This window comes from Carettochelys insculpta, chromosome 12 (assembly GCF_033958435.1).
Source record: "Carettochelys insculpta isolate YL-2023 chromosome 12, ASM3395843v1, whole genome shotgun sequence".
In the NCBI taxonomy this organism is placed as follows: domain Eukaryota; kingdom Metazoa; phylum Chordata; order Testudines; family Carettochelyidae; genus Carettochelys; species Carettochelys insculpta.
This window is the reverse complement of record NC_134148.1, coordinates 8,782,834-8,843,781: the sequence shown is the minus strand read 5'-3', so window position 1 is coordinate 8,843,781 and position 60,948 is coordinate 8,782,834. Positions and strand designations below refer to the sequence as shown.

The window sequence follows — 60,948 nt, the reverse complement described above, 5'->3', positions numbered from 1 at the left end:
GTAGTGCTCCCTCCAGGCCTAGCTTAACGAGGCAGGGGGCTTCAGAGCATAAGCCCCTCACTCTATTCCGTTCACTTTACGGCTAGCACCGCCCTCGGGTATCTTGTGCCCCCGCCCGCTTTTAGGACGGAAAACGAGTGGGTCCCGCCCAGGGCAAGATCCAGGAGTGCAGGGAGCTCCGAGGCCATCCTCCTCCCACATCCCACCCCTTAGAGCAGGAGAACAGCAGCCCGCCGCGCTGACCCAGCGAGCCCCTAACGGCTTCCCGCGCGCCCCAACGTGGGCGTCTCTCATTGCACGCCGCCCACTCCTCTCCCACGAGCCTTCCCGGCGAAGGGCAGAGCGCAGAGCAGCTACTGATTCGCAGCGCCTGAGGCGGCGGCTCGCGGTTGGCGGCGCTGCGCAGCGTAGGGTAGCGCAGCACGATGGCTGAGCGGGGAAGCCATGCGCGCGCCGTTCTCTTCCCTGGTAGCTGCTCCCTGTTCCTCCTCATCTGCCTCTTCGTGCTTCTGCTCGGGGTGCCCGGTCCGGCCGGCAGAGCCACCGCCGCCAGGGGCAGCGACCGGCCCCCCCACACGGGTAGGTTGTCGCCTTCCCCGCTCGGGAGGGTGAAGGGGGCTGGGAGAAATGTGTGGGGATCGAGGAGGAGTCGGAGAAGAGGGATGCGGCGCAGCGGGTCCTGCGGGTGGGTGGGTGAATCACGAATTTATGGCACTGTTAAACATTGGGGTTCAACTAGCACAAGCTGCCTGCAGGGCACTCTGCCTGCCCCAGCGGGTGAAGAGCTGGAACACGGTGCGGGTGGTGCCCGGGTAAAGCTCATCGTCCCTCGTTATTCTCCCCGCCCTGGAATAGTTCCGTTTGGGACCTTGTGAGATGAAGTGGCGCAGTCTGGTGCGCAGCTGGCATTACAAACGCTCTGCAAAAATGGCAAACGCAGTTTAGCTGGACGACGCTGCAGGACTTCAGAAAGTCTCACGTTTTGTTTAATTTTGCACGCGAGGTCAGCTTCTTAGAGTCCAGACTGAAAAACGTTAAAATCTGATTTGGAGGACGAGTCAGGGCTCGAGCACTAGCGTTGCAATTCTTAGGGACAGTGGAGAGGTGAAATCAGAGGAATTTTGTATTTAATTGGTAATTAAAGTAATCTAGACAGACCATTATTAAACAAAACAAAAAAAATTCTGCTCCAGAATCTGAAAAATTGGGATTTACCCACAAAAGCTCATTACCAGCTAAATAAAATTGTTATTCTTTAAGGTGCTACAGGACTGCTTGTTTTTTTTTGTCTGTGAAGCTACAGGCTTTGAGGCCATTATTAAACAGACACCGTGTTATTTAGCAGAAGGAGATACCCTAAGCAGCCTTGTTTAGATGTTGAGCTTTTCTTTGTCCTTGTCAAGCAAACTTGTCTCTGCACACTTACAGATTTACAAAACAAAAAAGCAGTCAAGTAGCATTTCAAAGACTAACAAAATAATTTATTAGGTGAGCTTTCGTGGGACAGACCCACTTCTTCAGACCATAGCCATACCAGAACAGACTCAATATTTAAGGCACAGAGAACCAAAAACAGTAATCAAGGTGGACAAATCAGAAAAAAAATCATCAAGGTGAGCAAATCAAAGAGTGGAGGGGCAGAGGGGGGGAGTCAAGAATTAGATTAAGCCAGGTATGCAAACGAGCCCCTATAGTGACCCAGAAAATTCCCATCCCTGGTTCAAACCACATGTTAATGTGTTGAATTTGAATATAAAAGAAAGTTCAGAGAGAAATGGGCTCAGGTAAACAGGATGAAGCTTAATAAGGACAAATGCAAAGTGCTCCACTTAGGAAGGAACAATCAGTGTCACACATACAGAATGGGAAAGCACTGCCTAGGAATGAGTACAGCAGAAAGGGATCTAGGGGTTACAGTGGACCATAAGCTAAATATGAGTCAACAATGTGATGCTGTTGCAAAAAAAGCAAACATGATTCTAGGATGCATTAACAGGTGTGTTGTGAACAAGACACGAGAAGTCATTCTCCTGCTCTACTCTGCACTGGTTAGGCCTCAGCTGGATCATTGTGTCCAGTTCTGAGCACCGCAGTTCAGGAAGGATGTGGAGAAATTGGAGAGGGTCCAGAGGAGAGCAACGAGAATGATCAAAGGTCTAGAGAACATGAGCTATGAAGAAAGGCTGAAAGAATTGGGCTTGTTTAGTTTGGAAAAGAGAAGATTGAGGGGCAACATGATGGCGGTTTTCAGGTATCTAAAAGGGTATCATAAGGCAGAGGGAGGGAACTTGTTCTTCCTTGCCTCTGAGGATAGAACAAGAGGCAATGGACTTAAATTGCAGCAGGGGAGGTTCAGGTTGGACATTAGGAAAAAGTTCCTAACTGTCAGGGTGATCAAACACTGGAACGAATTGCCAAGGGAGGTGGTAGAATCTCCATCACTGGAGATATTTAAGACAAGGTTAGATAGATGGCTTTCAGGGATGGTCTAGAAAGTGCTTGGTCCTGTCATGAGGGCAGGGGGCTGGACTCGATGGCCTCTCGGTGTCCCTTCCAGTCCTACTCTTCTATGATTCTATGATTCATCCTCTCTTTCAAGAGTGTTGCAAAAATTGTTCTCCAGTAACGCGGAAAATCTTAAGTCATTAACAGAATGGCTAACTCCATTAAAATGCCGGCTACCAGGTTTGTGGATCAGGAGTGTTTTTACGTCTCTTTTGTGCCCATTAACTCTTTGTCTAAGAGAGTTTGAAGTCTGTCCAATATACAAAGCATCTGGGCGTTGTTGGCACATTAGTAGGCATCCTTCGATCCCGAGGGATTATGGGTTTGTGCCCCAGTTGGACTGATTTGAGCAGCGTCTTCTGTGGCTGTGCAGTCCAATCTGGGAGTGGCAGTCCTTTCCTCACTGTGAGCAGCAGTAGGCAGATGTTGCTCTGGTATCAAGGGCACGGATCTTCCTGAGGGCTCGCCTGTCTTCCACTTCCTTCACCAAGGTAGTTTCATACATAGCAAGAGCTTCCTTCACTCCCTGTTTCCAGGCATGCCTGTCTGAGGCGAGTGAATGCCAGGTGTTCACAGTGATAGAGAGAGCACTGAGGTCACGCTTGCACATGTCCTTGTAGCGCAATTTAGGTCGCCCTTTCAGCCTTTTTTCAGACGCCAGTTTGCCGAAGAGGAGATCCTTCGGTATTCGGCCATCTGTCATGCGTGAGACATGGCCCAGCCAGCGCATACGCCTCTGTTTGAGAAGGGTGAACATGGAGGCAGTGCCTGCCCTCTCAAGCACTGCACTATTGGGGACCTTGTCCTGCCATGAGATACCGAGTACGCGCCTAAGGCAGCGCATGTGGAATGTGTTGAGCCACTGCTCTTGTTTTGAGCGCAAAGTCCATGTTTCACTGGCGTACAACAGTGTGCTCAAAACACAGGCTGTGTAGACCTGCACCTTGGTGTGTACAGTGAGCTTATTGTTAGCCCATCCTCTCTTCGTCAGCTTGGAGAACGTTGTGGTGGCCTTTCCAATGCGCTTGCTGATCTCGCTATCAAGTGACAAGTTGTCCGAGATCGTCGAGCCCAGGTACACGAACTCATGGACGAGTTCCAGTTCGTAGTCTAGGATGCTGATAGATGGCTTGTTACCCACGTTTTGGCCCATCATCTGAGACTTCTTTAAGCTGATTGTGAGGCCAAATTCCATGCATACATCTGCAAAGTGAGTTATGAGTGACTGCAGTTCCTGCTGAGCGTGAGCAGCAATAAGTGCATCGTCAGCAAAAAGGAACTCCCTTAGACGCTTCGTAAGCACCCTGGTCTTCGCTCTAAGCCTCGACAGTTTGGAGAGGTTGCCGTCCGTTCTTGTGCAGAGAGAGATGCCCTCTGTAGCAGTTCTGAAGGCGTATTTGAGCAGAACTGCAAAAGAAGATGCCGAACAGTGTTGGAGCCAGCACACACCCCTGCTTCACTCACATACAATGGCACATATGATGTTAGTTGAGGAACATGAGAATGTGCCTGTGATTCTGTAAATAACATGGTTAGATCCAGTGATGGTATCTCCAGACGAGATATGTGGACAAAGCTGGCAGCAGGCTTATTTGCAAGGAAAAGTTCCATGACTGGTGTTCCTGCAGTATAGACTGTGGCTGTTGGTGAGAATCTGCATAAGGTTGGGAGGTTGTCTGTAGGCGAGAACAGGCAGGTCACTTAGGGCCTTCTGGAGTGTGGCATCCTGATTAAGGAAAGGTTGTAGGTCTTAATAATTTGTTGCAGTGGTTTGAGTTGGTGATGACCACTGGTGTTCTGTTCTTGGCTTTTTTGTGCCTATCTTGGAGTAGCTGGTCTCTGGATATTTGTCTGGCCCTGTCGATTTGTTTTTTTATTTCTCTTGGTGGGTAATTCAGGTTTATGAATATTTGGTAAAGATCTTGTAGTTTTTGGTCTCTGTCAGTAGGATCAGAGCAAATGCGATTGTACCTAAGGGTTTGACTGTTTTTGGTTCTTTGTCCCTTAAATATTGAGTCTGTTCTGGTATGGCTATGGTCTGAAGAAGTGGGTCTGTCCCACGAAAGCTCACCTAATAAATTATTTTGTTAGTCTTTAAAGTGCTACTTGACTGCTTTTTTGTTTTGATAGTATATAGACTAGCACAGCTTTCCCTCTGTTACTATTACACATTTACAAATACCACCACATCTTAAAAATTATTGCACTTACTTGTAATGGATGTGGTCATGGATTTGTGATATATTTGCTTTGTGTGTTTATCTAAATGTCCAAGGGAAACAATGCATTTGTATTATGATACATAACAAATCTTTCTTATTGTGGAAATGCCATTATTATGGATTTATAACAAAATTCTGCTTGATTGTTCATGGAATTAACCCTTTAGAGTCCTGTGGGCTAATTCCAAAGCAAGGATTTGACTTGTGTAATTTACATGTATAAAACACTCCACAAAACAAAAATATGTTGGAAATAATTATAAAAGATGAAAAGGATGCAGTCAGCTCAAGCTGGAGCCAGAATACAGATGTTGCTTTTTCAGAATTTAAGAGTAATGGAAAGTATGTTACTTCTAAACACTTAGTTTTAGGTAAATGTTCCACCCAGTTTGAAGTCCTAAGATGGCAGTATTGAAAGCCTGAAAGTTAAATTAACTCGAAGCAGAAGTGAAATGATTTAACTGATTTTCATTTTGTAGACTGGGATATAAATGTAAAAACTGTATTAAAACTGAACTCTTTAGTTTAAAATGCAATAAATCCTTACTATCATGCTGAAAGTGTTTGCAGATATTGTGAATCATAGTACTTGGAAGAATGATATATTTTCACTAAGTCTTATCATAATAGAATAATTATATAGGGCTATTTGTTCTTAAAAAAAGGCCATAGCCAATTACTTTTGTGGATCCAAATCTTACTATTGGTCCAACAAACCTGCAGCTTTGTCTTCAGTGAGAACTGTCAGCATATATTTGAGGTGAGATTTTGTTTGTCTCTTGGCCATTTTAATTAAAATAAAATTGAAATTTGCTGAAAAATACAAATTAGTGATGTTTAATCCAGTTTTTTGGAAACTGGTATGTTGGGGTAGTAAACTACATTTAGGGCTTGTCTCCACTACCACCTTCCTTTGAAGGAAGGATGGTAATTAGGGTGTTCATAGTTTACTAATGAAGTGCTGCCGTGCATAGGCAGCACTTCATTAAGCAAATTCCCCCTGTGGCAACTTCGAAGTTTTAAACTTCAAAGTACCAGCACATGGCTAGCCCCGGTTCACCCACCGGTACTTTGAAGTGCCGGGGCAACTTCGAACTCCCCTTACTCCTTTGTCGTACTCCTAGACGCGTGCCAATACTTTGAAGTTTAAAACTTCGAAGTTGCTGCAGGGGGAATTTGCTTAATGAAGTGCTGCCTATGCACTGCAGCACTTTGTTAGTAAACTCCCAACACCCTAATTACCATCCTTCCTTTGAAGGAAGGTGGTAGTGTAGACAAGCGCTTAGAATAGAGAATTGTGGGAAAAATCCTTTATAAGTTATTTTGATAAACAACTTATCACACCATGAGCTAAATCACATATGACTTGGCTACTATGTATGCTTTCCAAATTCTTGAAAATTAAACTTCAGTTTTCTGCTTATTACTATGCAGCATTATGTGAGCATGTACATACTAACTTTCTTCCACAAATGTGCCAGTTTTACAAACTGTGGTTGTGTATTACTAAATAAAATGAGACAAGTGCCTTTAGGTGGGTGAAGTTTTTTGTAATACGGAATATCAACCTAAAGGATAAGAATTAGTTTTCTGAAGTGAACTCTGAAAGAAACTGTATCTGTTAGAATTCTAGGACAAAGTTTCTTGCTTTTTTTACTCAGTTTACTTATCATGGTGTTACTTTTAAGTGAATTTGCTTCCTTTTACGAATATATAAAAAGTGATCTTTCTCTACTGTCTACTGGAAAATAGGGAAGAGGAGCTTGTGCCCAGTTCCACTCTGTCCAGAAATTGAATCCTTAGTTTGATTTACTGGAAAACATATATATCTTCTGAAATCTACTACTGTTACATACTGAAGAAAGAATACCTGATTTGTATAACACATGGGGCAGTACATACCTATGTATAAGAGATTACAGTCTAGCTGCATGAGCAAAATTCTACTGTGGACACATGATGCTGCAGAGGTTGTGCACTGATACATCAAGGGTCGTCCTGGCAACTTGCCAGGAGCCTGAGCGTTATTCCTTATTTGTATAAATATTTACAAAATTGTCAATTTTATTCCATGATGCATAAAGATTAAATGAAACTCGTTTGAATAAAATGTTTCTAACCTTAAAGTCCTTCGTACTGTCTCTTTCTCTCCTTCCACTTCTCACTTTAGTTTGTACACTTTTCTTAATTTTCCTCTCCTTCAACTTTTCAGATGTTTTCCCTCTTCCAGATTTCCACATCAGTTATTTAGTTGCAGCCTTCTTGAACATTCATGCCCCTTTTTCTGCCCTCACTCCCATTTCCCTGGTCAGCAAGAATGATGCCTTTTCCCCATTATGTTCCTAGACTGATGGAATTCAATGGAAGAGGCCACAGTGAAGCCAGGATTGTTACAGTCTTTGTCTACACTAGAGAGTTTTGTTGACAAAACCTGCAGAGTGTGTCCACTTCACCAAGACATTCTGTGGACAGTAAATTGACAGAATGTGGCACTTGTGTCGACAGCATCCCCCATAAGGCAGAATGCCTCTTTCTGCAGATCTCTGTTGACAGAAACCCAGTCTGGATGTTCCCGGGGAGCTTTCTGTCAACAGAAAAGTCCTCCGTGATTCTGGACTGCTGCCCCTGGGGCACCTGTCCACAGTAGTTGGCACTCTGTGGTCTCCTTCTCTGGTCATTCTTAAAGCCACAAGGAGCCCCAGAAACCCTGTGGCAGGATGCTGTGAGTGTGGGAGCAGCAGAGCCACAGGCTGCTTGTCCACACACCCTCACAGCCATTTCTTGCAGCTGATTCCTGAAAGATGGCAGAGAGCCAGCCACCAAGTGACACCCGCCCCCACCCTGGGCCCTCTAGGAACCAGCCGGAAGGGGGTCTCAGGAGCCATTCTGGGGCATTCCCTAGGCACAGGTGCCAGCCTGCTGCCAATGAGGAGATCCTCCTGGGCCACTTGGCAAAGCAGAGGAAGGCCCCCTTCTACGCCCAGCTGGTCACGAGCCTGGTGGCATGGGGCCATCCTGCCCACACCATGGAACAGGGGCAGGTAGAGGTGAAAAAATTTCACCAGGGTACACCTGGGCCCAAGATGCCAGGCAGAGGTCTGGGGCAGGATCTGCACCTATTTCAAGGAGCTGCACGAGTTCCTGGGGGCAACTGGGGTCCAAGGAGGAGCACTCCAGGACCCAACCCCCACCAGAGCCAGTGGCAGACACACAGTCCGAGGTCAGCAGCAGCACCCTGGGCATCACCCTGGACTCAGGCCCCTCTAGCTAGACCACTTCCAGTGTGTCCCGAGAGCTGTTTGAGGGACCCTCTGGTAAGTACCCCATGCATCACCCAGCCCAGGGTGTGGGAGACGGGCATAGACTAGGTATGCTGCAAGTGTCACAAGGTTGGCTCAGGAGACATCTTGCACTGTGGTCCCGACAAGGCAGCGTGTCTCACCCAGACCCAGCAGGCAGCCCCTAGGTGCAGGTGCCAGCCCGCTGCCAGTCTCATGGGAGGCTGCATGAGACCCAGGCCCTGAGGGGCGAGGCCTTGGAGTCCCCAGGCAGCAGGGCCCACTGTGCTGGCTACACATTCCAGTGCACACAGGAATCCCTGTCTTGTGGCCTCTGGGAGTATTGGTTGCTGCTCACAGTGTGGTCAGGGCTTTAAGGGGTATGTTGTGTGAATGACTCCCTGCCTCTCCTTTTTGTGTCCCAGGACACAGTCTACGATGTACAAGACTAAAGACATTTATGACTCTTCTGTTGATGGCAATATTTTTTATATCATGTTAGAAGAAAAAAAGTCCTTTGTCACTGATATTTCTGTCTTCTGAGGTTTATGTATTAACAGCATAAAGGCCTGTGAACTGTATCAGAGAAAAACAAAATGCAAAGAGATTAATGACTGTAGGTATATGGCTGCGTGGTTTCCTGCCAGAGGCTATGCAGAGACAGTTAACTCTTCTGCAGTCAAACCCATTTTTCTTTTCTCTGTGAGTGTGAGAGAGAGAGAGAGAGAGAGAGAGTGAGTGAGTGAGTTTTAACAGGACCATAAATATTGCCACATTCATCTGATGGTTGGTGGTCTATTTGGTTCCGTAGTCAAAATTAGACAGTGACGACGGCACCAGAGGAAAGTGATAAAAATATTTTTACGGACTTAATCCTAGGAAGTTAATGATTATTTTATGTCATAAAGCATGAAGGTTAATAACCTTTATAGTTTTTTTTTCATTCTAGTTAAAGTAACTGAGGCCAACATAGTCATATGAACATACAGTCATCTTTTAAATCCTACTAATCTCTGCCTCCGTAATAGTTTGTCACAGGGAAAATTGTGTGTTAATTTTCATGTTAAAATGTCTAATTGGTTTTAAGTAGTACTTTAATTGCATTTATTGCCCCCTATCCTCCTATTATGAGACAAGATAAGTAGGTTTCTCTGTAGCATTCACTATTTCCTTTACTTCTGTATGTTGACTAGATTCACCTCTTCTCTGAATTAAATAGTCTTTATAATCTCTCCTCATATGGAAGTTTTTTGGGCTCTTAATCCTTTTTGTCCTTCTTTGGACTGTTTCTGTGTCTGCAATATCCTTTTAGTTGGGTACCACTACAGAACACAGAATTTCAGGTGAGGTAAAGTAATGAATTTATGTAATGGCTTTATAATATTTTAGGTGGTATTAGGAAAGGAACAGAGAATAGTACTAATATTTTATTTGAGTTTTTGTTTGTTTATGCTCCATCTGCCCTGAACAGACCACTTTGATGCCTAGGTATTTTTCCCGAGTGGTTTCAGTCAACTTAGAACCTCAGTGATGTATATGAGCATTTACATTTTCTTCCAGTGTATACGTTCATTTTCTTAACCAGAAACCACATTACCTTCCCCTGCACAGCGCAAACAATTATATAATAGAAAGCAAACTGGCCGGCGTGAGAGGGAAGAATTGCTGCTCTACTTTCTTTTAAGCCATTCCGTGCTGTGATAGAGGGGTTTGAGGTTGGGCGGGATGAGGAAGAGCAACAACAAGGCTGCATTTACTTTCTGCTTCAAGTTCCCTTAAGTTTGGTGTGTTTCCCACCCCTGCAAATTATAGTTTCAGCTCCCTGACTTCCCAAATAGCTGCAACGTCTGCTTACCAAATAAGTTAATTTAGTAAACATGACTACTTAAATAACCGAGAAATACAGGAAAAGTGTTAAAACTTGACCTTACCCAGTGATGAGGATAACAGAGAAAGTAATTTTGCTCACATTTGAAACAATTGCATCCAGTGTCTCATAGAGAAGTACTCATAACATTCACTAATGTGTTGTGTGTGTGATGCTTTTTGAACGAGTAGATGAAAATATTCCTTTTGCCTGAATTCCTTCCACCTTACTACACTGAAACAAAAAGCCAGAAAACTGGTAAGTTATCTGTCAGCCTTGTATGCTGCTGCTACTTTTAGGTTTACATCTTCAGAGAATGAGACTTTGTGCCCCTTTAGGGGGACGTTAATATGGTTAAGTATTGGTTGAAAAAACTGCAGGATTTTTACGCTTCTCTGGTACCTGGATGATATGTAAAAATGGCATAAGAAAATGTTTTGGTTATGTAGTTTTTTCCAGTGTTACTCTTCGATGATGAGATAGAGGTTCCCAGGCTTCAGAATTGGAAAGTATGATGGTACCAACAGAGTAATGAATAATACAGTAGGTTAATATTTTTTCCAGCTAATCCTAGCTGATGTGAGCTCTGTTACACTCAGGCTACGTTTACACTGCCTGTGCTATTTTGGGATACAAAGATATCCTGAAATAACAATGCTATGGCTTTTTGCGGCACCTGAAATAGCACTGCTATTTCAGGCACGCTATCCTGGTTCCACTGCCCCTTGTTGTAAGAGGAGTAATGGAACATTCAAAATAGCTCCTTGTTCCGAACTTCAGTGCTGTTGGATGCCACCAAGTTCGGAATAAGGTATTTAAAAATAATTTATGCAATTTGCATAGAGCAAATTGTGTAAATTATCTTGAAAAAAATTGCAGTGTAAATGTAGACAGAAAAGGAGATTAAAATGAGAAATAAATTTCTACACATACGTATCTCAAGCTATATAATATCAAGTTAACCCAATGTTTGTGAGAATCAATACAATGTATTATACTATACGTACATATTAAACATCTTTCTTTTATTGTGTAGGTATATCAGAACCTTCTTTCATTGCTAAAAGTGAAGACCGTTTGTTTCAACACTTATTTCAAGACTATCAAAAATGGGTTCGCCCAGTCCAACACTTGAATGACACAATAAAAATTAAGTTTGGTCTTGCGATCTCTCAGTTAGTGGATGTGGTATGTATGGTAAATAATTTTAGAACTAAAAACTGAGCAAAGCTTTTAGAATAGAGAAAACTTGATAGTCTGTTATTAAATAGTTATGCATATTGTATATGTGTATATACACAATAAATGCACCCTTATTTATATGAGCCTGTTTTAAAAAGAAGTTTCAATGAGGAGGAAAGCCTCAGAAAAAGAATGTCTCAGAGAAGATGAACAAAGAAAAGTAGATAGTTGTCAGAGGCCACAGGGAGATGAAAATATTTGGGCCCTTGGGCTTATTTTTGTCTTCTGTAAACTTTAACTGAAGCTTTTAGGGTTTGCAGAGAGAGAGTTTTCTATTTCAATGAATGCTACAATTTAAAAACTTATGTTCATATTTAATGTTTTGTTGTGTGATTCTATAAACATAAAATATAGGAAAGCTATTTCACACAAAAAATTAAAAATAGAGTATTTGAATGTGTAAGTTCCATAAAAAGAGAGAATTTACTGGCATGGCATAGTTTAGAACATTAAAGATGTAAATTTTTTTAAATTTACTAATTTAAAAATATTTCCTAATGGAACATCTTTTGGAAAGTATATTTTGCTTTTAAAAAGGAAAAAAAAAATCTGTAAAGGCTTTTTCTGTTCCCTGTATTTTCAGTTAGTCATCTTGCTCTTTGACTCTAGAGGGAAGCAGAAGTACTACACATGAGGAGCTGTAGAATGTGTAAAGTAAATCAACACTGGCTGTGAGGGAGAGGGGAAATCACCTTGTCATTAACTTATTTTGGTTACAGTGAACTTAGTTGGTGGCTATAACAATAGCAACTGCAAATAATAGGCAAATATATTTTTCATATGGAGACCTTCTCAATGAATATATTTGTATTGCAACTTATGAACCTGTTTGGAACAAAAATCACAGTTGTCTTCGGGGAAAAGGAAGGGTAAAATCATTGTTCCCATAAAAACATGCTGTTTAATTTTTTATAGGATGAAAAAAATCAGTTGATGACGACAAATGTTTGGCTGAAACAGGTATGTGCAAATATCAGCTGAGAGTTCCCTGACTAAATTGTAAAACTGAATGCACATTTTTGAGTGTTTATGTATTTATCAAATCTTTATCTGAAATTATATTAACATTTTATATAGCATGTTTATTACAAAAGGCACATTGCAATGTTTGAAAGAATTAATAGCCACAAAATTAAATTAAAAATAATAAAAACTCTCTCAGTGAAAACTTTTAATAAAAATAACACACACTTTAGAGACGTTTATTAAATTATGATACATGTATTCAGACATATATTTTGAAATTCTGGTAATGAAACATGAGTCTTCAGTGAAACTGTCACAAGCATAAAATAAAAAAGCACTTCTGTAGCACTAACAAAATGATTTATTAGGTGATGAGCTTTCGTGACCCAGAGTCACTTCCTCAGATTCTTCACAGCAGAATTTCCAGATCTGGAGAAGTGGGTCTGTGCCATGAAAGCTCGTCACCTAATAAGTCGTTTTGTTAGTCTTCAAAGTGCTACAAGACTGATTTTTTTTGTTTTGTGAAGATACAGACTAACATGGCTACCTCTATGTAAACATAAAATAGTGTGTCTTTGTGTAATTGCTTTTAAAAAGCTATTTTAAAATTATACTCTGAATATGCTTTTGATTCTATATTGATTAACAAAACCCAGAACTTTTAATTTCAGGGCTAGCATTCTAACTAGAGGTTAAGGAAGAGGGGCTTGCTATAAACTCCTAGTTGGTTTATTCTGTCTTAAGTATATGCATTAGATCATAATCAAGAAGTCCTCTGAAGTTCTAATAATCACAACGTAGAACTAAACTTTGTGAGACAATTATATTTGGATATATTTGTCACTGAGTTTCCTTCAAAATGCTACAGTTTTTTTAAAGCATGGATTCCTTTCATCCCAGTTGCCATCTTCAGTCCTTCAACTCTTCTCTATGCTTTCATTGACTTTGATAAAAAGTTTAGGACCCTTACATGCAGTGAGCATACAACTTACTAAATTTCATCTGTAGAACTTTCACAGTTTTACTCTTTACCACAATAAGTAGGGTGTATACTCAGTTATTTTCAGTGTTGTTGAAGTTGTGTTGGTGCCAGGCTATGACAGGACAATGTAGATGAGGTAATATATTTTGCTGGATCAACTTCTGATGGGGTAAGAGGTAAGATTGGTAGCTATACAGTTCTACGATTTCCATCTACAGGGTGGGAAAAAAAGGCTGTATGTAAGTTGAAAGTTTGTAACTTCCACTAACAGAAGTTGGTCCATGGGACAAGGTGTGCATACCATGCACTGGACACGAAAGCATTAACCCACGCTATTAATGGCAGAAGTCCCACCCTTTAGACCATGCTGGGCGTGCTCCAGCTGCTGCCTCAGTATAAAAGGGAGTAGCCCAGCTCTTTTTCAGTGGATTGCCAGAGGGGATGCACCTTTGGTAGAGGCTCTAGCTAAAGAGCTGCCACCACCCTTGTCTGTGGGCCATCTCCACCCTTAACTTGCTGGAGATCTGTGGCCAGTGTAGCCCCAGGGAATCACCTAAGCTGAGGAACCCAGAGACCTCAGTGTCCCACTTCTGCAAGTGTGGTAGAAAGTAACCCAGGGAGGGTGACCCAAGTAATGTCAGCATGTTTCAGTGGGATTTACTGTTGACCTAGTGACAATTCTGCCACTATTAGGGCTCTGGGTTAGGATCTGGTGAAGTTTGTTGGGCTGAAGCCCTCATACCACCCCTGGTGGCATACCCCACCCCTGAGTACTGGCCATTAGTTTGTACTATCCTGTACCTGTTGGCTTTTATATGGCCACTGGTCTGCACTGTCTTATGTCTGAGGGTAATTATACTGATTCTAGCCATTAGGCTGCACAGGCTGTCCTGCATCGATGGGTTGCCATACTGACTCTGGCTATTGGGTCACACTACCCTGCATCTGAGGACATTTATACGGCTCTAGGTACTAGGCTGCACTGCCTTGTGTTGGGGCTATTATATTGACTTTGGTTGGTATGTCGCACTTCCCTGAATGCAATGGCTCCTATAATTGACATTTGGAATTGGGTTGCACATCCCTGTACCCTGGGGCCACCATATTGTCTCTAGGCTGTACTTTCAGCCTAAAGAAAGGTCAGGAAGACTAGTAGTGGTGACTATTGCAATCTTGCTAAGATCTAAGAGAGAACAGGCTGTGCATGCTACATGATAGTCCAGTAAAAGATATCACCTCAACTACTTTGTCTCGAATTTATACTCAAGCATTTCTTTTTAGATTAGCTATTGAACTGGAATTTTAAGATCTACTCAAACGATGAATCTTTTGGGATCCTATTTTCTTGAATGTCCACATTTTGTAGTTCAGAAATAAAAATACTAAAGGCACATCTTCACTACTGGGAAGATTGACGCTGCCACTCACAGAGCGCCCCTGTTGGAACAGGTATTCCTGCTCATCACAAGGACTATGTGTACGGTAGAGGGTTTTGTTGACAAAACCCACAGAGCATCCACATTACCAAAGTGTTCTGTCTACAGTAAATTGACAGAATGTGACACTTTTGTCAACAGAGTTCTGCTGTTCCCCCATGAGGCAGAACACCTGACAGATCTCTGTTGACAGAAAGCCAGTCTGGACATTTCAGGGGGCCTTCTGTTGACAGAAAAGTCCTTCAGAGCACTGGGCAGCTTCCCCAGGGAATGACATGTCCACAGAAATCAGAGCTCCGTGGTCCCTGCCTCTGGCCCTTTTTTAAAGCCCAGGGAGCCTGGGAAACCCTGTGGCAGGAAACTGAGTGTGTGGAAGCAGCAGAGGCACCATTGCTACGCCCTTGCAGCCACTCCCTGTGATTGAGCTGTTGCAGATGGCAGAGACCCAGGCACCCTGACACCCCCCAGGGCCCTCGAGGGAGCAACCATGAGGGTCCCAAGACCCACCTCGAGGCACAAATCAGCAAGCCCCCTCCTGAACCAGGCCCGAGGTCCAGGACTTGCTAGACATGTTGGCTGAGAAAGGGATCTTCTGTGACCCCTCAGCAAAGCAAAGGAATGTCCCTGGCTAGCCACCGCCCAGGTGGCACAGGGCCACCCCACATATACCAAGGAGCAGGTGTGGCAAAGGTTAAAGAACCCCACCAGTATGTGTCTGGGCCTGCAACGCCAGGTGAAGATCTGAGGCAGGACTACTACAGGGAGCTGCACGAGCTCCTGGGAGGGGGTGACACCACCCTCCCTCGACACTGTAGAGAAGGTCCCCATTGCCCTGGAGCCTGAGGAAGAGGAGGAAGATCAGCAGCACCCCAGGATCCAACCTCTACTGGAGGCGGACACAGGGTCCAAGGCCAGTGGCAGGATTCTGGCCATCACCCTGGACTCTAGCCCCTCCAGCCAGGCCATCTCCAGGGCGTCCCCAGAACTGGATGAGGGTGCCTCTGGCAAGTATCCCATGTGTTGCACACTTTAGGGGATGGGAGGTTGTGCAGACAGAGCATGTTGCGAGCATCATCAGGCAGGCTAGGGTGGGACCTCATGCTGTGGTTCCAGCATATAGAACCATGTGCAAGTGAGAGTATCCCACCCAGACCCAGCAGGTAGTCCCAGGCATGGGCACCAGCCCACTGCCAGCCTCATGGGAGGCTGGATGAGCCACAAGCCCTGAAGGAGGGGGACCTGCCAGACCCTACCATGGCTGGAAGTGGACTAGCCACAAAGGCAGTGGCCTAATCCCAGACACACCAAGGACTGCGGCTTCTGCCACGCAGGTATGCCCACAGGTGGAGGCGGCACCCACTGCCACGAACAGCGCTGCAAGCCGCATGTGTGGGGGTGGCCCAGGGAGGGCAAAGCTGTGCCCAGCTCACCCACCACCCATGTTGGGACTCCTCTGTGGCCACACCCCCCTTAGCTGCTTGCCCGTTGAGTGTGGGGGTGGTCCACAATGGTCAGCCCTGTCCCCGACACACCGTGGAGTCCTCATGTGATGGTCTGCTGTACAGGCCCCACATGCCTGTGCACATGGGACATTCCTGTCCCTTAGCCCAGGGGTGTTGGTTGCTAGTCATGGTGAGAGCTGTTTTGTCGTGGTCAGGGGCTGTTTTGCATGAATGGCTCATCGTCTCCTTTCCTTGTCCTCCTTACAGCTGGACCCACACCAAGCTAGGCCTGAGCCAGCCCCACTCTGGCAGCGAAGTGAACGAGCCCCGAGGCAGCACCAGGATGAGCTGGCATCCCCCCACTGAGAGGGCAGGCCTGCAGCTGGAGGGGCTGTCGCCTTCTGTATGCTAACAGCCTCAAGTGGCAGCTGTGGGACAACCAGGAGTAGTGGGCATGGACCTGGGACCAACTGATGTCCCACTTTTGATACACCACTGGCATCTGGTTGAACCTGTTGGCTCACTCACCCACAGCTGCCATTCCCGTTCCCCTAACCCCTCCATTGCTTTGCCCCTGCCATCCATCCCCAAAGCCCTTCTTGATTTTTGGCGGTGGATGAGGGCCATGACCGCCCCACCTGCCGACCCAGACCCAACTGCACCTCCACCGCCTTCATACCTCCCTGTGCTCCCAGCCCCAAATTTGCCCCAACAGGGACTGTGAATCCACAGCAGGAGGGGATCCCGAGGCCAACTCCATTCGGGATCCCACTCACCTGTGAAGTCATGGCCCCCCACCCACAACATGGTTTGATTCCTCTCCCTGTTCCAGTTATATAGTTATAACCATGTATATAGTTCACTGCTTTTATTACACAGTTTATTTTCAAAATGTTTATCTTTGTTCAAGTAAAAAAAAAAAGTTATTCATCCACCACCCCTGCATCTCTTTTTATTGGGCAGGTATAGGGGAGTGGTGAGGAGAGATCATGGTTGGGACAGGGTAGGGGTGGGGTCCCAAAGCCCCTACTGGGGGTGCTCTGGGGAGGGTTATTGGGGGTTGTGGGAGAAGCTTTCCGTCAGGGCCTCACAGATATGCAGACCATCCCTATGGGCTTGGTGGATGGGAACTTCACCAGGCTGCTCGTAGACATGGCTGCTGTCCACCCACTTTCAGGGCACGCCTCGCAAGAGCTCCTGGAGGGGATTGCCAGCTGTGTGACTATCTGACAGGTTCTGGGGGCCATTCTATTGAGAGAGTGGCTGGGCAGTCTGGTTGATCTCTATTGACAGCACGGATTGCTTTTTCAGTCCGCTTTGGTGTCTGGCTGCAATCTGTCGACAGAAGTTTTGTTGGATGATGCCTTCTGACTGTAACTTCAGTTGTCAGATTGTTCTAGAGTACATATAGCCAAGGTATAATGGAGGTCAACTGAAGCATTTTGCTCCCAGTGACCTGCAGCAGAGGTGATGCAGAAGCTCGAATTAAGGTATGTCCATTCCAACTATATCATTAATGTAGCTGGAGTCATGTATCTAAATTCAAGTTTCTGCTTTAATGTAGACCTGGCCTAATTTTGTGATATATTATTTCTAGTGTTGATGCATCCAAAAAGCACTGGTGGCCTTGTGAGACAGTGGGATTTTCTGCTCTGACCCTAAAGTTTAGATCATCTTTAGATTAGCCTCCAAACTTTCAACTTTTCATTCTGATTTTGCTTTAGTTTATGTGAATACATTGTTAGAAGCTTTAAAATACTTTTAAAAACTCCATACAGAAGTATTATGTAATGAAATGGCTCTTAAAACTGAAGAAAGGAAAATTGGTTTAGGTAGGTAAGGACTAAATGGATCAATATGTCCATTTTAACATACAAGATGTGGAAGCAAAAAAGTCTGATCTCTCCTTAGGTCCCTTCCCCTTTTGTTCCCAATTGAAAACTGTCTATATCTTGCTTATTTTAAACTAATTTTATGGCTACTATACCATTTATCATGTATTTATAGGAATGGAGAGATGTAAAATTAAGGTGGAACCCTGAAGACTATGCTGGAATAACGTCTATTCGTGTCCCATCAGAGTCCATCTGGATTCCAGATATTGTTTTGTATGACAAGTAAGATTTTAAAATAAATTGACTGTCTACTCTATACAAGGAGTTCTGCAGTATAGTGTGTGATCACATATATAAATGAAAATAAGATGTCAGGCTGTCCATTCATTTTTAATTTTTACCCTCTGGAATTTCTGAGCATATTGCTTTACAACCTTAATATTTTTTAACATTGCCTTTTTCTATGGAATTTTCTAGGATATTTTTTAAAGTTAAGATCCTTCATGTAAAACAGTTTGCTAATAAGAAGTAGAAAACCATCCAGCACAAACATACATTCACAAACAAATATGTACTAGAGCCCTTGCAGAGTCCTATCTGATAAAGAGCACAGAACTGAATACAGACTAATATAGGCTGAGACAGTCAATATGCATAATTAAAATAATACTCAATAAAGAAAAATATTAATTTTAGCCACCTTTCTTGTACATCAATGTGTAAAAATAATAGTACTTAGACTTCTGAAGAAAAGTTTCTGTTCAACTTATCTTGATAGAGTGTTTAGTAAAAAAGAAACTTACTGTATTTATACAAAAGTTTGGAAGTGCAAACTATTGTTTGTATGCATAATTAAGTTAAAGTAAAATTGATTTTCATCGGCACACAAATATGCACATCTATTAAGCAGGAATGATTCCTATCAGAAGTCAAGTTCTGACTCACTTGCTGGGAACTAAGGCAGTGCAGAAAAGTTGCACAAATATTATAATGGGGAAAAATATTTTCTTCATGCTTCTTTTAGAAACAGAGTCCTGATCTAAAGATAAAAGTGTAAAATTTCCACTCTAAATCTAAAAATCTAAGAGTGGTAATCATCAGAAATGACAATTTGGAAGGGTAACACTTAATAGGAAATCTTAACAAAAAGTATTTGGTTGTAATGTATGGTAATCATATAGCTAAATACTCATATTTTTAATTTCAGTGCCGATGGTCATTTTGAAGGAACTTCTACAAAAACAGTAGTAAAATACGATGGGACCGTTGCTTGGACTCCACCTGCAAACTATAAAAGTTCGTGTACCATAGATGTTACGTTCTTTCCATTTGACCTCCAAAATTGCTCCATGAAATTTGGTTCTTGGACTTACGATGGCTCACAGGTTGATATAATTCTAGAAGATTATGATGTTGACAAGAGAGATTTCTTTGATAATGGAGAATGGGAAATAGTAACTGCAACAGGGAGCAAAGGGATCAGAACTGATGGATGCTGCTGGTACCCATTCATTACATATTCATTTGCAATTAGACGGTTGCCTCTTTTTTACACACTGTTTCTCATTATTCCATGTATAGGACTTTCATTTTTAACTGTCCTTGTCTTTTATCTCCCTTCAAATGAAGGTGAGAAAATTTCTCTGTGCACTTTAGTATTAGTGTCTTTGACTGTTTTCCTTCTTGTTATTGAAGAAATTATACCCTCATCTTCTAAAGTTATACCACTTATTGGAGAGTATTTGGTGTTTACTATGATTTTTGTGACATTGTCCATTGTGATAACTGTCTTTGCTATTAATATTCACCATCGTTCCTCTTCTACTCACAATGCTATGGCACCTTGGGTCCGCAAGATATTTCTTCATAAACTTCCAAAGCTACTTTGCATGAGAAGTCATGTAGATAGATACTTTACTCAGAAACAGGAAACTAGCAATATCAGTGCATCAGATTCGTCTAGGAACACCTTGGAAGCAGCTCTAGATTCTATTCAATACATTACAGGACATATCACGAAGGAGAATGATGTTCGTGAGGTGTGTGTATTGGGGATGTTGCTCTAATTTTTAATATTAGTAATTAGAATAGAAATCTAAACGATGGTTTAAAGTACCCATCTCTGTTTTTATCTCGTATAACAGCGAACAGTTATTTTTCCTGAAATAATTAAAAATGCTAGTTTTGTTTCAAGATGTCCTTCCTTTGGAGTTCGATTAAAAAAGGCCTTTCAATAATCAAATACATTTTTGGTAGATTCCATATACTGTACACTTTCTGCAGTGATGATCAAAATCTGCATGGCTTTCTCTTTTTTCAGATAAAATATTTTCTTTAATTAAAAATCCCTTAGGCTGCATCTACGCTACAAAGTAACTTCAAAGTTAACTTTGAAGTAAGGTGCTACTTTGAAGTAGCCTACAGAGGGTCTACACATGCTTTCCATTACTTCAAAGTTAACTTCATAGTAAGGCAGGCTAACTTTGAAGTCACTACTCCATTCCTGGGAATAGAGTAGTGCCCTACTTCGAAGTTTAAATTTGAAGTAGGATGTGTGTAGACGTTCCGCACTCATTACTTCGAAGTAAGTGCCCCCCTGCCCCCGGAGTACTGAGACAGTCTGGCCAGCCCAGGCATGGCTCTTTGGTCCCTGCTGGGCGCTTGACAGGAACTAACTCCCCGGCAACCCTAGGGAGGAAGCTACGAGCCTGTCACAATCGGGCAGCATGAGCTCCCAGTTGGACTGCTCCTGCTCGACACCCCAGACAGCATCCACACACACACCCCACCACCATGGCAGCACAGCAGGACCCCCGTGTCCCGCTGGAGCCCTGGATGATGAGTGCAAGGGCTTACAGTGCCCGGGCAATGTGTGTGGCAAGGGCAAGGTGTGTGGCAAGGGACCCTCCTGGACTGAGGCGGAGCTGAAGGACCTCTTCACGCTATGTGGGGAGGGAGTAGGAGGTCCTTCCCCAGACTGGTGCCTGGGAGCAAAACACAAAAGCCTATGAGAAGCTGGCCAGCAGCCTCACCACGCAAGGCCACTCGGGCTGCATTGGGAGCAGCGTCCGCATAAAAGTGAAAGAACAGAGGCAGGCCTCTGCAAAGCGTGCAATGCTGCCAGATGGTTGGGGGGCGTAGGCTGCCCACTGACCCCAGTACAGGGAGCTACATAGGCTCCTGGAGCTGAGGGTGGTTGCTGCCCTGGAGTACCTCATGGACATTGCTGCCCTCCTTCCCCACGGATGCTGATGAGGAGGTGAGCCCTTCCACCAGCCCCCCTGCGCTGGGACCGGCCCATCAAGACTGAGGGCTCCAGTGGTGGGACCCTTGTCATCATACTTCCCCCCAGAACACCGAGCTGTGCCTTGTCCAGCTGAGCCTTGCATGAGCCCCTGGAGGTCGTAGCTGGTAAGTATGGGGTGATCGGGATGTCACAAAGCTGGGGGACAGGGTCCCCCCACAGAACAGCCCTGCAACCCAACTGCCTGGGGAAGGAGGGGGGCACTGAACATGGCCCAACCTCACCAGGTGGGAACCTGTCAGCACCCGGGATCCCAAGGGGTCCACGGGCCATTGAATGGCCAGGGAGTGGGGTGGGGGCCAGTGGAGCAGGGGCCCAGCCCCCCGGGGTTGGGACCCAGCACTCACGGGCTGTTCTCCTGTCACCTTCTGTCTCCACAGGTCTACCATTGGGCAGCCACTGTAGCCCATCGGAGTGGGCTGTAGCCACGGGGCTGGGCGGCCGCTCCATCACCCCAGCCTGCATCCCTGCACAGCTGGGCCACACGTCAACAGCACTGATGGGACAAGGAGGCGGCCACCAACTGGGCAGTCATGCAAGAAATGACTGGCATGCTCTGGGACTGGGTGACGCTGGAGCAGGAGGTGTGGGTGCAGGTGGCTGGCAGCCTGGGCACCCTGGCTCAGGCCTAGACCTCCGGCCTCACCCAACCTCCTGCCCCCTTGCCAGTTCTCCCCGCAGGACCCCTGCGCAGCCATCCACTGTGTGGCAAACCTGTCTGTGGCTGCCAGCATCAAACTGGGTTGGTGGCTCTTGGCCAGAATGGCTGCACCTGCCCCAACTCCAGGGCCCCCCCCCACCGCACACCCTGTGGAGGCTGAGCTCCTGGCACCTCCACCCCACCCCTACCTCCCTGTGGTCCTGGCCCCACTGCAGCCCCACAGGGGGCTTTGGAACCAGGGCAGTAGAGGCAGCTGCAGCCACCGCAGCTCCCAGCCCTCCATGCCACTGGGCGACTGAGCCATCTCCCATCCCAGCCTCCTTCCAAGTTCAGTCCCCCATCCCAGCCCCCCAACTCCTCTCTGTGGAGCAGTCCCCACGTGCACTGTACATAGTTTAACACATTCTGGTTTGCTTTGCAAAATCCATTTATTCCCAGACAGTAATGTGTATTGTTTCCACCCTAACCCTGAGTTCCTGGTGCTCAGTGGGGGAGTGGTGAGTGATGGGAACGGGAGGGATGGGAGAGCAAGGAGCCTGTCATGCGGACTGTGGCTGAGAGGGTCAGGGCAGGCCCTGGGCAGAGGCCTGGCACAAGGCTTCCCAGACCCTGACCCCATCCCTCTGGGCCTGGCAACATGGGACAGCGGGCAGCTGCTCATACCCAGCCCCCAGGTCTGTGTCCCAGGCCTGGGTGAAAAAGGCCTCCCGTCTAACCTCCATTCTGTTGTGGAAGGCACAGCAGGTGGCGACCACCATGGGGACATTTGGGAGGCTGATGTCCAGCCTCATGAGGAGGCTGCAGAACCTCCTGTTCAGCCTCCCAAACTCCCACTCAGTGCTCTTGGCATGATTCAGGTGGCCATTGAAGGTGTCCTGGGCCGGGGTGGTGCATCCGGTATAGGGCTGCGTGAGCCACAGGTGCAGTGGGTATGTGGCATCAGCCATAATGCAGCGGGCATTGTAATGTGCCTGAACAGGAGTTCCTGTGGGGAGACAAACATGCCCTCCTGCATCCAGCATCCCAGCCACAAATTCTGGAACAGCCAAGCGTCATGGGCTCTGCCTGGCCATCCCACCAATGAGTCCAAGAAGCAGCCCCACATGTCCACCAGCACCTGAAGTACCATTGGGTGGTACCCCTTCCTGTTAATGTAGGCACCCCTGCTGTGGTCTGGGGCCCAGATTGCCACGTATGTCCCATCCAGTGCTCCAAAAAAAATTTGGGAACCCCAGCTCCAAGAACCTGGCAAGGACAGTGTCCAGGTCCCCAAGGGTGATGACACAATGCAGGAACACCATGTTGATGGCTTGGACGACCTGCAGGGGTGGAAGGAAGACACGTTGATGAATGCCAGACCAGGTGGCCCTTTGCCCAGTCGCCCTGTCCCTGGGGTGGGTCTATGGTGTGGGCCAGGCGTACCTGTATCAGCACTTCTCCAATAATGGCCTTGATGACTCCGAATTGGTGGCCTATGGACCAGGGGCTATCTGAAGTGGCCAGCCTCCACAGTGTCATGACCACCCTCTTCTGCACTGGGAGCACTGGCTGCATCTGGGTGTCTTGGTGCTGGAGGACTGGGGGAGCCAGTGGCAGAGGTCCTCTGTCTGCCAGGTCATTCAGAAGTTCCTCAGCCACTGCTCATTGACCCAGTCCCCCCAGCACCAGACAGTGCCACCACGTGGTGCTGGTGGCAAAGGCCCATCGGCACTGGATTGGGGGGGCCCAGAGGAGGGGCAGCAGGACCCTAGTCTGGAGGATGGGGTCTGTGCTAGCAGCCTGGCCGTGCTGCTGGAAAAGCATGGCAAGCAGCGTGGCCAGAAGGTTGGCCACAGAGGTGAGGAGGTCCTCTTTGGTGAGTGTCTGGGCAGGCATATTGTGCAGCTCTTCTCCCCAGCACTAATTCTGGCCTGCTGTCTGCAGTCTGGCAACCTTGAGCATGTGCAGGATGTGGGTGTTGTGAGGGGCCCTTTAAGGGGGTGGCTGGCTGCAAGACCAGAAGCTTGTCAGCCATTCAGCCCCTGCTTGCATCATATCTTGACCCCTTACTTCAAAGTAGGGGCTGTTTCTGTGTAGACGCTTCATTTCAAAGTAGAGGGACCCTACTTCACGGTAAGGGAGGACTACTTTTTGTGTGTAGATGCTCTATTTCAAAGTTGTACTTTGAAGTAAGCAACTTCAAAGTTATTTTGCAGTGTAGTTGTAACCTGACAGTTGTTCAGTCAATTACGACAGTAGAGTAAATGAATATTCTAAATCTTATTTTATTTTGCCTGTAAGGTGTTAGCAGACTGTTTCATTGTCAAATTAACGTTGGGGAAGATACATGGTTAATTTTAAAACATACGATATTGTCATTTAAAATCTAATTGCTTTTGTGTTTTTTAAAATACTAAAACTGTCTTATTGGCAGCTTTGTGGTAATGCAACTAAACTTAGGACTGGAACATTTAAATCTAAATCAGAACAATTCTTGTTAAGCATTATAATAGTCCTTCCATAAGTACTAACATACATTATAGTAGGATTAAATTTAAGTGGTACCAGTGTGTATTTTGTCTGACACTATTCTAGAGCAGAACATTTTAAAATGTTTATTTAATCAGTATGTTTAAAATCAAAGGAAACTTTCTTAATAGACAGTAATACCTCCTCATCAGTTGAATATATGTGCAGTTTTATTTTCTGTTTTTCAAAAACAATAGGATCTTCTATTATTTGAGCACTCTTTTCAGTGGACTGTTGAAGAGTTTGTAAATTTGCAAGCATCCACTTTGCTGTCTGTCCATATGAGATAATCATAAAGTGGATTTGGTCAGTGTGGGAGTCTCCCCTCATTTCTCCATCCACAGGTGACCTGCTGGAAAATTGTCTTGCTTGCTTCCTCTCAGATGTTTGGCCCTAGCTGCAAACTGGTTTATTTACTTCTGCTCCAGACATTTTCCTCTCACAGGAGAGTGATGTGAATAGTTTGATGCATACGTATTATTTATTTTACTGTAGTGCCTAGGAGATGCAGCCAGAGACTGGAAACTCACTGTGGTAGTTACCATACTGAGCATCTTACCTTCATGTATTTTATAGTATTGGTGTGTACAGTATTTCCCATAGGCATTATGACCACAATATTGTTACTGTCAGAGCCTAACTGATGGGTCTGATTCTTCTCTTAGTGGTGTTACTTTGTTGGTTTTAGATTTAAATGAAAATAAGTGAATGGAGAATTGACCTTATGTCCAGTTTTTCAATTGTTGTGTTGCACAAATGTGTATATTTTTTACATTGAGCTCCAAGTGAAGAGATGTTTGTAAAGACAAAATATGCATTCTTCCTGCATATGTCCAACAATGACAAATAGAAGCAGGTATCATCAGTTTTAAAACTATAAATAACTTGTTTATTAAAATTAAGTGTAACAGTATAGAAATAATATAGAAATCTTAAATTTCACCTCTATATTTTGTCATTTATATTAAAATAAGGCAGTATAAATTTAAGACATTGGTCTTGCCTCTGAAATTGGACTGTGCTCCAAAAATTGTTCACTTTAATGTTGTATGGTGAAGATACACAAAGAAATCACAAACCTGAGCTATGAAAGAAATCAATTTCTATATCTTACCCATACTTAGATTTCTGACTAAATTGCTGTTTAAAAATCATGGTTGAATTTAGTGCTCATAAAAAAAAAAAAAAAAAAAAAAAAAATCAAGTATACAAGTTAATACAATTCTACAAACAAATTTTTTTTCCTAAACTTCAAAACCCATTCTATTCCAGTTATAATCTTCTTGAGAAATGGTTACTGTGGTATTTTAGTGACCTAGACTAATGTTCAATTAAGGTCTCCTCTGTCAAATCATCAAACGTATTTCTCATGTATCTTGATCTGGAACTTGCATCTAGATTTCAAGAAATTTTTGTTTCTTCCTCCTAGCACGAATCATTTGGACAGTATATTTGAGTGAAAGTATAAGAGTGGAGTACAGTAGAGATCACATACATGTTGAACCTCTTTGGGTGCGTCTACACTAGCCGGCTACTTCAAAGTAGCCAGCACAACATCAAAATAGCACACATTGCGTTTACACACTCCATGCGCTATTTCAATGTTGAAATCGACATTAGGCAGTGAGACATCGAAATCACTATTCTTTCCAAAGATGGGAATAGCGCCCTACTTTGACGTTTAACGTCGAAATAGGGCGTGTGTAGATGATCCACGTCCCGCTACATCGAAATAGCGGGGTCCTCCATGGTGGCCATCAGCTGAGGGGTTGAGAGACGCTCTGTCTGGCCTCTGCAGGGCTCTATGGTCTCTGCATGCAGCAGCCCTTAGCCCAGGGCTTCTGGCTGCTGCTGGTGCAGCTGCAGCTGGGGGTCCATTCTGTGTGCATGGGGTCTGCAACCTGTTGTCAGCTCTGTGGACCTCGTGCTGTGCAGGCCGAGTGTGTCTGGGAGGGGCCCTTTAAGAGAGCAGCTTGCTCTTGTCCCAGAAGGGCTAGTCCAGCCTGTGACCCCATCCGCAGGCTTTGCTGGCCCCTTATTTTGACGGAAAGTGCTTGTGTGTGGGGACGCTCCACATTTCCTTTTAGGGCAGCTGTTAGATGGATGAATGCTTATCATGGGTGTAGCCAAGTTTCCCATGGTACCATAAAGTTTGTTTACAGCCACAAGCCCTGGCTCTCAGTGTTCTGTGCCATTATTTAGCTGTAATTTACCCCAATTGTCTTCTAAGAGCCCAGTAAGCAGTGGAAGTGTTGGTAATGTGCTAGAAAATGTTGACCTCCTATCGTCTGGAAAATTCTCTTGTCCAGCTCTGGTCATATCTTGAGGGTGCCAGATGAGAGAGGTTCAACCTGTACTAAATGGAGAGTCTTACTTCTTCTTCGAGTGTCCCCGTGGGTGCTCCACATTAGGTGTCGGGCTTGCCCGGTGCCGCAGATCGGATCTTCCAAGCAGTTTCTGCCGGACCGCGCATGCGCTGGTGTGCGCCGCTCCCTTGCGCACTCCTGGCCATGTGCGCGATCCGGTCCCCGCCAGTTCCTCTTAACCGCCGTCAGCTGCAGACGGAATCCAACTAGGCTATGGCCAAGTTAGCGTATTCAATGGTTTTAGCTGTTTTCTTTAAAGTTTTCAAGTTCTTAGTCTATTGTTAAGTTAGCCAGTTGTTATTTTCAAAAAAACAGGAAACAACAAGCGGGACAGAATTCAGTCCGGTCCTAGTAACAAGCAGAGCACCGGAGGCCAGGAGCCTAGGGCCATTAGCCCTCCTGCCGCGGCAGGCTATCCAAGAGGGGGAAAACAGCACAGAGAAGGTGCTAAGTACCCCATTAACAACTAAAAGACTCACCAACAATGTCCTCTTCGGGATTCAAGAAATGTGAGTCTTGCCGAGAGGCAATGCCAGCGTCTGATGGGCACAGTCACTGTATAAGGTGCCTTGGGGAGTCCCATGTCACGCAGAAATGCTCCCTCTGTGCAAAATTAACAGCCAGAGCAAGGAAGGACAGGGAGATGCGGCTTAAAATGCTGCTATTTGACAAGGCCCTCCAGCCAGACGTGCCGGAGCGGCCGCAGCAGGAGGGACCCTCCGGGGCCCATAAAAGGAAAACTGCCTCCCTCACCCCATCAGCGCAAAAACGGAGGAAAGTCTCCCCAACCCAATCCCTGCCGGCAGCAACAGCGAGCGGGACGGGAGGAGCACACAGCCCCCAGCCGCGGCAACAGCTGATCGGCGGCGGCATGGAGAGCCACGTGGAGGCTGCTCAGCCTCCAATGATCAAATAGCCGCCCCGCACCGCAGGCAGGGCGGCAGCTAAACAAGCGCTGGTACCGGCGGCACCGCAGGCAGCGGCACTGACCCCCGGGGAACCGGCGGTGCAGAGCATGCAGGCACGCAGCCTACAGGCACCGGAGGACACCGCCCACGCGGCACCGCCCAAGAGCGTGCCAAGCGCGGCACGGACGGGGCCGAGATCCCCTGCACGTCAGGGGGCGGAGCCACCCCCTCAAGGGAGGGGGAAGGCTGCACAGAAAACAAGGCACAGCAGCCCCTCTCCAGACAGGGCTGCAGAGTTGCTTTCTCTCAGCCCTCCGCTCTCATGCTGCAGACTCCAACTAGAAGGCAGGGGTCCCCCCTAGCCTACCCAGAGCCCCCGTCTCCATTTTTACAACCAGCCTCGCCCTGGCTGGGACCACCCTCACCCTTCTTGGGGTTTGATCCACTGGAGTACTATCACAAATCGCTCTCTCCAGTGTCCCATGTCTCTCGACGATCTCACTCCCCCAGACGCAGGGGGTATGCACCAAGGGAGTGGTCCAGGTCACCTTCCCAAGAATAGTGCCCATTCTGCCATGGTCGTCCCTATCACACGGGGCATAGACACCACCGGCATTCTACCAGGGAAAGATCCCCACAGACGGTCCCATATCCCCGAGGGCAATCGCAAACGGGGACAGAGACTCAAGTATCTCAGGGGGAACTGGTTATGGAACCCCGAGATTTTCCCTCGCAAGCTTCCAGCGAGCGGATGTACCATCGCCAACAGGAACCGGAAGGGTCCAAAGAGGCGTATCCTAGTGGTTCCTCGCTCTCCTCCCCGGACGAGGCTACGGCCCCGGGGGACGTCCATCCTCCAGACGATCTCAAACAGTTTCAAGAGATGTTTAAAAGGGTGGCCGTCACACAAGGCATCCAGACAGCAGAGGTGCAAGAGAAACACCATAAGCTCCTCAAAAATCTGAGACCTCCGGCCTCCTCCAAAATAGCAATACCGCTTGACGAAACAATCTTGGAGCCCGCCACTACGATATGGCAGACCCCTGCGACTATTCCGCCTGTCCCCAAGAGAGCGGACAAGAAATACTTCGTGCCAGCGAAGGGCATGGAGTTCCTGTTCAGCCACCCACAACCAAATTCCTTGGTGGTAGAGTCGTCGCAACAAAGGTCAAAGACATCTCAATTCAAGACAGGGGGAACAGACAAAGATGCCAAGAAGCTAGAGCTGTTCGGCAGAAAAGTATACTCCTCCTCCACACTACTGTTGCGAATGGCAAATTACGCAGCGCATCTAGCAAACCACAATTTCGACAACTACACTGGGTTAACCTCCCTCATGGACTCGCTTCCAGAGGACAAGAAACTGGTGCTCAAGGCCATCGTGCAAGAAGGCTACGTGGCCTCGAGGACAGGAGTTCAGATCGCCCTGGATGTTGCGGATACAGCAGCATGCTCCACAGCTACGGCAGTGGTGATGCGAAGGGAGTCCTGGCTCCAGACTTCGGGTATACCGAGGGGTCTGCAGGCAAAGATCGTTGATCTTCCCTTCGACACGCAGAAGCTGTTTGCTGAATCAACTGACCCAGTCCTTCATTCCAGTAAAGATTCAAGAGCCACACTTAGGACCCTGGGGATTTACAGCCCTCCATACAGAAAGAAAAAGTACTACCCTCAACAAAGACAGTACCAGTACCAGCTACAGCGTCCCCAGTACCACAGGGGTTATGAGCAAGGGTGACATCAACAGCACCAGCAGTACAGAACTCCCAGGTGACGTTCGCAACAGAGCCGTGCGTCCTCGGGACAGGGCCAAAGGCCACAAGTTTGACACACAGATCCAGTGCTGCACCATCACTACCATCGCACAAGGTCATCTGAAGCTGTTATTCCACCATCGCCTCCGACCATTCTACGACCAGTGGCAAAGGATCACCACAGACAAATGGGTGCTGGAGATCATAGCCACGGGGTACGCCATCCCCTTCCAGTCGCTGCCACCGCCACGACCTCCCCCCAGGCCCCACCTCCAGGAGGCCTCCCACGTAGCGAGGCTCAAGCAGGAGGTAGACCATCTCATGCTCATAGGGGCAGTGGAAAGAGTGCCGGAGCAACTGCAAGCGAAAGGGTTCTACTCGAGGTACTTCCTCACGGAGAAAAAGACAGGAGGCTGGAGGCACATCTTCGAGGCCTCAACCGGTACCTGCGCAAGCAACGCTTTCAGATGATCACAATCGCCTCTATCCTTACGGCACTGGATGATGGAGATTGGTTCGCAGCCCTCGACTTACAAGACGCGTATTTTCACATAACTATCCATCCGGCTCACCGACGATTCCTCCGGTTCATGGTAGGCAAAGAACATTTTCAATACAAGGTCCTACTGTTCGGCCTCTCCTCGGCCCCCAGAGTCTTCACCAAGACCTTGGCAGTGGTGTCAGCCTACCTGCACAGACAGGGGGTATTTATATTCCCGTATCTGGACGAATGCCTACTCAAAGGGGCCTCGAAGGAGGAGGTACTATGCATGATACGCGTCACAGCAGGCACGTTCTCTTCGCTCGGCCTGGTTATCAATCTGGCAAAATCCCCACACAGGACATAGAGTTCATAGGGGCACGCATAAATTCTATTACAGCGAGAGCATATCTACCAGAGACATGCTTTCGGGCTATCAGCTCCCTCGTGCAAGTCATCACCTTCAGCCCTACGGTGCCGGTTCTGACGTGCTTACAGCTGCTGGGCCACATGGCAGCAGCGACGTTTGTAGTACAGAACGTCAGGTTACACATGCACAGCATGCAGCACTGGCTGGCGAGCATATACAAACCGGCAGCACACACCGTTCACAGGGTGGTGTCGCCCACAACAGAGCAAATCCCTGCAATGGTGGGTAAACCCCAAGAACATGCTAACAGGGGTACCCTTCCATCAACCACAAATATCGGTTTTTCTTACTACAGATGCCTCCCACATAGGGTGGGGAGCACACATGGGCAAAGAGGTGACGCAAGGACTGTGGTCCTCCACGGAACAGTCACTGCACATAAATATACTGGAGCTCAGAGCAGTGTTCAACGCCTGCAGACACTTTCGAGACCATATACAAGGCAAAGTATTCGGGATCAGTACAGACAATACCTCCACCATGTTTTATATAAACCGGCAAGGAGGAGCTCGGTCCCGTGCCTTATGTGCGGAAGCAGTCCGGTTGTGGAACTGGTGCATCGCCAACAATATAACCTTGAAAGCCTCGTACTTACCAGGCACTCACAATGTGAAGGCAGACCAGCTGAGCAGGCGTTTCGCACTCACGCACGAGTGGCAGATCCATCCCGATCTGCTACGACCGATTTTTCACGCATGGGGCTTTCCCCAGATAGACCTGTTTGCCACTCAACACGAGAAGCGCCCACGATTCTGCTCCAGGGCAGGACTGGGACGGGGGTCCCTGGGGGACGCATTCGCGATCTCCTGGAGGGGCCCCCTGCTTTACGCTTTTCCTCCCACAGTGCTGATCCACAAAGTCTTGCAGAAAGCCAGGAGGGAAGGAGCCCGAATGATCCTGATAGTCCCAACGTGGGATCGACAGCAATGGCTCCCCCTACTCCTGCGCATGTCGGACCGTACACCGATGCCCCTTCCGGTGGCGCCGGATCTGCTCACGCAAGCCCAGGGGTCCATTGTGCATCCGCACCCCCAAGGCCTGCGACTACAAGCATGGTTAATCCATGGCTCAGCTCCCTAGAGAGCACATGTATGGAGGAAGTGCAACAAGTCCTAGAAAGTAGCAGGAGGACTTCCACCAGGAAGGACCTACAAGCAGAAATGGACTTGCTTCATGGCATACGCCCCCTTTTGGTGCCTATACCTGTAATATTAGAGTATTTACTGGACCTCAAGAGAGGAGGACTCTCACTATCCTCGTTAAAGGTCCACCTTGCCGCCATTTCGGCGTTCAGACACGAAGAGGAAGGGCACACGGTGTTCGCCCATCCCATGGTTACCAGGTTCCTCAAAGGGTTGGTAAACCTATACCCCCCTCGGAAACCGCTTCCACCTTCGTGGAACTTGGACCTGGTGCTTAATGCGCTAACGGGACCACCGTTCAAGCCTTTAGCCACGGTTTCCCTCCACCTCCTTACGATAAAAACGACCTTCCTTTTCGCAATCATGTCAGCTCACAGGGTGAGCGAGCTTGCGGCAGTTATGGCAACGCCACCCTGCACAGTATTTTCCAAGGAGGCGGTAACCATACGGCTGCATCCAGCCTTTGTTCCTAAGGTTACTTCAGAGTTTCATATTAACGAACCTATTGTTTTACCCTCGTTTTACCCAAAGCCTCATAACTCTAATGAAGAGGCGCGCCTACACCTCCTGGACGTGAGGAGGGCGCTGGCCTTCTATATAGACAGGACCAAGCCCATCCGGAAAACGGATAGACTCCTGGTCTCTCTCGCTCCCAAATCGAAAGGAGGAGGTCTCTCTCTCTTCGCAGAGAATCTCGAAGCACACCGTATCCTGCATAAAAATGTGCTACGAACTCAAGAAGACTCCTTTACTGGCCCTGCCCAGGGCTCACTCCACTAGGGCGGTGGCAGCATCAACAGCCTTTTTCAAGGGCGTTGCGCTAAAGGACATTTGCAGAGTGGCGACCTGGTCATCCTATGACACCTTCGCCAAGCACTACGCCCTTCACAGGGTATTCCAAGAGGATACCCAGCTCTCGACAACGGTCCTCTCGGGGACAAGCTGTACATGATCCGATTACCCACCTCCTATCTTGGGTTACTGCTGGGTAGTCACTTAATGTGGAGCACCCACGGGGACACTCGAAGAAGAAAGAAAGGTTACTCACCGTAGTAACGGTGGTTCTTCAAGATGTGTCCCCGTGGGTGCTCCGCTACCCGCCCATCCTCCCCGCTTCGGATCTCTGTTTAGTGTTTTGCAGGAGCATCCGAGGCGGTTGGTCAAGGAACTGGCGGGGACCGGATCGTGCACGTGGCCAGCAGCGCGCAAGGGAGCGGTGCGCACCGGCGCATGTGCGGTCCAGCAGAAACTGCTTGGAAGATCCGATCTGCGGCGACGGGCAAGCCCGACACCTAATGTGGAGCACCCACGGGGACACATGTCGAAGAACCACCGTTACTATGGTGAGTAACCTTTCTTTATCTGAAGAAGTGGGTCTGTCCCACGAAAGCTCATCACTGAATAAGTTATTTTGTTGGTCTTTAAAGTGCTACTTGCCTGCTTTTTTGTTTTGCTGAATTACATTTTTGATAGATAATTGAAGAGTTAGGAGACAATTCATGTACTACTTTGATTTCAGTCCCCAAAGCTCCTATTTGCTAAATAGATTAACCATTTGTTGATTTAGTTTAAAAAGAGTCCATGTATCTTTGGGAGAAATAGTATTATTTTAAAAAGAGAATGCTGTCAAAATAATTAAATATTAGCATAGCACGCTTGTTTGTTTCCATGTTTGGATACACTCTTACTAACCATGGCATTTTTTTTTTTTAAAAAACTCCTTATTCTCTAGTTTGAAAAAGTCCGACAGCCCTGGGTATCTAATTTCAAGTCCGTCTGATACAGTTGTCTGTCTCCATTCTAATACTTGTATTTAAAATAGCTTTGTCTCAAAGACAAACTTACCTAATGCGACCTTTTGTAACTTTGCTTTTTTCTAAATTTGTAGGCCTAAGAGACATGAATTGCCACAAGTAATGTAATAGCAACGAAGGGTCCTGTGGCACCTTATAGACTAACAGAAAAGTTTAGAGCGTGAACTTTCGTGAGTTAGCTCACTTCTTCAGATGCTGATGAAGAAGTGAGTTAACTCACGAAAGCTCATGCTCTAAACTTTTCTGTTAGTCTGTAAGGTGCCACAGGACCCTTCGTTGCTGCTACAGATCCAGACTAACACGCCTACCCCTCTGATACTTGACAACATGCAAAGTAATGTAATGTCAGTTGAAAATGTTTGCATGCTTAATTTGCATGTATCATGTCATCAAATCTGTATGCAAAACTGATTGCTGTTTTAATATGATTCCTTATATATGCAATGAAACGGTAGTCCTGAAAATGCCTTACACATTTTTTTCCCTAATATGATACTCAGTGCAATAATAACTTTACTTACATGCATGTTTGGCAACTGCAGAACAGTTGTATTCTACCATAAATCTGTGTACAAGTCTCTGACTGATCTCTGGGAATAGTGCTCTAGATTGAAGTTCACATATTGGCCAAAGGTTCCAGTCTTATGATGTGCTGAATATCTTCATCTTCCAGCAAACTGGAAATGTTCAGCAATTTGCAGATTAGACCCTGATACATTGGCTGTACCTGAAGTATTATTCTGCCCTCCTCACAAAATGAGTTTGAAACCCTGCCTCTAACTCAAAGCATTTCAATAGAAAAGTGATTTTGAATTTATGGAACTGATATAATTGCAAAAATATATATAATGTGCTAACTACTTCAGTCCTTATTCAGGCAGAGGTCCAACTGATATCTCAAAATCAATAGTACTTCTGCTTGAAACAATGTAGGATTTGGCCCCTATTGGTAAATATTCTAGAATATTGAGCAAATATTTTTGTTTTTTGTTTTTTAGGTTGTTGAAGACTGGAAATTTATAGCTCAGGTACTTGATCGAATGTTTTTATGGACTTTTCTTCTGGCTTCAATAATTGGATCAATTGGGTTGTTTATTCCTGTTGTTTATAAATGGGCAAATATAGCAGTACCAGTCCATATTGGAAATATCCACACATGAAGTATTGGTGGGGTATAACTTCTGCTATGAACATGATTCTTGAAAGGTAATAGTTCTATATTCATATAAATGCGTCTGGTACACTTTTAAAAATAGATTTATGAAGTTATGTATAAAGAACTATGTTTGTTTAAGCATAGCATTTTAGGACATGCAATACATACCGCTTAGTTGTTAACCTAATTTCTAAATCTGGACAAAATCGAAGCACTTTTTCAAATACTTGCATGTGTGGTATGCTTCCCACAAAATACAGTATACACATAACTGCTGAGAAATAGAAGGATTAAAAAACTTTAGATGCTAATTGTTTTAAAATTGGTAAAACTAGGGATGTCAATTAATGTGTGTTAAAGCCTGCAATTAATGCAGGGCAGAATTAACAGGTGTTAATTGCAGAGGGAAACCACCATGAGCTGCTCCAGAGATAGTCTTGCTAAGGCACAGTAATGCAAACCACCATCAGCAGGCACACAGAAAAAAGTACCCGCTCCAGCAAAGAAGCAAAGGAAAGACCCTTGTACACATACCTCTCTCCTTCCAGATGACCATATTTTTTAAATAAAACAGCCTGGGTGGGGGGCGCTTGTCCAAACCTCCCCTCCCTTGCAGGGCGCACCCAAGCCACCCTCTCTTTGTCTCTTGGGGCTGGGACTGGCCCTCCCCCAACATCTGATTCTGGGGCTGAGTCCTCCCTCCCAAGCTCTTCACTGCCCATGGGGGGGTGTACCACCCCAGCCCAGTGGCTGATCCCTCATGGAGCTTGGGTGCTGACCTCTGTCCCTAACCCCTGTGCCACCTGCAATTGGGAGCTGAGTCTGCCCCAAACTCTGCATTGCCCATGGGAGAGTCTACCCCCCTCGGCTGGGTCTGAGATAAAAAAGGACTCTTCTGAATAGGACACAAATATAGTGATTATATAGTAGAATATATTGAATTATTCCTGAAATATTTTAAATTTATTCTTAGTGTTTAACAATGCTATTAATTGCAGTTGATATTTTTAATTGCTTGACAGCCCTAGTAAAACACTATGTAAGCTATAGTACATTACTGAGTGTTAAATATGTGTAAATGTTTATGTATTAGAACATTGTGGTTACTTATTTCAACTTACAATGATCAGAAGATTTTAAGAGAATAAGGTTTTTTTGAGCATGCTAGAGTGTGAGCTATTTAGAGTAAATTACTAACAACTTACGGTTTTATATTTGTCCTTATAAATTTTCAGTGAAAACTGCTAGTAGCCTTAGTCATAGCTCAATTATCAATTTAATAATGGAATTGAATACTATTTTGCATTCTGTAATTTACAAAAAAATAAGCTTTGTGACAGGTAAGTAGTAATTGTTGCAGATGGTGTTGCAGCGGAGAGGCAAAGAATGAAATGACTTGACAAAAGTTGCCCCAGAATTCTGAAGAATTCTGATTTCCAGACCTGTGCTATGGCCACAAGATTATACTTACTCTCTAACATAATTTGTTTTTCAAAATGTGTTTGTGAGTATTTACACAAAATAAGAATATGAGTCATAGTTTCTGGAGACAACTGTTTATGCCTTTTTAACCAAATTCAGTCTAATTCAGAACAAAAAGCAGTCAAGTAGCACTTTAAAGACTAGCAAAATAGTTTATTAGGTGAGCTTTCGTGGGACAGACCCACTTCTTCAGGTTCTGGTCTGGATATGGTCTGAAGAAGTGGGTCTGTCCCACGAAAGCTCACCTAATAAACTATTTTGCTAGTCTTTAAAGTGCTACCTGACTGCTTTTTGTTTTGATAGTGTATAGACTAGCATGGCTTACTCTCTGTTACTATTCAACATGCAAGTCTAATTCATGTGTCACACATTTACTGTCTACTTGCTTAATAAAATAGTATCCATAGATTGCCTTCACTGTTGAAGTTATAACTCTGAATTATGAGAATTAAGTTTCGGTGGGAACACATGCTTGTGGGTAATCCTTGAACTTCTTCCCGGAGTTCACATTCTTTGGTCAGATATGCTTTGTCACAGGGTCTGGCAGGGAGCTGTGAGGCCACACTGAGTGGACAAGACAAAGACAATGTCTACACTAGCTGCCTTCTTCAAAGGGGGCATGGATATGACACACACCGGGAAGTATCATTGTAGTGCTGTCATGCATATGCAGCACCGCCATTGGCATAATGGCAGCCGTGCGAATTTTGAAGCTGCCAACTTCGAAGTGCTGACAGACAGTCTAGACGTGGGTACTTTGAAATATGTGCCCAATTTGGATATACTCTTATTCCCAAAATGAATTGGGAGAAAGGGAATTTAGAAGTAAGGCACCTATTTTGAAGCACCCGCATCTAGATTACCTGTCAGCACTTCAAAGTTGGCAGCTTCCAGTCTGTGTCATATCCATGCCCCCTTTGAAGAAGGCAGCTAGTGTAGACATGGTCTTTGTCTTGTCCACGCAGCATCCCATTGATACTCCCCGGTCCGTGTCATTTAAGGATGTGGATTTGCTAGAGCAGGTTCAGCGAAGGGCAACAAAAATGATTAAGGGTCTGGAGCACAAGACCTACGAGGATAAGCTGAGGGATTTGGGCTTGTTTAGTTTACAGAAGAGAAGACTTAGAGGTGATTTAATAGCAGCCTTCAACTTCCTGAAGGGGAGCTCTAAAAAGGAGGGTGAGAAACTGTTCTCAGTGGTGTCAGATAGCAGAACAAGGAGTAATGGTCAGAAATTGAAGAGGGAAAGGTGTAGGTTAGATATTAGGAAAAACTTCTTCACCAGGCGGGTGGTGAAGCATTGGAATGCGTTGCCTAGAGAGGTGGTGGATTCTCCATCCCTTGAGGTTTTTTAGTCCCAGATGGACAAGGTCCTGGCTGGGATGACTTAGTAGGGGTTGATCCTGCTTGAAGCAGGGGGCTGGACTAGATGACCTCCTGAGGTCCCTTCCAGCCCTATGATTCTGTGATTTCATGCTCCCTTCGAAGAAGGGAGCTAGTGCAGACACTGCCAAAGTATTTAAACAGGGAGGTGGCCATATTCCTTGGGAAGCCATAGGAGGTGCAGTAATTTCACATCTGGGTATAACATACTGGGTAGTTGAGATGTATTAGAAGCATGGGATTCACCCATCCAACTTAGAAGCTGTCATGTTTTTTAACCAGTATAAAAGATGTCTTTAGAATATCTCTGGGATCCCAACTAGGTGTGGGAAGGATGTCCAGCACAGGTACTCCATAGGAAAGGTATATAGTGACAGGAGAAATGGCTTGAAAAGGAGTGAAGAATAATTAAAGGAATCAATAGGGGTGGAGGGGGATACCTAGGAGGACGGGATGAATGAGAGAATCCTAACAATGGATTTGCTGGAGGGATGGAGATGGGGTAAAAGCCCCACCCCAAATGCAGCATAAACATGGGGGTTACCTGCACTGTGTGCTGTTATCTACCAAGTATTCTCAGACATCTATTAATACAATTGTCGCCTGATTAAACTGATGCGAGTGTCTCTCTTTCCTCTTTTGGTATAGCCAAACAATTAAATTCAGGCAGGAACACATGCTTGGGATTTTTTTAGCAGTACTGGCAACTAAATATAATAGCATAATATAAGCATAATAGCTTTTATTGTTTTTTAAAAATAAAAATATTTATTGGACATTTATTGAATGTACAGCCATCTGAAGTAAGGTCCACCTCTGGAATTACATTAAAAAATTAATTCATAGATTCAAAAGCCAGAAGGGACCATTGTGGTGATAGTCTATCTGACTTCCTATATAACAGTGGCAATATAATTCTTGGAAAATGATACCTAGAGCATATCTTTCAGGAAAAAAAATCAGATATTGACTTAAAAAATTCCAATCCTGGATATTTACTTTGATCCTTGGTAATGTGTTCCATTGATTGCCCTCACAGTTCAAAAAAATATGCCTTATTTCCAGTCTGAATTTCTTTTGTTTCAACTTCTAGCAGTTGGATCATGTTACACTTCTTGTAGACTGCACAGCTCTTTAGTTTCTTTCCCAAACAGTCTGTAATCATTACCCCTTAACCTTGTCTTTGAGCTAAATAGATTTAACTCCTTGAGTCTGTCACTGTTAGGCATATTTTCTAATATGTCAATAATTTTCATGGCTCTTTTCTGAATGCCCTCTAATGTTCCAGCATGCTTCTTGCATTGTGGACACTAGAATTGGACACAATGTTCCAGCAGCAGTTACAGCAGCGCCAGATGCTAAGTGCAATGAGTAGTGATCAATAGCTCAGTGTCTGGTTGGTGGTCAATTTCAAGTGGAGTGCACCAACTATTGGTTCTAGAGGTGGTATTGTCCAACATCTTTACTGATGACTTGGGGAATGGATTGCATCCTCAGCAAATTTGTGGATGACTCTAAGCTAGTGGGACAGGTAGACATGTTGGAAGGTAGGAATAGGGTCCAAAGTGACCTAGTTAAGTTGGAGGATTGGGCAAAAAGAAATCTGATAAGGTTCAACAAAGACAAGTGTAGAGCCCTGCACCTGGGACTGAAAAATCCCAAGCATTGTTACAGGTTGGGGACCAACTGGCTAAGTAGAAGTGCAGCAGAAAAGGACCTGGGGATTACTGTGGAGGAGAGGCTAGATATGAGTCAACAGTGTGCCCTTGTAGCCAAGAAGGCTAATGACATATTGGGGTGCATTAGGAGGAGCATTTCCAGCAGATCTACAGAAGAAGTTATTCCCCTCTGTTTGGTGAGGCCTCATCTGGAGTATTGTATCCCATTTCAGGCTCCCCAGCATAAAAAAGATGTGGATACGTTGGAGAGGGTGCAGCGGAGTGCAACCAAAATAGAGGGGGCAAAGCATATGAACTGTGAAGGATTTTGGCTTACTTAGTTTGCAGAAGAGAAGAGTGAGGGGCAGTTTGATAGAAGCCTTTAACTTCCTGAAGGAGAGCTCTAAAGAACATGGAGAGGTTGTTCTCAGTAGTGGGGGATGGCAGAACAAGGAGCAGTAGTCTCAAGTTAGAGTGTGAGGTGTAGGTTGGATATTGGAAGAACTTTCAGTAGGATGGTTGTGTAGCACTGGAATGCATTACCAGGGAAGGTGGTGGAATCTCCATTCTTAGAGTTTAAGTCCTGGCTTGACAAAGTCCTGGCTGGGATGATTTAATTAGGGTTGGCCCTGCTTTGAACAGGGAGTGCTAGACCTGATGACCTCCTGAGGTTTCTGTTGCAGCTGTGACAGTTTGGTTACTGATCCTGAGGCTCTAATATTGCTCTAGCAGATGCTGAAGCATGTTAATTCAGCAGACCTTGATTTTTCTAAGAAAAAGTATGTTGTTCCCGTGTGTCTAGCTTTCACTATGTGATTGAGATAACTCTTCACTTTGTCCTTTTTTTGTTTAGCACTCCAATTTTTGTCCTCTGCAAACTTCCAATTAATTTTGTTTTTTCAGGTTAATGGTTAAAATATTAAATAGCCTAGGGACAAGAACAGATCTGTGCAGAAGACCAGTAGACACACACTTTCCCAATGAATCCCTGTTTACAGATATATATGGGGCCTATTAGCCAGTTTTACATATTTTTAATATGTGCCGTGTTTTACGTAGACCTCGTTTAGTAATCATTGTGTACTTCTAAGTCAAAGTATTATATTACGTTTATTAACCCAAGAGTAGTTAGATAGGACCTATTTTCCATAAACCCATGTGGGTTCATATTAAATCTAAATTAATAAACCCCTAAATCAGGTGCTGCATTATTTTGCCTAGGATCAATGTCAGCCTGAAACTTGTGTAATTACTAGGTTCATCCAGTCTGTCCTTCTCAAATACTGGGACAACATTAGCATTCTTCCAGTCTTCTGGAAATTTCCTGAAGTGTCAAGACTTATTGAAAGTAAGTATTAACAGGCCAGCCAGCTCTTTTAGAATCAAGTTACCTAGACTTGCTGATTTTTAAAATGTCTAATAGCTATCATTTAATGGAAAGAGTGTTGTTTTATGAGATGGCCACATGACTTGTTTCCCCTCCCAATATGAAACAGAAATGGTTTTGGAGTCTTCTGCCTTTTGTGTTTTTAATATTAATAATTTTGCATTTCCATCTAATAATGGACCAATATCATTGTCAGGATTCTTTATGTAAATAAAGTTCTGTATTGTCCTTCAATCTGCTGTCTATGGATTGTTCCTTGTCCCTTTATTTGGCATATAGATCTTACTACAATTACTAGCTTTTGATTTTATTCATTATTGTGAACTTCCTTCCTTCCTTCCCTTTTGTTATGTATTATTTTTGTACAACTCCCTTCACTTTCTTCTCAATTTCTGGTCAGTTTTTAAACAGGATGGTCATCTTCCTCGATTATGGAATGTGGCTTTTAGTGTCTAGTAAAGTGTCTAGAAAAGCATCTAGTAAAATGTCCTTGAAAGATTCCCAATTATTTATATTTTTCTGATTAAATTCTTCCAGTTGATTTGGCCCGCAATTGTTTCCAGTCTTGTTAAATTGCCCATTGTAACGCACTAAGTATAACTATTAACTGGTCTAAGCTTTATTTTATTTTCACATTATGAATGTGCTCAGGTTCTGTGATGATTTCCTCTTTATTAGTCAAGATGCAGTATAATGCAGAAATCCCCTGAGGTGGATACAATACTTCTTGAGGTAGGAAACTATCTATAATATTTAGAAATACTAAGGATATTTGAGGATTAACAGCATAAAACTTCCAGCATGTGTTACTCAAACTGAAGTCCTCCCGGATTAAGTAGCTTTTCCCTCTGCACATTATAGATAGGTGCAAAAGAAGATAAAGATATGTGACCTCATGTGATTTGGTGGTCTATAGAAGACCTCCACTGCTACCCCCATCTTGTGCTTCATCTGTTAAGCAATTGATCCTTAAACATTAAAAATCATTTTCTTCTGCATTATCCAAGACTTGGAAACAAATAATGCCTTTTTTGAGATTGGCATATCCTTTTGTGTTCACTCAATTCTTTATAACCTTTGATTTTCACATTTTAGATGGACAAACTATATTACTAGGCTTTAGTGACACTAACTTTGGGCAGGTGAGGCTCGTTAGCCTTGGTCAGTTGCTCACCTAGGAGAAGGTAAACTCTGATTTCAAACCCCCGCTGCCTTGCAGTCACACCCGTTCTAGAGAAGGGTTTCGGGAGTTAACCCTGAGGAAAAATCCAGAGTTGGAGACCCGAAGGCAGCCTGATGTTACTTTTGACATCTTCCTGACAACTCCTGCGAATCTACTGATACCAAACTGTACCAGCTCGCCGTTCCTTTGGATTCATCAGCAACATGGAGAGGGGGGATCTGCTACATAGGGGGGAATCTGCTGTTGCTCATCCTCCATACAAAATTTGCCCAGGCATGCACCCTGGAGAGGACACTCCAGCGTTGCCTCACAGCGTTGGCATAACACAGGAAGCAACAGTATACCAGTTATAAGTCATAGCTTGTTGGCAAAGAGCTTGACACCAGGGGTTGCTTCCGATGGTGGGAGGGGTCACCATAGCCTCATTGGACAGCTACCGCCTGCCTCAAACTGGGCAGCCCCCAGCCAATAAGGTGCTATCTCGCCACAGTCCATTTGCTTCACTGGGTGCGTGGAGCTTAGGGATCAATCCCAACAGGTGGTCTGAAATCTGTGCACCAAACAAAAAGGAAAAAATACAAAAGCGCCTGATTCTTAGACTGGGCACCTGGAACGTTAGAACCATGATAACTGGACTTTCAGACAACCTTGAAGATATAGGTGATATCCGCAAGACAGCGGTTATTAACAACGAACTGAGAAGGTTAAAAATGGACATTGTTGCCCTTCAGGAGACAAGACTCTCATCTTCTGGCATTCTAAAGGAGAAAGATTTCACTTTTTTCTGGATGGGAAAACCACCTAGTGAGACCAAAGAGTACGGCATGGGTTTCGCAATCAAGAATAGTCTGATTGGCTCCATCACACCACCCACAGGGCGCTCGGAAAGGCTTATACAACTCTAGGTGCAAACATCTGCAGGCCTGACCAACATCATCAGTGCCTATGCTCCAACATTTACCTCTTCCCAAGAAGCTAAGGACAAGTTTTAAGATGAGCTCAGCATTGCAATCGAGAAATTCCAATTCGCGAGCCACTGATCATTCTTGGGGATTTTAACGCACGAGTTGGTGCTGACCATTCCAGCTGGCCCACATGCTTAGGGCAATTCGGAGTTGGGAAGTTAAATGAGAATGGGCAGCGACTGCAGGAGGTTTGATGCCAGCACAGTCTCTCAGTTACCAACACCTTTTTCAAGACCAAGCCCCCCAGCACAGTGTGTCATGGCGTCATCCCAGGTCCAAATACTGGCACCAGCTGGACTTGATCCTTGTCAGGCATGCCTGCACAGGCAACATCAAGCTGACTCCCAGCTATCATAGTGCAGACTGCGACTCCAACCATTCACTCGTTGCCAGCAAGATCAGGCTTCGACCTCAGAGGCTGTATCGAACAGAGAATGCAGGTAGGCCACGAATGAACATCTGCATGACCAAAGACCCCAAGAGGGTTGCACAGTTTACCCGTGCCCTCGATGCGGCCCTTCGTGGCCCAACCAGTGCAGATGCCAGCGGAAGATGGGCATACCTTAGGGACACCATCTACAACAGAGCGATGTCGACTTTTGGTAAGAAGCAGACGAAGTCAGCTGACTAGTTTGAAGCACACTGAAGAGCTGCTGCCCATTGTTGAGGAGAAGCAGCTCACAGCGACAACATACAAGACATACCCTAGCGAGAGGAACTTACAGATACTCAAGCCCGCTCGTGGTAAAGTCCAAAGGACAGCCAGGCGCTGTGCTAATGACTACTGGCTTCAGCTCTGCTCCAGAATCCACACCTGTGCAGACAATGGCAACATCTAGGGCATGTATGATGGATTCAGGGAAGCCATTGGACCAATTCAAAATAAGATTGCTCCCCTGAAGGCACTCAGTGAAGAGATCCTTAAGGACCGCTCCAAACAGATGGAAAGGTGGGTGGAGCATTACTCAGAGTTGTATGCTTCGGTGAACACTGTCACAGAAGCAGCACTGAATGCCATTAGGTGCCTTCCAACTTTGTCAGAGCTTGACAATGTACCAACAGCGCTGGAGGTCAGCCAGGCACTTGACGCACTGGCAGTTGGGAAAGCCCCATGTAAAGATGGCATTCCATCAGAAATTCTCAAGTGTGCTAAGAGCAGCCTGATTCCAGAACTGCATGGGCTGCTGTGTCAGTGTTGGAAGGAGTGGAAAGTACCACAACACATGAGAGATGTCGACATAGTCACTCTTTACAAGAACAAGGGTGACAGGAGCGACTGTAACAACTATCATGGTATATCCCTCCTTAGTATCGTTGGAAAGCTCTTTGCCCGGGTAGTATTAAAGAGGCTCCAAGTCCTTGCAGAACGAGTCTATCCTGAGTCACAGTGCGGGTTTAGAGCTAAAAGATCTACCATCGATATGATATTTTCCCTTAGGCAGCTGCAGGAAAAGTGCAGGGAACAGCAAAGGCCACTATGCATTGCATTCATCGACCTAACCAAGGCTTTTGACCTTGTTAGCAGAAATGGTCTTTTTCAATTCTGGAAAAGATTGGCTGTCCCGCCACCCTGCTCAGTATTATCAAGTCTTTCCATGAGGACATGAAGGGAGTCATTGTCTATGATGGATCCACCTCCGAACCTTTCAGTATCCACAGTGGAGTGAAGCAGGGTTGTGTTCTGGCCCCTATGCTTTTTGGAATATTTTTTTCCATCCTGCTCAAATATGCCTTTGGTTCAGCCACAACAGGCATTTACTTTCACACGAGATCTGATGGCAAGCTCTTCCAGCTGTCTAGGCTAAAAGCAAGGACCAAAGTGCAAATAAGGTGCTTGCGAGACTTCCTCTGTGGATGATGCAGCTATTACAACTCATACACAGGAGGAACTACAGCACCTCATGAATCGCTTTGCGGATGCCTGCAAAGAGTTCGGGCTTATCATCAATATCAAGAAAACACAAGTGATAAGTCAGGACACTAACCATCCGCTTGCCATGAGCATCAAGGATCACCAGCTGGAAGTTGTCCACGAATTCGTTTACCTGGGCTCCACAATATGCGACAACCTCTCCCTTGAAAGTGAGATTAACAAACGTATCGGAATGGCTGCCACCACACTATCTAGGCTAACAAAAAGAGTATGGTCCAACAGGAAACTCACAGAGCACACCAAAGCACAAGTCTATAGAGCCTGCATACTGAGTACCCTCCTGTATGGCTGCGAAACTTGGACGCTGAGCTCCAAGTATGAAAAGAGGCTCAACTCATTTCATATGCATTCCCTGAGATGCATTCTGGGAATCTCCTGGCGGCACAAGGTGATCAATAACACGGTGCTCGAACGAGCAAGGACTGCCACCATGCACACTCTGATCAAGCAGAGACGCCTGCCATGGCTAGGACACATCTCCCGCATGCAGGACGGTCGCATACCTAAGGATTTGCTCTATGGTGAACTGGCGACAGGGACCAGGCTGGATGGAAGACCTCATCTCCGCTACAAAGATGTGTGCAAGCGCGACTTGAAGGCTGCTAACATCAGCACTGCCACCTGGGAGACACTCGCCACCAATCAATGCCTGTGGAAGCAACGGGTGAAAAAAGGACTGTCCCAGAATGAAGACAACCTCAGGCAACAAGCAGAAGAGAAAAGAACCCTGAGGAAGTCCCGCCCCCAGTCCATCAACCAGGGCTCCGTGTTCTCCTCTACACTGTGCGGAAAAGACTGTCACTCAAGAATCGGACTTTACAGCCGCACTAGACGCTGCTGTCGATCCAACCCTGGGTGCAACAACACACCATAGTCCTCCAGGATTGACGGATGCCTACCAAGTAGATTGAATTTATGCTCCTACTGTGCCTGGAATAGAATCTAAAATATCCCTGAGTTTTTTATATTGCTCTTTTTAGCATGAATGTGTCAAAACATAGCAGCACTTCCAAATGCAGACTTAGTTGACAAACAATACTACTTCATTAAGAGGTAGAAAAATGCTGGTTTTGCTATTTAGCTATTGTGAATAGCTTCGTGTAAATTGCAGTGTGGTATTAATAAGGTGCTTCTTTTTGTGAAAATTACAACATTCTATCCTTTGGGAATGGTATGTGATAGCAGTTGTTGCCTAGGGGAATAGGATTGCCAACTCTGACTGAAGCTGTTCTGGGAGATTATTTTTCAGTGTGACAATTCATTTTCTTAAAATATCCTATTGAAACTTCCAGGATTGTTCTCAATAGTCACCATAAGATTATTGATTCCCTTTCCAGGAGACTCCAGCACAATCCTTTCCCTCCTCTTCCTCTTCCAATTTGGATCCAGTGTGCTGATTTTCTTACTGGCTGGAATTACTTAATATGTGGTGTTTAAAAGTTATTTTATGAATATTTTCAATATAGCTGCTTGTTACTTCATGCCATTTCATATGTGGAGTAATTGATCTGTGGGGCAATTCATTTTTTATCTTTCCTTGTACAAAGAAAGATCCACCCTAATCCATGGCCTGTGAACGGTGAGACAGAATTTATTTCAATTCTCTTCTTCTCACATTCATATTTTCTTTATTGCTTCTCCTTACGGTTGTAGTGGACACATTGTTTAGTTACTGCAGTCATGTTACAAGTTGAATCTTTCTAATCAGGAATGCTGTCATCTGGCAACATCCATAATCCAGCATTATTTTAGTTAGCTAGATGACCACTTATCATAGATGTGTTCAAGTTTCCTGTGGTCCCATAAAGTTTCTTTAAAACCACCAGTTCTGGCTCTCATGTTCTGTGTTGTTACTTAGCTGAAATTTACCCTAAATGTCTTCTAAGAGCCCAGTAAACAGTGGAGGAGTTGGTAATGCTGCTAGACAATATTGACCTCCTGTGGTCTGGCAAATTCTTTTGTCTGGCATCCGTCAGGTCCCGAGGGTGCCAAATTAGAGTGGTTCAACCTATATATGAAAATGAGACCAACACTGTGGACTGGATACCTGATTCAAACCACTTTGCCGCTCATGTTTTCCTCCCCTCTTTTTTCAATACAAAAATAAAAATTATGCTCTATTTACGTTTAAGATGATTATCAGGTTCTAATGCAACAGGGCCCAACCTGATTCAAGTGAATTTTTTTGCAGAATGGAGAAACTTAAAATCATTTCCATAACGTATATCAATTAAATAAGGACAAGATGGTTCCTGCCACAACTACTGGACTGTACAGTTCATCTTCAAATTGCTGCTCTTACTGCTCTAAAACCAAATAATTTCTGATGGATTTTCACCCTCACACTTCTGGGTCTGTTCTTCTGTGAATTACTGGGTTCCAAGTGAACCAAACAATAGCTAATATTACCCTACACAGATTGTCATGCAACCAGAATAACAATTTTCAATAACAAATAATTTTATTTTTCACAGAATAACTACTTCCACATTTCCATAAAATTTCCAATTTTGCACACAACAATTAACATTCTGACCAAGCGCTTTCCAACCCCATTGAATGTACTATATTTATCTTCATACTTCTGATTATCTCTACAGTTATTGGTAAAAGCAGTTCTATGCTTTACAAGAAATTTGTGTATCTGCCTTCCTTTCATTAAAATACTCTGTAGCATGTGAAACAAAACTATCCTGTAGTATCTGAATTTCTTCATGTCATTTGTCTCTCTTGATGAATGTATGTGTGTATGTAATTATGATATTATTAGGTCTGAATAACTTGACATATTGCTAGCAATTTTGTTCCATTTCCAAAATAGGCAAGTGACAGAATTTTGTCACGGCTACTTTACTGCCTTCATATGTTATCCAGCTATAAATGGGTTGGTCTTGTTCTAAAGTAATTTACCCACTACTTGTTTCCCTCAGAACTTGTCATAATAGTGGGTATATCGTATACCAACAAACTGCATATTGGTACAGAAATTCTAGAGCTGCAGTCTGTAAACTGCTCTATAGTGGAATGGCTTTATGGCACTAGTTGTGATCTTGCTCCCAGAAGAATTGTGTTGAAGTATGTCACATCCAACTGACACACATACTATCAATTGGAACGTGGAGTGTATGGATGCTGTGGGTGACTGGAAAGTTAGAGCTGCTTCGAAAGGAGATGTAGTAGATTAGTGCAGAGCTAATCTACAGAAACTAAGCCACTCTGTACTGGACAGGGGGAGATGGAATGAAATAGTGAGGAGGCATCTGACACCAACGGGTGCTGAGCCCATGGTTGTTGCAGATGACGACGACGACGACATCCTGGAGGACTTAATGATTTAGCAATGGACGTGAGTGTTGGAAGTAGATCAAATAGCACATACTCTTTAGCCTTCCAGTCCTCTAAACATTCCTGTGGAAATGCTACAGTTTAACCAATTTTTGTTGTTAAGTTCTATATCAAATGCTTTTAAATAAACCTATGAATTTTTATACATTACCTGCATTTTCTCCAACTCTTGTAAAGGATAACTGGCAATAGTCTGGAGAATGTTAGCATCAGATTAGTTGCTGTGGTATTTTAAAATCAGCTAAAGTTTTTCTGATATATAATGAAGCTTTTCTGCGTGAAGCTTAATAGGCCCAGTATTATTCTGTATATATTATTTATTAGTACTCTACTGAGTATATATAAAGCAGCTAATGTAACAAAAAGAGCATAAAATCTTTGTTCAGCAAACACATTTCGTTTACAAGAGCTTATTACATTTCATCTCCAGCCATTAATGGTTGTAAGAACAATCCAGCTGTTCCTAGAATACATACCAGAATAAAAACCCACAAAAAAATGCGATCAATTACCATGGCAACATACTTCCAATCATCCTGAATCTGAAAAATATAAACACCAACAAGTAAGTAAAGTAGCAGGCATGTTCTGCTAAAAGTAAAGTTTACTGATCATTGGGAAGATTTGAACTTTTTCTGCATTCAGGAAAAATGTACATAGAAGCTCTTCCATGTGCAGAATGTTTCCTCTTTCATATGAGCATAACTTCTACCCAGTCTTCTGAGTTAGCAGAAATTCATCAGAATACATTACTGTTTCTTTGTTCCCATTCTCCTCCCCACATAGTTTGATTCGTTATGGCTGAAATTTAGTATCTGCAACTCATGTAAAGCATCTTCCTAAAATTAATCCCAACTATTTTAAGATAACACTACAGTTCCTTTCACTAAACACACAGGACATATGGCCACTATTCTAGAGGAATAGAAACTTGAAAGGGAAAGCAACAGTACAGAGGAAGAACTTTCAAAAGTTACTTGGGCACCTAGGAGCTGAAGTCCCATTGAAACAAACCATTCCTGTTAAAGTGGAAAGTGTATGGGCAGATGCAACATAATTCACATGTTTTTGATTTTATAATCTTGGTCATATTTTTCAGTTTAATACTATACTAGTAGGCAGAAAGGTAATGTATAGCATAAAAACTTTTAACCTTCATATATCAAGATCAGAGGAAAAAAGCTTTCCAGCAGGAGTGTTTTTTATAGTCAACAATTATAACAGTTGGTAAATCAATCTTCAGCTTTTCTAGATGAACACAGTATTTGTGCATACTTCATTCTTTAGTGGTACTATGAAAATGAGAACAATGCATTTTACTTTTGATTCAGAAAAATAGATTTTTCTTGAAAAGAACTATAGCTCTTAAAGCTGAGAGAGCAAAAGAGCATACTGAACTGAATCAGGCTCTGATTCAGCAGAACACAGGCCTGAACTTAAAGCATGTGCTCAAGTGATTGGGGTTGGACTCTGACCTCTTGCGGTCTCTTCCAACCCTATGAGTCCCTAATTTTCAGAACAAGACCTACATCTGGTAAAGGTAATGGTGGAGTGGCTGCATATGAGATGTTTGCTCTCTGTATGATTGAGAAATAGCAATCAGAAGCTCCCCTGGCTTATTAAAACAAAAATGGTGCAACTTTACCACTTAAGAAACATTTTAAATTCAGTGCTTTGAACTTCATTGTTCTGTATGAATCCACAAAAGGAGTTCAGCATAAGCATTATTATCAGGGACAGCCTAGCTACCTCTGTGAGACAGGTAAGTAAATATTTGTTTTACAGCAGAGGTGAGCTGCTGAAGGGTACATAATGAGCCAATTGTAGTGCTAGGATTTCCCAAGTTCTCAGTCCGTCAGCAAATGTTGTGCCTATTCCTACTTCCCCAACGGGTTAATGTATTAGATGGGCTGGCAATCAAAGAAGCTCAGTGCAAAACTTTCCACAATATGAATTTAAATCAGTTAGTTGATTCATGACCACTGTGGTAAGGTCAGCCTCTTGTTCTGCTCTGAGTCCCACAATGAATCTGGGTTCTGCTGTCTGAGCTTCGTGTGCCCTAGTTCTTGGCTCAAGGGGCTAGGGTAGGGGCCCATGATCTGCCTGGGTTGGGTCAGCAGCCCTCCCCAACCTCTGACTGACCCCAGTGGTAACCGGGGGGGTGGAGGGGAGGAGAACGCATCATCTCTCCCAGTATCTCGGGCAATGCTGGTGGTGGTTGTCTGCTTTCTTACACTCTCATGCTCACCTTATCTGTTCTCACCTCCTCTCCAACTTCCTGTTCCACCCTCCACTTCTCCCATGGGAGAAAGATTTTAAAACAGTCCCATGACAGCCTCAAGTGAAGTAAGCTGGTCCAAATTGATTTATAGCAGCCTCTTGGCTGCTTCCACTGGTCATTTTCACCTCTGTACCCTCAGTTATCTCTGTTAATTAGCTAAGCAGCCTCTGCTTGTTTAGTGTTGCCTCTCTCCCCTTCTAAGCTAGCCACCTGGCCCAACCCTGTCACATTATATATACACCTGTAAAGTAAACAATGAGTGTTCTGTGCATCGAGGAATTGTGAACTGCTCTGCAGTGGTCTTATGAAAAGCCTCTAGGATGTTTATTCCTACAGACAAAAGCACTCTACTACTTATGGTGAATAGTGCTTGTAGCCTCAGAAACATACTGGATGTTCTTACCTCTTTGGCTTCATTATGCAGTTTCATATTCTCTGCAATGTACTTGACACTTTCAATTGCAGCTCTCATTTCTGGTGACAAAACTGAAAGTGAAAGCAGAGCGCCTACTGATTCATAGCTTGAACTCCTTGTAAGATTGCCAGTGAAGTCAGAAAACTTCATTTGTTGATACTGACAACAGCTGCATGCTATATCTTGACATATGAAGACATCTTTGCAGCATTTGGTTTCAGAACTGCTGAAGCAATTTAAATCTGGGAGCTCAGCGCTGTAAAGTGGCTTTGACTTCTGAGTATTCTCTTCATCACTGGTAGGTCTGGTCATAAACATGATCTTGGGAAGTAAGTTCAAGAAAATAATCTTCACCCACTCAGGCATTGTGTGTGTTTTGGGTGTTCGATAGTGTACATTAAGTACAAACACAGTAATGACAATGGAAAGAGTTACAAATATCATAGTGAAGAGGAGGTATTCTCCGATCAGTGGGATCACCAAAGAGGTAGAAGGGATGGTCTCTGTGATCACTAAAAGAAACACAGTTAAGGATAAAAGGACTGATATGCATAGTGTCACCTTCTCACCACAGTCTGAAGGCAAGTAGAACACCAAAACAGTTAAGAAAGAAATCAGCAGACAGGGGATAATCATATTAATGGTATAAAATAAAGGCAGGCGCCTAATATAAAGTGAATAGGTGATATCTGTATATATCTCTTCACAACAGTTGTACTTAATGTCATGCTTATATCCAGGTGCTTTAATAATAGCCCATTCTCCACTTTCCCAGTAGTCTTTGAGATTCATAGTAGAGCCAATTAAAACCAAGTCTATTTTAGCTTTATCATAAGACCAGGAACCAAACTTCATGGTGCAGTTTTGGTAGTCAAATGGAAAGTAGGTTACATCTATTTTACATGAACTTTTAAAAATAGCTGGAGGTATCCATGTCACTTCTCCTGTGTACTTCAATAATGCCTTTGTCTTGTCATCAACTTGGAAATCCCCAACTGCACTGCAAAAATAAACCAAGGGGAAAAATTAAAAAAAAAAAAAAAGTTAGACATTTAAATCAATTCAATTACTTTTATGTAATAAATTAAGATATACAGGTATATACAGTGACAGTGGATTCATGCAGTGTAAGTCAGCAAATGTACTCTTCAGTATTCTAGCAGTAATATTGACAGTGCTGAATTGTGTGTGTTGATCTAGGCCCTAGATCCATGGTTGGTGCAAATAAGCATAACTCCATTGAGAGGAGAGGACATGGGCTGCTGAAGATGAAGATGGTAGTATTTTCTACTCCTGTTATCTGGCTAAATGTGATCCATATTATAGAACTGGATTAAGAAAAGGTCTTCAAGGGTTGCAGCCCAGGACTCTGGGATAAGGGGAACCTGTAAAAAAAAAAAATCTCCAGGCTTCCAAAATTGCAAATCTTTGTGGGAGGGCCCATTAGCCTGGAAGTGTGGGATACAGCCACTGACACATCTGTGTTCCGGTTCAGACTTGGGCACTGGAGGGGGAAAGGGTGGCTACATTGCCTTATGGCAAATATGGAACACCAGCTTCCAGGGATGGTGGACTGCTATTCCATGTCAGGGCTTCTCAGCATTGGGGGGTACTGCCCCACAGTGAGGCACTAGGAATGCTGGCTCTAAATCTTTCTGGTGGGGTGTGTGTGCTGAGAATAGGGGATCTGTAGCCTCCCAAGAGGGAGGCTGGGAAATGTGACAGATGCACCATGGGAAGAGTGCTTGGTAGCAGGGGCTGCCAAGCTGGAAAATGGAATAGATGCTCCATGGAGAAGCTTCCCTGCAACAGGAGCTGCTTCCCAAAGGCATGGTACACCGGGGAACGAGGCAGCTGCTCTGTGGAGGGGCTTCCAGGGAGTGGGAGCTGCATCCCCTAGGCATATGGTACCAGGGAATAAGTGGGCCTCCATGTGGTGGGGATCCCTGGCAGCTGCTACCATGGGATGTTAGGTAATGGGGCAGCTGCCCCATGGAGAATCTCCTGTGCAGCAGGGGCTGCTACCCCAAGGTGCAGGGTGCTGGGGAACAGGGCAGTTGACCCACAGAGTAGCTCCACAGCAGTGGAGGCTGCCACCCAGAGGTGCTGGGGATCAGGAACCCTGCAAAATACAGGATAATTTGTCCATTTTCTTTAAAAAAGTTGGGATGCCTGTGAGACAGCTTAAATAAAGGACTGTCCTGGTAAAAACAGGATGGATGGTGACCCTATTCAGACGACAGCCTACAAAAGAAGATGAGGCCGGTGTTTTAGAAGGAGCAAAAATAGATACAATACAGTAGCATGGACTTTATCTTCTTTAGCACATCTGTGAACTGCAGAAATAAAAGAAAATCTATGCTTGCCATGTGTTGAAGTCTCTGGAACACCATTTATCTAAAAAATATTATGTGTTACTAGAAACAATTTAAGGACTCGAGGTTACTATGCTTAGGATCTAGCCATGTAAACTATATTACTGAACTAAAAGGGAGGAGGAAAACATCTATTTTACCCTAACCGCACCCTCTATTTGCTTGGAAGAGGATAGAACAAGAGTCAGGAACCTTTCCAAAGTGGAGTGCCAGAATTTGACCACTTGACCTCAGTGACTTTAAAAGTTATCACCAGTTCTTGGTCTGATGCAAATTGCGTAAATTATTTTGAGTTAACATATCAAATTTGGTGTGTCCAAACAGCTGTTTCGAAGTTTCTGCTACCCTTCTCATGATGAGGGGTAGTGGAAATGGAATACTGAGCTCAAAATAGTGCTGCTGAAGTTTAGCTATGGGGTTGCTATTTCAGGACTCATTTGCTTCCTGAAATAGCAATCACAGTCTAGACCAGGGGTTAGCAACCAAAATAGCAAGAAGAGCCCTTTTTTCCAATTCTTTAAAAAGCTCAGTAACTCAGGAGCCACAATGCATGTGAATATGTGACAGTCCTTAGTAAATAATGTCAAACCATACTTTTTGTAACCCCTATTTTAAGAATAGCCACACACAATGATTTGTAATGTGATATGTTTGCTGCAGGATATTCACAATTTTTTTTCATGTTTTATTTCCTCACACTTTACGTGTGTTTGTACAACTGTCTTCCTGATTTTCCCTCCTGAACCTTCTCTCTCTCTCTGGAGGATGCTACATGGAGTTATCCAACATTTGATATCACATATTGTTTGCTGTTTAGCTACAAGTTACTCATTTTGGGGCTTTTAGATGTTCACTATTGAAAATAATCAGGAAGGATATTTTTTCACTTTGCAATTATAGCATCAAGAGCCACAAGAAGTCCTTAAAGAGCCAACTGTGAGCTTCCATGGCAGCCTGCAGGCCTCCCCAGGGAGGCTGCCACCCACCCTGCAGAAGGGGCCCAGGCAGCCCCGCCTCTTTCTTCTCCATGACCTACCACCCAGCCCCTGATTTGGTGACATTTTAGGTTATCTGATCATCGGTCAATCCCAATTATGTTGGGTAATTGGAATTTTACTTGCATGGTGACAAGTATCAGAGAGGTAGCTGTGTTAGTCTGTATCTTCAAAAACAACAAGAAGTCCTGTGGCACCTTATAGACTAACATATATTTTGGAGCATTTCTTCTTGTTTTTGGCAGAGTAGGGACATCTCCCACCCTGTTCAGAATCATATAACTTCCCTGTGACAATTTCAGCTGTTGCTTACATGGTAAAGTGAGATGAGGAAAGTATTTTTAGTTATTTATGTGATTAGCAAACTGGAGAAGAGAAGGTGCCAGCACCACATGCCCAGCCACTTCTTCATGGACTTACTAGCCCATGGTAACAGATCACAGTATGGGAACATCTGTATTGGAAAGTATTCCCAACGTATTTCCCCACTGCTAGCCCAGGGTGCAGAGCCCCAGCCACCACAGCTAGAGAGCCCCAGTGACTGCCTTGGAGCATCAGCTGTTTCCCCAACATGCCTCCTTAAATAGGTTGTAACTAACCTATCAAGTCAGTAGCATTTTTGGTCTCTTTGGTTTCTCGAGTTTATGAACCCTGCACTGAATCAGAGCAGGCTAAACACATGGCCAATGAGGCCCTGCCTTTACAGCCTTGCTGGGTATGCTCCAGGTACAGGCCTACTGTAAAGATCTATGGAGGTAGTATGCCTGTTGAGCTCCAGAGAGTGAACTGCTTGTATGTCAGAGAACAGAGGCTAGTCAGCTGGAGATGACTAGCAAAGCTGCCAAACCAGAGAGGGTTGCTGCAAAGGATGGCCTGGAAGGCAGTTAGGAATCAGTCCAGGGAGGAGAGCACTCACTGGTAACTTGGTGTGTTTGGTTAGCGTCCCTGTCAAGTCAGTAGTGGGCTGCCCCACTGCTGGTAGGGTCCTGGGATGGGACCCAATGGAACAGGGAGAGCCATACCATGCCCAAACCACAAACCATGGGCTCTTCCCTGTGAGATGGGCCTTTGCTGTATGGATGTTGACCACTGGGCCACAGTGCCCTGTGAAAAAGGGGGCTTTAAATAAATGACCCCCCCTGACAGTCTTGTGGTGTTTAGCAGAACTATGCCCTCTTTCTTACTGCTAGTTTTGCATTTAGTCTAGAAAACAGGAAAAGTCGGGGAGAGGAAGGAGCACAGGCATGCAGAGTATAAAGTTTCCTATTTTCTCATGTTAATGTGTGGGTTTTTTTCAATTTTGAATACTGATCAGCTCAGACTCCAAAAATGTCAATGTTCAAAATCAGCAGTGATAAGGGGTCATTCTATTACCAATGAAGTAATAATTTGCAATACGTAACTATTGTGTCTTAATACCTCTCTTTGATCAAAATCTTGGGTCTTTTGTAATATTCATGTGAATGCTCAATATATTAAAATTCATTATACAAAACAAAAGAAGAGTAAAGGTACTTGATACTGTGTATTTTTACTTGTTATATAAGACAATGTCTGGCTTCCAGATCCTGTCAGATGGAACGCGAATAAACTCAGCACCTCCGTATTCCTCTGGATTCCACTTAAGCTTGTAATCATTCCAGATCTAATCAAGGAAAAAAAACAACTGCATTAGTACAGTAAACCCTCCAGATATGCGCAACCAAGTTGCCTGTGTCTCAAGTTAACATGACTGCCACCTCTGACAGAAGCATGAAACTGCTCCTGTCAGGGGCGGCAGCTGAAAGTCAGGCTGCCATCACTGACAGGATGGGGGAAACCGCTCCTGCCAGGGGCAGCAGCTTGACTCTTGCTGCCCCTGTCAGTGGCAGCAGCTGAAAGTCAGGCTGCTGTCCCTGACAGGAGTGGGGAAGCTTGACTTTTGGCTGCTGCCCCTGACAGAAGCGGTTTTTCAGTCCCCAGAGTGGCAGAGAGTTGGGAACCGGGCAGCATCCTGGCTCCCAGCTCCCTTCCTCTTGCAGAGCTGAGAAACTGACCAGGGCAGCAGCATATGGCTGGTCAGTTTTCTGGGCCCACAAGCAGTGGGGAGCCAGGAGCCAGGCTGCCCTCTAGTTCCCAGCTCCCCACCACTCTGGGCTGGTCAGTTTCCTGGTTCCCCTGAACTTGTGCAAAAATTTTAGTTACACAGGGGCTGCAGGAACACAACCTCCCTGTAACTTAAAGGTTTACTGTATTACAAAAAGACCCATCTGAAATTCTTTCCTTTAAAATAGTGTTCTAATGTTACTTTTATAAAGCTGGCATTTGCTTGGGTTTTTTTTTAACATGCTGTGATGATTAGATGTATTACTTCTGAAGAACATTTTGTTAATTTTTATTCATTAGGCTGAATTGGAAACTGGTTGTGCCAGGGGCTGTATGTGCATGAGAGTTCTTACATCAAGGAGCACACATTTTCAATAGACAAGATGCAGAAAGGGTGACCTGGGAAACAGACTCAACAGCTGAAGTGATTTGACCAAAGTCACACAGTGCAGCTGTGGCAGAGCTGGGGTCTCTTGATGCCTAGTGCCTAGTCCCTGTACATTAGACCAGGTTGTCTTCTCTTCCTCTCAGCTTCCAATTACATTAGAATGTGATTGCTCCTCGAATTTTCATGCTGTGACTTCCACTTACACAGGGAAGCAATCTTACAATATCTCTAGAGCAGCTGTTCCCAGACTTTTCAAGATGGGGACCCATTTTGACAATTCAGGAGGACTTTATGACCCAAGGCAATTCAAAACCAGGGAGGAGGGATGAGATTCTCCCCTGGGAAAGATGCACCCACCCCGCTTAAACCCCTTTCATTCCCAACATTCCCCCACAGCTTAAACCCCTTGCAGTTACAAAATGCCCCTCATCCACTGGCTTAAACCTCTCTCATCCCCAAAGTAAACCCTCCTGCCTCCAGCTAAAACCCCTCTCAGCCCCAAAATGCCCCCACAGCCCCAGTTTAAACCCCTCTCAGCCCCCAAGTACCCCCCCCCCGATGCTTGGCTTAAACCCCTCTCAGCCCCCAAGTACCCCCCCCCCCCCCGATGCTTGGCTTAAACCCCTCTCAGCAAGGGTTGCCAGAGTTTTGGAAAACGTGTGCAGGACAGGCAGCCCCACCCGCAGGATCCCCAGCCAGGGCTGCCTGTCCTGCATACGATTTTGAAACTGGGTGGAGGGTGGGAACTCTGGCAGCCCTGCACCTGGGAGCCGGTTGGGGCACAGAGCCCTGGCCAGCAGCACGAGCTGCAGGATCTCCAGACAGGGGAGTAGGGGGACCCCACAGCCCCATGGCTGGGAGCCAGTTCAGGCGTGGCGCTCTGTCTGGCTCTCAGCCCCTCCACCGGTCCCCAGGCTTAAACCCTTTCATCCCCCACCTACCTCACACAAGTTCTGCGCTGCCACTGCTGCCCCCCTGCTGCTCCTTTGCTGGGTCACTGCCTCCTCCTCTGTGCAGCTCCCCTGAGCCCTCCTATTCCTTTCCCCAACCCGCAGCATGAGCAGTTCCCTGGTGAACAGTTCCCTGCCCTGCCGCGCTGAAATGGGACTCAATTTAATTGGTTTAATGGCCCGATCCTTCCTGTCAGCCATTAAAACAATTAAATTGATTTTTATTTCACCATGGCAAGGCAAGGCAGGGACTGGGATCTGGAGGAGTGAGCTGCAGCAGAGCTGCAAATGGCTCCTTTAAGACCAACATGTGGCTCAGAGCCACCCAGCTGGCGACCCTTACCAAATCTAATTGCAACCCATGTTTGGGTCCTGACCCATAGGTTGGGACTCCCTGCTCTAGTGCAACCTAGGAGATTTCTGAGATTGTAAATTAGTTGTGTGTCAGATCCTTCCAGCTAAGGCAGCACAGGAGGGTAGGAATTCCCTCAGTATCTCCTATTCAAGCATTCAGCAAGTCCTAAGTATTATAAGAAATATTGATGATAATCCAGTAGTTGACACTGAAACACAAAGTGGGTGAAGTAATAGCTTTTATTGGACCCACTTCTGTTGATGAGAGAGAAGCTTAAAATTACACAAAGCTCTGCTTCAGGTATGGGAAACTGAGACTATGTGGAACCCCAACAGGTGGAATTGAACCTGGGATCTCTGCAGCCTAGAACATGAGCCAAAAGCCAGCCAGCTACTAGCTGTGGATGTAGAATAGACTCCTTATTCTCCCTGTGAGTGTTGATGCCATTAGCTTGGGCAGCACATCATTCGCTGTGTACTTTGACAATAAAAAACTTTTGTTACTCAGGTAGTGGGGGGGAAAAAGCCTTACACTCCAGACTGACAAGTGTTACTGATTTAAAAAAAAAAAGCTGGTCAAAAAAAAAAAAAAAAGACTCTCTCTGGCTGGCAAAACTGCCAGCCTTCTTTGGGGGATAGCTTTCTTTTGTTGGCAGAAGAAGTCTTTCCTGCCAAAGAGAGTGGCTGCGCTTCATACCCCATGGCACTATGCCAGAAAGAGTGAGCTCTCCTATTTAATTAAACCACCTCCAACAAGCAGTGGTAGCTATGTTTATGGGAGCACTCTCCTGCAATCGTAGCACTTCTACATGCGGCAATTCCATCTCTGAAGCTTATGGCATCAGTCAAGGGTATGTTTTTTCAGTTCCCCAAGTGATACAAATTTTACAGACAAAAGAGCTTTTGTATACATAGCTTTAATAGCTTTCCAGGAAGAAGCTGTCCAGTAAGACACTACCTCACCCACCTGGTCTCTCCAATATCCTGGGACCATTGCTACTACAATGCCACATATTGGTCTTCTGAGTCGGTATTGAATGATGATTCCAGCACATTTTAAGGGGAGTGGCAGGTAAGATTGTTTAGTTGAGAATCAAACTAAAATCTTGGCCAATTTTCCCATTAAAACTGTTACAGGTTATTTTAAGAGTTCAGGTGTTAATGATATTGTATGTGATGAGCTCTGGTATAGATAACTCTGTTGTCTCAATGTAAAGTCCCTGTAGTTTCAAATTGGCACTCCCACTCACCATGCAGGCTGCAGGAGCCAGGGCAACACTTCCCCACTCTGCACTCCTGCACCCTGCTTCTCTGTGGTGACCAGTAGCAGAGTGCCTTGGTGGTGGGCACTCCACCTTCTCATGTCTCATGTGGAGAATCAGGGTGCAGCCCACTGCACAGTGGAGCAGGCTGCCAAGCTCCTGCCACCCATGTGGGGAGTTGGGGGGAAACCTCTTCTGCTGCAGCACCAGGTTCCCCATAATCTCCTGGGCCCTCATGTCCATAACACAGTTAGGGTAGCTGCCACAGGGGCATGGCACAGCTGCCCCACTTCATCCTATGCAAATAAATAACCTACCACTAATAAGAGGGAGCCATGTTAGTCTGCACGCCAACAAAACAAAACAGCAGAAATGTAGCACTTTAAAGACTAACAAAATGATTTATTTGGTTATGAGCTTTCGTGGGACAGACCCACTTCATGAAATCAGCGTCAGTCTGTATTGGAAATGAGATTGATCTGATGAAGTGGGTCTGTCCCATGAAAGTGCATCATGGAATAAATCATTTTGTTAGTCTTTCAAGTGCTACGTCTGCTGTTTTGACCACTGGGTGTCAGCAATGCATTCAGGAACACTTATCTTTGCATCAAAGCAGCATATTGCCTCCCAGCCAGCTCTGATGCTGTAGTCTTTCCTTTCCGTTCCTTAAATACAAACCAAATCAATACAAATGTTGGCTAGGAAGAATGTTCCAGTATAATTAAGCATTGGTTTATTTAGGTTTTTATTTACTTAGGATGAGACATTTTGCGACTGTTACTTTACATACTAGTCACAGAAGAAACAGTTTGTATTTAGAAAAATGTTTACCAATTTTCTCTTCTGTTCTTAGGCTACTTTATTTAGCTAGTACTCTTTGCATTTAACCTAAAGATTCCTATTTACAAATCATTAATGTTAGCAGTGTGCATTTTTAATTAAACACATTGGATGGAAATATGGGGATTCAGGATGACCTAGTGGTTAGAGCATGGAACTCGAACATGGGATGCATTGCTTACAGGGAAGAACCCCGTGCACTTGAATGGTTAGAGCAGGGAGTCAGTCGACCTAGATTCTGTTTGTTGAATTGCTATGAGACCTTGGCCAAATCGTTTAATCTTTCTGTTAAGTTCACCTATCTATAATATTGTAATAATAATGCTTTCCCATCTATCTACAGTGTGGTGAGATATCTGGATGAAAAGTGCTATATAAATGTAATGTGCAATGCCACTTTGTGCTAAATAGCTGAACGCTGATACTAATGAATATTACACTATTGCTTCTCAAATTGTCTTGGAAGGATACAGAAAAATAAACCTCACACAATGACATTAAAAGCAAAAAAAGTTAACTGAGCGGATGTGATGAGTATTAGGATTATATTTACTTACATGTTTCAGCCACAAATTGGTCTCCATTATCTGGTTCACTTCATCCTGAAAAACACAGCCATATTGAAAAAGGCCTGTCTTTGGCCTATTAATGTAAAATTGGTGGCTATGGTTACATTAGCAAGTTTTGCTGGCAGAACACTGGTTTTATTAACAAAACTCAGGGAGTGTGCACACAGAAAATGGGATTGGTCAACAGTATCTTGACAAAACACAGCACTTTTCCTGGCAGTACTCTGCCTCAAAGCTTTGAGGCATAATGCTGCTGTTGACAGAATCTGTCTACAAAAAAGCTGTGTGGCTGCTCTGGGTGGGGGCTTCTCTGGGCACACAGGGCATCCAGAACAATGGGCAGCCCTGTCTGCTGTGCTTTTAGGTGCCTGTTTTTTCAGAGAGAGCAACTGGGTAGTCCAACTGCTTTGTCGACAGAGCTGAGCCCTCTCCCGATCAGCTTTTGTGTGTGGCTGCACTCTGTCCACAGAAGTTTTGCTAGGGAAAACTCTCGCAACAGTGACTTCTGTTGACAGAGCTCTGTAATGTAACTGTACCCTGAAAGTACATAAAAAAGCCAGTACTCACCACCTTCACCAGCTGTGACATGGACACTTCAAACTGAATGATGGCAGGATCAGACACATTCTCCACTGGTCTGATAAACTGACTGTAGTTGGCAAACAAGGTTGCAAATAGCCTGTGCTCTGCTTCTGAACACCTGCAGCCTGGGAAGAGAGCATGTTGGCTTCTGATTTTTGAAACAACTCACCAAGCTTCATATGGCCAAATGCTATTTTCTTTGAAAATTTAATAACCA

At 44.8% G+C, this 60,948-nt stretch overlaps 2 protein-coding genes across 3 annotated transcripts in view; one reads left to right on the top strand and one right to left on the bottom strand.

Moving 5' to 3' along the window:
• The first annotated feature begins 200 nt into the window (after nucleotides 1-200).
• CHRNA5 (cholinergic receptor nicotinic alpha 5 subunit) lies at nucleotides 201-35,914 on the top strand. 2 transcript variants are annotated; one of them, XR_012647213.1, is made up of 6 exons: nucleotides 201-579; nucleotides 10,909-11,060; nucleotides 12,030-12,074; nucleotides 17,948-18,057; nucleotides 18,983-21,186; nucleotides 21,460-21,589. XR_012647213.1 is itself a non-coding variant. In XM_075007243.1 (6 exons), the coding sequence occupies exons 1-6, from the start codon at nucleotides 426-428 to the stop codon at nucleotides 34,301-34,303; spliced, it is 1,455 nt and encodes a 484-aa protein (XP_074863344.1). In that variant the 5' UTR covers nucleotides 201-425; the 3' UTR covers nucleotides 34,304-35,914. The 2 variants fall into 2 exon arrangements, 1 of the variants encoding a protein (XP_074863344.1); XM_075007243.1 differs by lacking the exon at nucleotides 21,460-21,589 and adding an exon at nucleotides 34,142-35,914 and having other exon boundaries at nucleotides 18,983-19,814.
• Nucleotides 35,915-48,048: 12,134 nt separating this feature from the next.
• CHRNA3 (cholinergic receptor nicotinic alpha 3 subunit) overlaps nucleotides 48,049-60,948 on the bottom strand; it is a 15,497-nt gene continuing 2,597 nt past the window's right edge. The window contains exons 2-6 of the mRNA XM_075007241.1: nucleotides 60,717-60,856; nucleotides 60,138-60,182; nucleotides 55,237-55,346; nucleotides 50,320-51,331; nucleotides 48,049-48,177 (exon numbers count right to left, since the gene is read on the bottom strand). Of these exons, the coding sequence (XP_074863342.1) occupies nucleotides 48,049-48,177; nucleotides 50,320-51,331; nucleotides 55,237-55,346; nucleotides 60,138-60,182; nucleotides 60,717-60,856 (1,436 nt within the window). The remainder of the gene's footprint in view (nucleotides 48,178-50,319; nucleotides 51,332-55,236; nucleotides 55,347-60,137; nucleotides 60,183-60,716; nucleotides 60,857-60,948) is intronic.

Bases quoted from the DNA above. Each gene is read 5' to 3' on its own strand.
- CHRNA5 (XM_075007243.1), top strand. From the start codon at position 426: ATGGCTGAGCGGGGAAGCCATGCGCGCGCCGTTCTCTTCCCTGGTAGC. The intron at 580-10,908 runs GTAGGTTGTCGC...TTTATTGTGTAG, and splicing joins CGACCGGCCCCCCCACACGG to GTATATCAGAACCTTCTTTC. The intron at 12,075-17,947 runs GTATGTGCAAAT...ATGTATTTATAG, and splicing joins CAAATGTTTGGCTGAAACAG to GAATGGAGAGATGTAAAATT.